This window comes from Zonotrichia leucophrys, chromosome 26 (assembly GCF_028769735.1).
Source record: "Zonotrichia leucophrys gambelii isolate GWCS_2022_RI chromosome 26, RI_Zleu_2.0, whole genome shotgun sequence".
Taxonomy (NCBI): domain Eukaryota; kingdom Metazoa; phylum Chordata; class Aves; order Passeriformes; family Passerellidae; genus Zonotrichia; species Zonotrichia leucophrys.
The window spans coordinates 4,640,962-4,713,050 of record NC_088195.1 but is presented as its reverse complement, the minus strand read 5'-3'; the positions used below and the strand labels follow the sequence as shown (position 1 = coordinate 4,713,050).

Below are 72,089 nucleotides of genomic sequence, written 5' to 3'. Positions count from 1 at the left end.
CACAAGCTGCCTTCACACAAGCAGTGGATCAGCTCAAACACTGTTTAATTAAATATCTTCCCTTTTAATTAAATATTTTCCCTACAATCATCTACAGGACATGGAAGTGTAGAAGAGTAGGACACACATGTATTAAAGAGCTCCAGAGTATTCTGCCTTCCTCAGAAAGTTGCATTTTAGGGGTTTCTCAAGTCAGAAGTCAGCCTTGGTCCTGCCTGGGTTTATTTCCCCCCAAATCTACAGAAATTTCCCACATTCATAACATTGTACAGCAATGGGAAGAAAAACAGACATCCATCCTCTTTCCTGAGAGTGGAATTTGTTGCCCCCTGCTTCCCATGCCGTAAAAGCACACAGCATCACCTTTGCCATGGCTCTCAGGACTCAGTTCCATCAAATTCCTCCAATTTTTCCCATTATTTTACTCCTTTTCCCCATTATTTTGCTCCTTTTCTCATTAATTTACTCCTTTCCCCCATTATTTTACTCCTCTCCCCGTTATTTTACTCCTTTTCCCATTATTTTACTCATTTTCCCATTATTTTACTCCTTTCCCCATTATTTTACCTTTTCCCATTATTTCCCTCCTTTTCCCATTATTTTACTCATTCTCCCATTACTTTATTCCTTTCTTCCATTATTTTATTCATTTTCCCCATAATTTTACTCCCTTTTCCCATTTTTTTACTCCCTTTTCTCGTCATTTTACTCCCTTCCAGACTAAAATATTCCATATATTCCTTTCTTTCTGCATAAAATCCTTCATCCCCTTCAGCTCCCCCTTGTTCAGACCTCTCCCAGCTCCCTCCCTTCCCCTGGAGCACTGGAATCCCTGCACATGTGCCCAGGCAATTTCCACAGGCACAGAATTTATTCTGCAGGTTGCCTCACGTTAGAGACCAATTAAATCATCCAAATGTAATTAATTTTCCTGATTCTGAACAGTCAGCTCAGAGCCAATTGCTCTTAGTGCAAAATTAGGTTTTTGAAGGGGTTTTTGTTGGGGTTTTTTTTGAAAAATAGTAATGCTGGTGCATCACTTCACATCCCTACACTTACCTTTACCTTTCATTCCATTTGACAGAAAATGCAATAACATCCTCCTGCATTCCTCAGGGAGTCTGAAGAGCAGAGCCCACCATGCAAACAGAGTTTCCTTGCTATTTTCCCATTCCTAAATCCCTTCTGAACACCCCAAGCCCAGCTTCAGATCCCAGGACCAGCTGTAAATCAACTCTTTAATCCCATTTTTCTTCCTACCTTCTAAAAGATCCACAAGGAATTTCCTTTTCTGGACCAGGACAGCTCAGCAGTGTCAGCACAGAAATTGCTTTTCTGAAATGCATGGCTGTGATTTTGAGATTCTTTCAGACTGGAGAATTTAATATTTTTATTTGGTTCTGTTTAAGTGAAACCAGCTAAAGAGTGGAAGCATTTCAGGAGGCTCAGGGGGAACTTCTGGCTCTGCACAATCCCTGCCAGGAGGGGACAGGGACAGGGACAGGACAGAGAAATGTCCAGGGGGTCAGGATGGATTTTGGGGAATATTTCTTCACCAGGGCAGTGGTGGAGTCTCCATCCCTGGGGGATTTAAAATCCATGTGGGGATGTGGATTAGTGGTGGCCTTGGCAGGGCTGGGTTGCTGAAAATGAGGAATTCCAAGTCAAGCTGAAGAGGAGGAAATGAGAGGGAAGTGTTCACTCAACCCAGATTTGTTGTAGTTTCAATTTCTACAGCTCCTTACAGAATTCTATTTGAGCACTTTAAGAAGAGGGGCATCTCTGCTGTCTGAGGTTTGAGCGCACAGAACAGCATGAAATATTTCTATCTATGCAGGTACAGCTCACCTGGCACCAGAATGAGGTCAGTTCATGGATAATCACACCAAGGACAAGTGAAATTTTATTTGAAGAACCTTTAAAACAAGAAACAAAAACATACCTTAGCAGTAAATTGCTTTGTCACTGGTAGAACAAATGATGAACATCCTGCTAGAGTCAGGGAGATTAAGGAATCATTTTTCCTATAGGTAACTGATTTTACAGTTGTCAGTAAGTGGAAAATAAATAACTTTTTAAGAGGGGCTCCTCAGAGAAAAGCATTTGGATTCCCCCAAGCCTGGGGCTGTAGTTGATGTTCTGTGGCAGAGGGGAAGGGGAAGGGGAAGGGGAAGGGGAAGGGGAAGGGGAAGGGGAAAGGGGAAGGGGAAGGGGAAGGGGAAGGGGGAAGAGAAGAGAAGAGAAGAGAAGAGAAGAGAAGAGAAGAGAAGAGAAGAGAAGAGAAGAGAAGAGAAGAGAAGAGAAGAGAAGAGAAGAGAAGAGAAGAGAAGAGAAGAGAAGAGAAGAGAAGAGAAGAGAAGAGGACAATGGAGAGGAATTGTGGAGCTCGTCTCCCTTTGCTGCTTTTAGATTTTGTCAGGAAAACAGAATACATAACAATTATCAACTTCAATTCTATGCTATAATCTTACACATTTTTATAAGGCAGTTAAATCCTTAAGCAACTCGATTAATAAAAAACAGTGATACCAAAATTTACCAATGTTGTCAATAATTTCCAGAACATTTTGTTTCTCAGCTGATGTCAATAATCCAAAATTTACCAAATTCTACATTCATCATTTTAAACCTTTCCAGACAACTTTAAATCAGTGATGGAAACACTGAAGTTTTCTGTGGTCGATCTCAGCTGTGGAATTCTGAGCCGTGTTTAGGAGATGGAATACACCAAATAAACCAGGGAATGAGCCCTCAGAGCAGGGATTGTGCCCCTCAGCCCTTCCAAGTCTGCTGCATCCCCAGGGAATTAATTAACTTGGAAATAAAAGAGCAGGATGACAGCAGAAGGGAGTGCAGCAGATACACAGAGGTTTTTCCACATCACTGTTTTAAATTTAGGTGACCAAACTTCGACCTCTGGTTCCTGCACTCAGGGTCTGGCTCTCTTTGAATGCAAGAGGCCGTGTACAAATGTCACCTTTTATCTGGGCTGGATGGGAGGTGATATTTTTGGCAGCATTAAGGGGTTTTTTTCTAGAATTTCTTTATGTCCCATATTCCTCAGTATTTATTTTATAGTTGTGTGTCCCTGTCCCCTGGGAGCCTTGGTCTGAGAACTTTCTGCCGTGGTTTTGGTCGGTATTTGAATGAACATTTAGCTCCTTTTTTTGTGTCATTCAGTCACGTTTTCCCCCTCCCAGGACTGAATTTGGGTTTCTTTACCCCTCTTTGGAGAACTTATTGTCCAACATTAATTCTCTGAGGCCACAGATTAACCACCCCGGCATATTTCAAGTCTAAAGTTTGAAATCCAGTGAGAAATAAAGGTGAAAAAAAGACACAATGTGAGAATAAAAATTATATTGATCATCTGGCAATGTTTCAGGAGCTACATGGAATTTGTTCTCATTTCTTAGTGGCAGACAATGAATCTCAGTTTTCTTTTCCAGAGAATGGCTATAGGGAATTATTTTTTAATACTAAAATGTCATAATATCAAATAATATCCCATTACAATAATTTCAGACATAGCAGCCTATTAAAAGTTGAACTTAGTGATCTGCTGCTCTGGAGCTTAATTCTGCAGAAGGAAAAATCACTGTTCCTCAGGTCCTGACTCCTCAGAAATGGCATTTGACTTGGTTTTTCCTTGGTGGGTTCCAGGTTTAACCAGTGATCAGCCTTTGTTTCTCTGCTGGGAAGACCCTGCAGAATTCCCTTCACTCAGCACCATGTGCCAGCAAGAAGCCAAACTCCAGAAAAAGAAAGAAAAATTCACACTTGATGTGTCTGGAGAGCTGCAGGCCATGGAACCACTTCACCCAGGATAAAAAGATGGAAAAGAAATAGCTGTGATAATAACCAGGCATTTACACTTCAGTCTAAACAGTTTTGAAGAGCCACAGGTGTACTCTGGAGCACAGACTTCTCCTTCTCCCAAGAGAAAACATCCACAGAAAGCCAGGGAGTGCTGTACATCAGGATTATATCCTTAACTTCACAGAATATCCTGAGCTGGAAGGGATCACTGAGTCCAACCCAGACACCCCAAATCCCACCCTGGCATCCCTGGAGTGGTGTCCAAACCCTCCTGGAGCTCTGGCATCCTTGGGGGGGAAAATTCTTTAATTTCTCTGACTGGACCTGAAATTCCTTCATGTTTTCCACCACTGGCTGTTCTCACTTCCAAGAATTCCGAGGGACCCCTGAATACTGAGAAACGCTGCAATTCTGGTGAAAAGCAAAGCAACACCTTCCAAAGAGGCTGGAACAGCTCTGGAACAGATGCTGATCTTTGCCTTGAGGTCAGTATGTGCTGGTGAGTCACCAGGGCAGAGATTAGAACGCCGTGTTTGTGTTGAGATTATCTGCTGTAAACGCATCCGGGTGGCTGTCCTGGGATTAGTGGGGGCTGACATTTGTGTGCTATCACCTCATTGTTATCTGCTCCTCACAGGCTTTGCTGGCAGCTCCAGAACCACCTCCCCCATCCAGCTGAGGAAGGGGAATAAGAAAGTGGAAAAGGTCAGAAGTCTGGAGTGATCTTCACCATGTGCTTCACATTTGTATCACAAAAATTAATGGAGTAACTGCAACCCCAAAGCCAAAGGACAAAAGCTCTCTCCCCTCTGGGCTGCAACCACCTCACACACAGGATTTGTGTCTGATTCTCCTCCCAGGTGTAAGACAGTAATAGAACGAGGGGGAAGAGTTTTAAATGAAAAGAGGAAGACTTAGATAAGATATTGGGAAGGAATTGTTCCCTGTGAGGGTGGGCAGGCCCTGGCACAGTTGCCCAGAGCAGCTGGGGCTGCCCCTGGATCCATGGAAGTGTCCAAGGCCAGGCTGGACAGGATTTGGAGCAGCCTGTGATAGTGGAAATTGTCCCTGGGCATGGAAGGGGTGAGGCTGGATGATCATTGTCCCTTCTGACCCAAACCATTCCAAGATCCTTTGATTCCATGATAAGATTTATCTCCAACATCGCAGGCTGTAGCTGAAGTTTGCTGAGACATTTCTGCTTTTTCCTTCTCCTGCTGGAACTGGAGCACCCCATTCCAGACACCTGCTCTTCCCACAGGGAGAAAAATTCCAGCAGAGGAACACCTGGAGGAACCCTGGAGTGGTTCCACCATGGGCAGGGATGGCTCCCACTCAGCCAGGTGAGATTTGGGGTGCTGGAGAGCAGAGCCTGAGAGATCAGAGCAGAGCTGGAATTCCTGATAGAAACACATTTTCATCCCAAGCTGAAGGTAGAGAAATGCCCCAGCTGAGCACATCTCTTCCCAGCACAAAAGAACTGCAAATGCCAGGAAACTCTTCCCAGAATGAATGGGGAAATGAATTTATGTATACCTTTGGCCTCTGCTGGTGCCAGAGGGAGCTGCTCCTTCAGTGACACTCCCAATCTGAATTAGCTCTGAATTACCTATGAAAGAACCAGAATTGCTGCTTCTCTCCTATAAAAGTTCCCAGTGGGACCCTTTGGTTTTCAGCACCAACACAAGCAGCCACTTTCCAGAAGCACAATTATCACTTCATTCCACTGCTTTACAAAGCAGAACAAAGAACCTGAAGGGGAAAAGAACCCCAGTTAACAAAATTCATAACAATAAGCTTTAATAGAATGCATTAGTTTCTCCTCATTTGGTTCTAGAGAGGACAGTGTGATTCCAGGAATGTTTGGGCCAAAAGTTTCAATGTCACTGAAAGCCTAATCCTTAGAAAACATTGGAAGATGAACTTTGACTGTATAGAACTTTAAATAAAAATAGCATTTTTACTAATGTATTCTTCCCAAGTGCCTGCTTCTTCCTAGCATGTTTCCCATCCCAATACTGTTTTTGCAGCTGGCAAATGACACTGCCAATGAGTCTTTATGTTCAATGTTATTTAATATATTCCCATCAGAAAGCTATTTTTACTGTACAATTTCAATATCTTCTTGAAGTGTCTTGCATGTAATGTTCATATTTTAATTTACATTTCTTTCCCATAGGATAAGTAAATAGAGATTCAAACAACAATATTGAACCAATTTAGGTTTGTTTGCTGAGAGAAGAGATCTTATAGAACGGAAAAATGCTTTGTTTTATTGAAAATAAAAAGAAAAATGCAACTTTTTCAGGCAGTTATCCTGGAGATAATGGATAGACCACCCTTCTAATGGGAGATTTGCATTTTATTTTATAGGTTTGGGGAAATAATGTGGTCAATAATCATTTAAATGGTGGGATGGAATGCTCTCAGATCCTATCCCATTCATTGAACAACTTTGACAGGTACAACCTTCAACCTGAGGGAAACAGCAGCCTGGCCTGGGGCTCAGAGCAATTTTATTTGGGGTTTGAGGAGCAGCTCTTATTATACAGGTTTGCCCAGGACAGATCTCATCACACCAAGATATTCAGTCCCTTCCTGCTGTACACTACTGTACAATAATAATAATTAATCCACATCCTCACATCCTTCTCTCAGACTGAGAAAATTTTTATTCACACACAACCAGTATAAAAATACTGTGACCTCTTTAACAATCTTCAAGCCAATACTTTCTGCTGAATTGGAAAAATAATCTTATGTGGCTACAGAAATAATGTTTGTGTTTTATCAGCGCTGTTCCCGCCAAAGGCTGGATTATCTGTTTCACATCCATTTAAACACAGGAAGGTTATAATGGGGCAGACAGCAATCTGGGCTTTATTGGCTGGGAAAACTGACCTCATAAATCTGATTTGATACATCTGTCCTTTGGGCTGTCTGCATGTATGCCCATGCATCCACTTGGCCGTGTGCCTGCTCACTGGTGGATCAGCTTCTGTGGCTACTGCTCCGAGGATTTTCCATCTCCCCCTCCCTGCTGTGAAAATAAACGCACTGAGGGAAGTGCAGAAAGGAAGATGTGTTTATGGGTGCTTGGAGGTGCTTAAGAGAGATGAGATATTCTGGGAGGAACGCTCAGGAAAACATAGAAAGCACCCAGAGCAAGGCTGATTGTCCATTTCTGGCTGCACACAGGGGTGTTGCTCCCTCTGGCACAGGGTGGCTGCTCCTGGATCCATGGAAGTGTCCAAGGCCAGGCTGGATGGGGCTTGGAGCACCCTGGGACAGTGGAAGGTGTCCCTGGCCATGGCAGGGGTGAGGCTGGGTCCTCATCAATGTCCCTTCCAACCCAAACCATTCCAGGATTCTATGATAAAATTTATTTCCAGCACCCCAGACTGTAGCTGAAGTTTGCTGAGACATTTCTGCTTTTTCCTTCTCCTTCTGAAACTGGAACACCGCATTCCAGACACCTGCTCTTCCCATAGGGAGAAAAATTCCAGCAGAGGAACACCTGGAGGAACCCTGGAGTGGTTCCACCATGGGCAGGGATGGCTCCCACTCAGCCAGGTGAGATTTGGGGCGCTGGAGAGCAGAGCCTGAGAGATCAGAGCAGAGCTGGGACTCCTGATAGAAACACATCTTCATCCCAAGCTGAAGGTAGAGAAATGCCCCAGCTGAGCACATCTCTTCCCAGCACAACAAAAGAACTCCAAATGCCAGGAAGCTCTTCCCAGAGAAAGTGGGGAAATGAATTTTATTTATGCCTTTGGCCTCTGCTGGTGGCAGAGGGAGCTGCTCCTTTCAGTGACACTCCCAACCTGAATTACCTCTCCTTGCTGGTTCTCTCCTATAAAAGTTCCCAGTGGGACCCTTTGGTTTTCAGCACCAGCACAAGCAGCCACTTTCCAGAAGCACAATTATCACTTCATTCCACTGCTTTACAAGGCAGAACAGGATGATCTTTAAGGTCCTTCCAACCCAAAGCAGCCTGGGATCCTTCCTGGTCCTGTGATTCCCTGTGAGGACACAGTGGAGTCCATCCTTACACAAGGCTGCACCTCAAATATCATCTCCTACATCAACACCAAGGCTTGGGGCTGCCACCTGAACAGCCCATCCCAAACCTGCTCTTTCCATGGTGATAAATGTTCCAGCAGAGCCTCAGCTGGGGGAGCCATGGAATGGTTTGGGTTGGAAGGGACCTTAGAGCCCAGCCCATTGCTTTCCATCACCTCTCCCACATCAACACCAAATCATTGCTACCTGTCACCTACCCCAGCCAAAAATACCCAATTTTCTGTGAGCCCAAGCTGTGAGCAGGGGCTGAGGGATCTGAACTGGCCCTGTGTGACCCCAAACTGGGGGTTCCAATCCTTGCAGGTGCTGGATGTGCTGGACTCCCTTTCCTGCAGTGAATGTTCCAGTTTGTCCAACACCAGAGACACCTGGGGGTTGCTGTGCTCAGTGCAGATCCCTTGTAATGAGTTATCTGAATAAAAACCACCACCAATCCCTTTTCCCTCCTGTTTTCCAGCCATTCCATGAGTCAGGACCCCTCATTCAGTTTTCCACCAGCAAACCAACCTAATATTGCTAGTGAGTAAAAGAAAAATAATAAAAAAGAGTATATTTTGCTCTTTTCCTTTGTATATTTTAACAGAGGTCCAGGTACCAATCATAGACTCATTGAGGTTGGAAAAGGTCATAATTGGCAGTTTTTGAAACAGCTCATACAAGGTCAGGAATGTGTTTGCTCCTTTCCCCTCATATCAAGGACCTTTGATGTAAAACTTCAAAAGTGCTCCTATTATGTTCTACATAAAAAGTGAAATTTATGATAGAAGTAGGAACAAATTAAAAATTAAATATTCTCATTTTAGAACATTTCCCTCCTGCCTTAGGTTTTCTTTTTTGATAGACCCACAGGTAATTCAAGGATTGATAAACATTTCTGTTCCAAATATCTGATGTAGCTGATAGATGCAAGAACAGCAGCAAAATACGTTAAAAATTATTAAAACATTATAAATCTATGTAAACCCTAAGCAGCCTGGCTTGGAATCTGTACTGATTTCTGCTTGTTTCAGGCTCTGTTGTTTAACTTTATAGTGGGAGAGCAGAGGATTAAACCCCAGATTAGCCTCCATTCTCTGGCTGGATTTGGCAGTCCAGCTGTTTAGAAGGAAAGCAAAGAGGAATAAGCTCAGGCTATTGATCCAATTTTCTGCTCTGTGCTGAGAGAACACAGCAGCCTGAGCTGATTTTAGAACAACTCCACTTCCCAACAGCTCTTCTCGTAGTGCAGGATAAGATAAGAAGATCATGGGAACAGCAGCTGATAGACTAATCCACCCATTGATTTCTCCTCCCTGCTTACTCCCTGTGTTTTAATTGAATTTTGTGGTTCAGCATTGGTTTCGGCCCAGGCTTTCCGAGTCAACCAGAGTACAAAGTAAAGCAATGGGAAAAATCAAATTCTTGAATTTTGTCCAAATGGAATTGGACAAAAATAGACTCAAAGATTCTCATTGCAAATTGGACTCTGGAATGAAGGTTGTGTTGGGGGGAGTTTTTTGTTGTTGTTCTGGTTTGGGTTTTTCTCCTTTTCACTCAGCTCTTGCTTGCAACAAGGCCAATGTGAAAAGGAGAATGCTGGGAAAGAGACATTTTCTTGTTCCCAGCAAGCAGGTTAAAAATTTGAGGGAGCTGGAGGTTTTGAAGAACTCACTTTTGACACAGAAGTCACAGAAGAAACTTAGCAGACAGGGACAAGTTGCTGTCAGTCACCTCTTACACAAATATTTCCTTTGCCAGCCGTGCTCCAGCTCGGTTTGCTGGCTCTCATCAGTGCTCTAATGCTAATAATTCAACTGCTGGACATCCAGAGGCATCACAGTGCTGAACATAATTCTAAAAGCAAGGGAGTAATTTAAAAATAGAGATGAACACTTCCACTGCAGCACTGGGCAGTCTCTCCATGCCCTGCCTGCTCTGCTTCAGACAAGTCACAGATTTTTCCACCACCTTGAGGACAACTCCTGGATCCCTCTTTCCTTTTGCTTTACCTGGACAAGGCCCTTAAGAACTTAAGGTTTACAAACATGGGTGATGATTTGTTTGATCACTTAGAGCCAAGATTATGGATTGTAATTTCAACACCTCCCTTATTCCCCAGCATCCCAAGCAAAGTGCAGGGAAGGGATGCCCCCTCCTCATTGTCAGAGCTGACTCAAAGCCTGGTTCCAGTCCCAAAGGACACTGTGCTCTGCTCAGGTGGCAGAGGAACCCACAGCACACATGGAAACAGAACATCCAGGATGGGAAAAGGAAAAGCACACGCACAACACAGCTTTTCCCATTGACCACAGTGTTGTAAAATAACTCAGGTGCCACAAAAGAGCTGCAGGTATAAAATCAGTGTTACACTCAAAGAATAAGAGAGGCATTCTTTGAATATCCTGTAAGTTCCCCTGGACTTCCAGAACTCCTGAGTAGCTGTTCTTTACAGGAAAACACAAAGCATATGTATTACCTGAGATTTCCAAGTGTGAATTCTGCCCTTAATAAAGTAACACTTAAAATTCCCAGGTTAATTCCCAAGCAGAATTAACCCATGTGACAGCTTGAATTTGGAACGAGCCAGATTTTGGAAAAGCTTGTGGAGTGACAAATGCAACACAAAATTTTCTTTGCCTTCCTGAAAAGAACAGTACAAAGAGAACAGCCCAAAACACCAACAGTCCCTTGGTGCATAACGAGGAACAGCTTCAGGACACAACGTGGCTCTGTGCTTCCAGGGAATGCCAGCCCAGCAAGGGGAGGGTGCCAAGGCACAGCAGCATGGCAGGAGCTCCTGCAGAGCCAAACCCCCAGCAGATGGTGGGCAGCCAGGCAGGAGCCAGGCGTGATGCTCCCCACCAGGAGCTGCACGTCCCCGTGGTGCCACCCAGGGCACTGCCAGGCTCTGCAGATGAGACAGAGCCCCCAGAAACTGAGCAGTGCCACCATCCAAACTCCTTTTTATGGCAATGACCGTTCCAGTCTTATCTGCTTCATGTTTGGGAAGTGCAGGGTCTGTGCATTGCACAGGGAAAGAGGGAATAGTATTGATGTCCAGGTTAGAAAGAGTAACTGGTTTGGGGATCAGAACCTCAATTAGTAACTGGTTTGGGGGTCAGAATCCCAATTAGTAACTGGTTTCAGGTCAGAGCACCAATTAGTAACTGGTTTGGGGGTCAGAATCCCACTGTGTAAATGGTTTGGGGATCAGAACATCAGTCTGTAGCTCGTTTGGGGAGAAGAACCCCAATTAGTAACTGGTTTGGGGATCAGAACCTCAATTAGTAACTGGTTTGGGGACCACAAGCCCACTCTGTAACTGGTTTGGGGATGAGAACCCCAGTCTGTAACTGGTTTGGGATCAGAACCCCAGTCTGTAACTGGTTTGGGGATCAGAAGCCCAGTCTGTAACTGGTTTGGGAATCAGAAGCCCAGTCTGTAACTGGTTTGGGATCAGAAGCCTAGTCTGTAACTGGTTTGGGGACCACAAGCCCAGTCTGTAACTGGTTTGGGAACCACAAGCCCAGTCTGTAACTGGTTTGGTCTAAGTGGGGCTTTTCCTGCCATCTATAACCTGGGCTCAAGGTGAGCTGGCAAAACCTCACCCTCTCCCCCTGCTTCCAGAACATTCTGTACTGCCCAGTTCCGAGGCAGCGCTGGAAATTCAGTAACCCATTGATTCCAGGCATGAACCACTGCAACTCCCAGAGAGCCACCCTATCCCCTCCATCCATGGGCTCCCATTCCTCAAGAGCACAGAGTGAGTTTTGTTTGCTACACGACTGCATTATATAAAGCTGCTGCTGGCAATATCAAAACATATTAAAAGTTTAACTAAGACAATGTGTTTGAGAAGAATTTGCTCTCTTTGGAGCTGGAATGTCCCCATAAAAAGGCATGCTCTGTACAAGAGTGAGCTGTCCAATGATCTGTTGTGTCCTGGAGTAAACCCTGCTCTCCTCGAACCCAAATTGGTTTGGATTCCCTCTGTGCATGCAAAGAGCAATTCCAGCTCCTGCTGCAGCTGCATGGCTTAAACCTGCATTGGGGGGTGGCTGATTGTCACAGGTGGACTTTAATGTCACAGCAGGCCTGGGGACAATGCCACAGAGAATCCTCAGGACACCCTGGGAGGGTTTGTCCAAGTGTCCCTGAAATCCAAAGCTGTTCCTGTTTGCAAGGCTTGATCCACTACAATGGGTTGGCAAAAACCATAAAAAGCTGTTTTCCTTAATCCAAAGTTCTCCTTTTTCCTACAAGCCCATTGAAAACACTGTAATTCCATTGAAAACACTAGAAATCAATGGAAAACACTAGAAATCAATGGAAAACGCTGTTATTTCTGGCTGGTTCCTTGTGCATCCTCCCCACCTCACCTGGCCTCTCACCCCATCTCTGTAGCATCTCACATCTCCAGCTGTTCTATTATTTCTCCTTAAAGCTTTGTGTTTTCTCTTAAATCTTTGTGTTGCCCAGTCTCCCCCAATCCTTGTGGTCCCAGGAAGGACCTGGAAAGTCCAAGGAAGTCCAGGATACATAAAAGTTGCTTGAGAGCTTCACACACTTCTGATAATTGAGGGATTTTATTTTGCAGACTATTTACCAGAGGTGGAAATCACAGTGAAGATGAGACAAATTCTGTGATACTGAAATAAAAACCTGGTGTATGATGAGTGTGACAGCCCTACCAGGGACTCACTCCATGCCTAATTTTCCTCCCAGGAAAACTGGAAAGCTTTGTTCTCATTCAGTTTTCAACTCAGAATAATTCTCACTGGCAGAATTTTGCCTTTTCCTGCAAAACAGCTGAACACACTGAGCACTCCCACACTGGCTCAGACCAGGGGTAGTTCTGGCCTGGAGTTCTGCCTCCAGCAGAGCCCAGAAGAAGTGTAGAAAACAAGTGTAAGAAACAGGGCAAGTGCAAAGCAATTCACTGGTGGATGTGCCCTCCCAGTTTACTGCCTTTTTTAGTAGTAAAAACAAGTTGTAACATTGGCAGGGAGCCGCAGTGTTTTACACTTTCATTATCTCCATTGTTATACAATACACAGTCAGGTCCTGGAAGATGTGTAGGATATTAAATATTTCTTGAGCTTTGCTTTAAAAGTGATTATTTGCACTTCTTTTCAACCTTCCCCAAAGCCTCATTAGGGTTTATCAATAAAGATAAGCAGGTGCTGGACAGAGAGATGATGAAGGGCAAGTTCATCCTTTGAGGCCCTGGTTGTCAGGGCAGGCTCCCTCCAACTGGGAAATTTTTTTCAGCTACTTTAAAATATCCCAATCCCAAAAGAATCATAAAATCATGGAATGGTTTGGGTTGGAAAGGACCTTAAACCTCATCTCGTTCCATACCTTGTGCTAGACCAGGATGCTCCAAGCCCTGTCCAGCCTGGCCTTGGACACTTTCAGGGATGGATAAATTGTCAAATGCATCCCCCAAAGACTGATATTAAGTTTATATTCCTAATTTCACAGCAGGAATTTCCCTCCTGTACCTGCCCAGGGGGTGCTGGAAGGAGGAGAGCTGAGTGCAGCAGCCTGGGTCAGACCCACACTGAGGGAGAGAACATTTACAAATGCCAGAAAAACGTTCATAACTCTGATATTCTGATCCTTAGTGACAGAAAGGTGGTTTCCCCAGTGATGACCACCCAAAAAAATGGGTTCTCTGCAAAAGAGACAGACCCAGCTTCTCTGAGCCAGGTGAGAGGTGTTTGGTAGGACAAGACAGGACCTACATGCCCAAAGAAAAACTGCAGCTGGGTCTGACCTCCCTGTGTGAGAGCAGGAAAGCTTTTCCAGTATCTGCAGAATTTAAACCACCAGAAAAACAAGAGATCAGCCTCACAAAGCAGTAGCATTGCACTATTTCACAAATAAAATCCAGTGATTTCCCTCTGAATTGGTGTGAGCCTGGTGTCCAGCTCTGGGCTGTTCCCTCACTCAGGTTTAACACACCTGGGTGTCCTCACATAGGGGAGGCCTCTTCAAGCATATTTTCCTTTTTAATTAAAATAACTTTGAAAGTAATTTTGAAATTACATTTGAAATCAAAATAATTTTGAAATTAAATTTGAAATTAAAATAATTTTGCAATGACAATTGGCCTGTGAACAGAACAAAGGACAGCCCAGCAGCTGGGGTGGTCAGATTGTAGGGGCTGACAAACAGGTCCCAGTGAGCTGGAATACAGCATGGAAAAGGATTTTACTCCTGCAGCATGGAAGAAAAGGATTTCTCCACATGGAGAAGGGATTCCTTGGGGTTTTTTAATGAACATTTAGTGCAACAGATGGCTTGATGCTGTGCACATAGAAATGGTTGCATTGGATATCATCACTGCTGGCAAATGAATCAGGAAATATGCGAGGCTCAGAAATCACCTGCACAAACCTTGGGGCACCTCTCTGCATCCACCACTGGGTCCATGAGCAGCTCCAGGCTCTGGAAGGGCACAGAGGAGTGGGGAAAGGATCTCAAAAGGGCAAATAAAGATATTAAAGGGATGAAGGAGCTGCTTTGAGAGGCTGGGGCTCCTTGGGCTGGGGAAGGTGATGGGTGAGGAGGGTGGAGGAGCTGCTCAGGAACCCTGGCACAGCTGGAACCTGGGGCACTCACTGACAGCAGCACAGGCATTGACAGAGAGGCTGCACAACTCGAGGAAATTGCTGCCAGAAAAGGGTTGGAAGCAAACGGTGCCTCAGGCACACAAGTTCATGGACAACAGGTTCATCCAGATATAAATGGAATTAGGAAAGGGGTGTGCCTTCAACATCCCTCCTGCAACCACCGGGAGTAAATCTTACCTCCCCCTGTCACTTCTGGGCACAAAATGCATTTTTTATTCCTTTAAATCTGCTGTAGTCACTAAACTTTTTGTCTGCCCCTAAGGAAATACGAGTAGTAACACTAATAAATAATACAAATAATAACAGCATCAAAAAAGCCTAATAATGGTAAGAAATAAACAAATAAAATAACAAATAAAATAACAAATAGTAATGGTAACAAACAATAATGGTAACCAATAATAAACTAAAAATAAAATTAAAATTAAATTAAAATAAACTTTTTATCTGTCCCTAAGGAAATACGAGTAGTAGTAACAATAATAAATAATACAAATAATAATGGCACAAAAATTAAACAATAATAGCAATAAATAAATACAGAAAATAACAAATAATAATGGTAACAAGTAATAATGGCAACCAATAATAACAATAAAAAATTAAAAATAAAATTAAAATTAAATTAAAATAAACTTTTTTTCTGTCCCTAAGTAGTAGTAACAATAATAAATAATACAAATAATAATGGCAAAAAAGCCAAACAATAATGGTAAGAAATAAATAAATAAAATAACAAATAATAATGGCAACCAATAATAACAGTAGGAAATTAAAAATAAAATTAAAATAAACTTTTTTTTCTGTCCCTATGGAAATATGAGTAGTAGTAACAATAATAAATAATACAAATAATAACAGCACAAAAAACAAATATAATGGTAAGAAATAAACAAACAAAGTAACAAATAATAATGGTAACCAATAATAACAATAATAAATTAAAAATAAAATTAAAATAAACTTTTGTCTATCCCTAAGGAAATACGAGTAGTAGTAACAATAATAAATAATACAAATGACAACAGCACCAAAACCAAATAATAATGGTAAGAAATAAACAAATAAAAAAAATAATGGTAACAAACAATAATAGTAACCAATAATAACAATAACAAATAAAAATACTACTACTACTAATAATAATAATAGTAATCCAACTGAAACTCCAAGCCAAACCCAGCCAGTCCATTTCCCACAGAACACAGCCCCACAGAGCTCAGCTTCCAGGCATTGGTATGTAAAGAGTGAATAACAGTCCTGGTTTTAATTACTGCCCTGCACCAGTGCTAGGAACACAGAGCCATGTTTTACAGCAATTCCTAAGTGTGCTCCTTCTTGGAAACACAGAGAAGGGCTGGCCAGGGAGAATCCTGCAGATGGGATTCTTTTACAAAGTTGGAATTCAACCTAAGGAAATTAAATCTTGAATGACTGGGGGGCAATCTGGGGCTCTCCTCAAAGTGTGGCCTCTCTCATGGTTGCTGATTTATGGTAAAGCACAGGTAGCTGGAAAACTTTTTCAGGGCAGAAATGTTTGAAGAAATTGGCTGATTTATGGTAAAGCCTGTCCTGGTAGCAGAGCCTGAACAAATCCTGGATGAACTTTAAATCAGCCAGGTAATTCCTGTTATTGCACAGTAATTGCTAACTCTGACAAATTACCTTTTTGTACCTCAATTCCACAGCTTGGTGACATTTTGCTAGTTAGTATTTCTGTTTCCTTTCCACAAAAGCTTTCTTAAAAACTTCCAGAAAAACCAGTGCCTGAGAAGAAAGCTTTAAGCAGAGTGTTCACAGAAAAAGACCATGTTCAGAGCAAAGAGCAGGAGAAGGTGTTCCATGAAAAGCCTAATTTCACCCTTAAAAAAATATATACCAGCAACTCAAATGCCAAAGTGTTTGTCCCACCCCCTCCACAAGATTTCAGCAAGAAAGCAACATCCCCTGAGAGCAGCAAGCTCTCTCGTGGGGTCTGTCCTACAGCAGGAGGTCAAGGGGCACTCTGGAATGTTTTGGGGCACTCTGAAAAAAGCAGATTCTTCTGTGGGAGAATCCTTGGCCCAGTGGCCACAGTTCCTGTGGTGTTGTGTACATGAATTTGCTGTCCAGGCCATGGAAGCATCCCTGGAGAACAAGCACAACCTGATCCCACAGCTGTGGGCCCAGTGCTGCTGCACATGAGGATCCAGCCCTGAAAGGAGGAGGAATTGTGCCATGATCATTTGTCATCTGCCCACTAACAGGGCAAAAAGGATCAGATTGTAATGCTCATGCCCTGCAGATAGAAAATCCCTTAAGCAGCTGCCAGCTGCCAGAGGTCATGAGCAAAGCAGGTCCTGCAGGAAAACCATTCCCACTGTGCCAAGGCTGGGCTGGCACAGCTCCTGCCAGAGGGGTGGGAGAGCACTGAGGAGCAAGGAGGGGAAACTCGAGGCCATTTCATCCATCAGGGCAGGGAGGAGTCACTCCAGGACAGGGATGCTCCTCTGCTTCCAAATCCTCTGCAGCAAGGACAGGAGTGATGCTGAAGCCATGGATTCCCGGGGGATCTGGAATTGTGGTCCAGCAGCAGGAGGAGCAGCAAGTGACAGAACCAGAGGACACAGTCTCCAGCTGCACCAAGGGAAATTTAGGTTGGAGATCAGGAAAATAATGTTTTATAGAAAGAGTGATGAAGTTCTGGAATGGCTGCCCGGGTAGGTGGTGGAGTCACCATCCCTGGGGGTGTTTAACAAAGCCTGGATGTGGCACTGGGGGCCAGGGATCAGTTGAGGTGTTGGGGCTGGGTTGGGCTTAATGATCTTGAAGATTATTCCAACCTGGCCATTCTGAAAATTCTGTGAATTCTGTAAATTCTGTGAATTCTGTAAATTCTGTGAGCATGCAGACCTCCCACAGCATGGTCCCATTTCCTGCTGCCGCTGGGGGAACGAGTCCTTGAGCTGCTGAGCTTCTCTGGCAGTGCTGGCACACCCCAAAACAGGATCCCCCTGTCAGACTGTGGGTGTTTCAAAGATTGATGCTGGCACAGTGTTGGCAGCACCGAACCAGGCAAAAATACCCGACCCCAGCACTAGGGAGGGACAGGTTTTGCTGGCTCTTTAAAAGCTTCTGTCAAGGAGATGAATGTGAAAGGTACACCAGAGCAGGTGTTCTCCTTCTAAAAATCCATCAGAGCAGCTTCTGTCCAAGGAGAGAGACCTCAAACAAAATCCAGCATCAGCAAACTCTGACAAACAATGGTTTCCAAGGAGAACTCAGACTTCCACCCAAGCCTGGCTCAGCCAAGCACAAAAAGCTCAGTCCTGGGGAAAAACTTTGCACCAACTCAGCAGAATTTCTTAAAAATATTCATTCTTTCATAGAAGAGCATGGAATAAACATCTGAGTGCTGATTCTCAAAATCCATAATTCCTCTAATATTTTAAATAGCACATATGCTCTCATTTGATCCTCTCTGCCAATGAACAGCTGATAATTAATCATAGAATGGTTTGGGTTGGAAAGAGCCTCAAATCCCATCCCATTCCAACTCTGCCATGGGCAGGGACACCTTCACTGTCCCAGGGTGCTCCAAGCCCATCCAGCCTGGCCTTGGGCACTGCCAGGGATCCAGGGGCAGCCCCAGCTGCTCTGGGTACCCTGTGCCAGGGCCTCAGCACCCTCAGAGAGAATTTCACCCTAACATCTAATCTCAACCCACTCTCTTTCAGTTTAGAGCCAGTAATAAAAGCAGTTATTAAATAAAGCATGTATTGCCTGCAAGCCTGTGCATTCCAGAAAGAAATGGTTGTTATCTCTTCAAACAACTGTCAGGCCAAATGTGTGCAGGGTCTGAAGCAGAATGTGAAGTTTTTCTCAGAGCTCTGTCTATATGTCACTGCCACTACAATTATGTTCTGTCTGTACCAGCACTTGAATCATCAGCAGACATTTTAGTCAGCTCAGGCTTTTGAGATGTTTTCATTTAGAGTCAAAGGGTTTCTTTCTCCTGTGCAGTGCAGAACCAAGTGAAAGAGAGAGAAAGGATGAGTGCAAATCACTTCAGCAGAGCAGCACAGATGAGTGGCTGTCCCTGCTCAGTTTGGATTGCAGCTATTGGAATTCAGCGTGTTCCCATCGATTTTCCAACATGCCCAAGCTGCTCTCCCCATGTGGTATCGACTCAGCTGGGCAGCCATGAGGCAGAGACAGTTAAGAAAATATTTACAGGAGACTGAGCCCTACAGTAAATCAGTAATGAACTTGTTTGTCTGACCCATTTATTCATGACCCATAAGTGAGCTTCTGCTTTTTTGCTGGAAACATCTCCCTCATACACAACCCCACAGTGGTGCTGCAAAACCCCCAAAGGCAAAACAGACCCTCAGTTTCTCCATCAAAACAGCCCCTCAATTCCTCCATCAGAGCACACCCTCAGTTCCTCCATCAGACCCTCAATTCCTCCATCAAAGCACACCCTCAGTTCCTCTATCAGAATACACTCCCAGTTCCTCTACCAACTTTTCCATTTTCTGTAATGAACACAAGGAGAGAATTTGCATTGTGATCACTCCTCCCAGTCTCTTGATTAACTTCCACTCATCCCAACATGGGTGAGCTTCCTCCAGTTGTGTTGTAGAAGTTGAATATCTCCTCTGGAGCCTGGGAGAGCTGAGGGTGTCCAGTCTGGAGAAGAAAAGGCCCCAGAGAGAGCTCAGAGCCCCTTGCAGAGCCTAAAGGGGCTCCAGGAGAGCTGGAGAAGGACTGGGGACAAGGGAGGGAGGGACAGGACACAGGGAATGGCTTCCCACTGTAGAGGGCAGGGATAAATATGATTTTGGGAAGGAATTGTGGGCAGGCCCTGGCACAGGTGCCCAGAGCAGCTGTGGCTGCCCCTGGATCCCTGGCAGTGCCCAAGGCCAGGCTGGATGGAGTTTGGGACAGTGAAAGTGTCCCTGCCATGGCAGGGGTGGAACAAGATGAGCTTTAAAGTCCCTTCCAACCCAAACCAGTCTGGAATTCTGTGATCTCTCTCCACTCACTTCAGCCCTGGGAACAGCTCTCAGACAAGTTTACACAAGTTAACAGCGTTCTGCTTCCTGCAAATGTAGAAGTGTAAAAGGTAAATATTCTTTCAGGTAAAACAGACACCATCTTCCACTCTGAGTGTTTAATTTCAGCTGTTTATAACTGTTCCTCACACTCACATCAAAGCACCCCAGGACAGGCAGGGGAAGAGGGTTGCTTGTGACGCAGCTTTTCTCATGTAAAGACTTTGCATTACAAGGAAATATTGAATGTAATGCACACACACATTTAAATAAGTGTATCTTAAGAAAATAAAACTTGTTAAGCTCATCCCATCCCTTTATACTTTTACTGGACCCCTGAAAACTGTTTGATGTTCTGTGGGTCCCTTTCTCAGTGACCTGACGCCTCTCTGAAGTGCCAAGATTTTATGAACAGCAGCTGTACTTGCCCATGTTGCTTCCAAACCCACAAAGATTTCAGAAATAAATGAGGATTCATCAAAAGCAACATTTTTCCTCGAAGGCTGTTTCTTCTAAACCAAGAGAACACAGACACTTCTTCTCAAATGCCTTGTCTAAGACTTTCAGCAGCACAAAGGACACAGATTCCAGGAGGAATCAGCAGAATCCTGTAACATTTTGGGTTGGAAGGGACTTTAAAGCTCATCTTGTTCCACTCCTGCCATGGCAGGGACACTTTCCACTGTCCCAGGGTGCTCCAAGCCCCATCCAGCCTGGCCTTGGGCACTGCCAGGGATCCAGGGGCAGCCACAGCTTCTCACAGAAGCTCATCCAAGAGATCATGAGAGACTTTAAAATGTGGTAAAAGCAGAGAAATAACTGGATGCAAAGCAGTAATCAGGATTCAATCATCCTGTGCTCACAAGATTCTTTATCCAGCTGCCCCTCTGACTCCAGAGCACATCCTTTCCTTATCCTAATCCCTCACCTGGCAAAGCAAGAGAAGCCTCAGCTCATGGAGGGGTGGAGCAAGGCTTTCCTCCTTAAATCTGAGCCTCCAAGCACTGCTGAGGGAGGAGGGTTCACCTCTGAGCACAGCAATGCCCTGGGATCTGACATTCCTCCCTGCAGAGCTGCCACACCTTCTCCAGGAGCTGCCTTGGTGTTTGTTTGGGTGACATGGGAACGTCAGGGAGAGCAGACAGGCTCCTGCTCCTTCCCAGGGATCCCAGGAGGAACGAGAATGTGGGACAAGAGGATGATTTCTTCTTCAAATTAGTGCTGGTGATACAGATTAACTACAAACACAATGTATTGTTGATTACTGTGTCCAAAAGGAGCTTTTAAGAAAATACAGTTTTAAGAAAAAACAGGCAGTTCTTGCCAAGAAATACTCTTAGAGATGCTCGACACAAGCGTGCATTAACTTTTATGTAAGGAAAAGAAAAATCCCATCATTTTATAGCTCTCATCTTATGCTGTTTACTGCAGTCACAATGAGCTCTAAGGCTCTTTCCAATTTTCCAGCACAAAGTCCTAAATCTGAGGATGCCCTAATGAGGCCAGAGGAATGCTCAGCACTGGCACAGCCTGGCAGTTCTGCCATGGACCCTGAGGCTTTGGCCAAATCCCCAGGTCAAGGTTTGCAGGCAACATCTGAAGAAACTCTCCCTGTGTAAATGAAGACACACTTTGGCCTGTGGCTGCCACCACAATGTGCAGAATAATTTTTCTTGGAGAAAAACAAAGCAATCTGCATAATCCTGGCAAATTGGAAAGGCAATTTCAGCAGTCACATCCAGTATTTTGTGCTGCAATTTCCTAAAGGATATTCCAGGCAATTTTAAACACACATCCCCTCCCAGAATCAATCTAGCACTGAAGGCACTTTGGCTCTGTGGGGAAGGAATTTAAGGTTTTTCTGCTGGTGCTAATGAAATATGAGGATAGGGGTGGTCCAGGTTCAGAAAGCAGCACATCCCCATGGCAGAGAACTTGATTATCTCAAGGCTTCTCTGCCTCCTTACTCTTCTTCTTTCCACACATCTTTCCCTTTCCCAAAGGATTTAAGGACCAGTCTCTCCAGCTGGCTGCCCTCTCCTGGATGGAATCAAAAAGTGTTTGATTACTTCCACTTAGATAAAATGCAGTGATCTGCTTTTAATTTTTTTTTTCCTTGGGTCTGTGTAATCACAAAGGTTCCACTGTGCCAGAACAAGAACTATGAAATTCTAAGGGGCTGCTTCATAATCCTCAACAGAGCTGCCAACTTTTTTGAGAGTAAACTTTTTAGCCAAATTGCCTTTTATATATATTTTTTACAAAGTTTTAAATTTTTTACACTTCTTTCCTGTATTTACCATTGCCTAAATCCCACTGCTGCTCCCTTGTAAACTACTTAATCCCTCCCCTCAAACACGCTGGAAAACACTTCCATATCTCTTTGTTGCTGAAGGTAAGCGTGTTAAACACAGAATATTTCACTTGGAAGGACTCTTATATAATCCTTTCCTCTGCCTCAAGTCAGGGTCAAATATTTCTTTGCTACTCTCAACCAGTGCTTGGCTGACCCCAGTTTCAGCCAGCTGATAATGGGGACTGCACGGTTTTTGTAGGGAACCAGTCCACTCCTTCCCCAGTTAACCATTAGCGTTCCCACAGGTTTGTTCCCCACTCTTGAGAGGAGCAGAGGGCTCTGGAGATGATTTTCCCACCGGGGAGCTGGGAGTTTCCCTCCGGGAGCCCTCATCTTTAAATCGAGGGCAAGGATTAGGATGCAGGGAGGGAAGGCAGAGGACAAACCCCCCTCGCAGAGGGATTCAGTCGCTGCCAGCGGCGCGGCCGAGCCGGAGCCTTCTCGGGGCGTTGTGCGAGCGCTCTCGCAGAGCAGCCGAGGCTTTGAAACTTTCACTGCACATCTGTGCATCCCTGCCTGCGCTCGGCAGCGAGCCAAGCGCTGAATTCCTGCGAGCCCGTGCAGCTCCCACACGTCCACAAGCGCTAGGACCCAGAGGGAGCCGGCTCGCCGTGAATCAGAGCGGAGCCCCGAGCGCTGGATGAGGCTGCCACGGCAGCGGCGATGTGAATGGCTCACAGGGGCCGGGGACAGCGGTGTCACAGCAGCCTGGACAGCCTGGACAGCCTCGGGGAGCCTCGGGCAGCGCTGCGGCTCCCAGGTGAGCGAGCGGGGCGGGAGCGGCACCGGAGCGCGGCCAGAGCCTCCTCCGGAGCCATGGGATGCGCTGGGATAAACTGGGATAAGGTGGGATAAGGTGGGATGGGATGTCTGTGCAGCACGGAGCGCTCGCTGCTTGCTGTGGTTCGGTGGAAACGAAAATCGCATCTGCTCAAGGCAGGTTCGGCCGCACGCACATCTGGAAGGTGTTGGTGGGGCAGCTGTGGATAAGCTTAGGGCTTGAAAAGCGTCTTTAGGCAGAGCAGCTTAATCTCAGGGAAATGCAAGTGGTCTTACTCTTTTTATCCAGGTATATGGGAACTTAGTTTTATTTGCATTCTGCAGCAGTTGCACCTATATGAAAATTCTTTGCTGGCTTTGTTCTGAATATTGAGGCTTTCTTATTTCCTTTTTTCCCCCGCCCTTTGATAATTCTAGTCTAGATAAAAACTCCTTTCTTTCTTGACTAATATAAATAAATAGGAATTCTGCTAAATCCAAGCGTGACTGACCCAAGGCAGGATCCTTTTAGCTGCAGACAGAGCAGTGCTTCAGCAGAGACCGAGTATCCTCTGGGATGTCCACTTGGGAAAGCTCACGACCTCCCTGCTGCCTGTGTGTAGTGACAGGATGGAGCTGACAATGTTTATTGATTTATAGCTGGTGATAACACTGTTTGAGCTGAGACACTGCTCACAGATAAAAACAGGGACCCCAGGCAGGGAGACAGAAGGAATTTGTGTGCTGAGAACAAAAAGTGTTTGTGCTTCGGTTCTTTCTTCAATTTAAATTCTCCTTATAAAGTGCAAGAAGTTTTTCTAAAACACCAAAAGTGAGCGTGCTTGTCAGGCTGGTTTTCCAAGTTGTCACAACTTGGAAGTTGCATTGTGGCTGTTAGACAGATAATTTATGGATGTTTTCATGCATTAGAGTATCACTATAAAGTTTATGGGGCAGTTTTTTTGCTAAGCCAAACTAAAATGTGACAATTATCTGCAATAAGACAGAGAGGGAGCTGATTTGTCTGTACATTCCTGCTCGTGGCACTTCTGAGCTGGTTCAGATATTGTGGAAAAGAAGCTTTTAAAATCCCCCTGCCAACTGCCATTTCAGGCAGTTTTGTCTGAAATTCAGAGGGTTACAACATTTTCTGCACTTCCCCAAGAGATTACAGGGATGGAAAGAAGGGATTTGACCGATGAATCAAATATACTGGAGAGTTCTCAAGTATGATAAGAAAGACTCTAAAGGCCTTAGAATGTATTAATAATCGTAGATATGAATCATTTTAAAACAAATCTCAGCGAGGTCTGGAGAGGAGCCCCCTGACACATGTGTGCAGAACCAGTGATTTCACAGCTTGATCAATCCCAGCCACTCACCCCGGAGGGATCTGGCCCTCCCAACAAGGTGGTAAAGAAAGTTACTGTGGCTCTTGTGGCTCTATTTCCTCATCCTCGTAGCTCAGCAGTGCCCCTTTTCCCCACCAAAGTCTGAAATTATATTTTTAGATGTCTTCACTTAAGCTCAGTGGAGAGCTACAATGAACACAAGCATAATTTTAACCCACATGCTAAATAAACAATTACTTCATGGGGTAACTGAGCAGCCTATGAAATAACCACAAGATATTGATTTAAAAATTAGTTTAGTGAAAGTCCTAAAATACATATTCAGATTACCATTTTCAAATAAAGACATCTTTATTTAATGGGATGTCTAGAAAAAGGGTCAAATAGAACACATTAAAAACTAGATTGTTTCAATCAATAGAATAAAGCCCATAAATTATTTCCCTACTGCTCCTTGACTTTGGCTATATAAGTGTTTCTTTAAGTTCAGATTCTATTAATTGGTTTTCTGTTTCCTTAAAAAATGCTTTTAGGGCTAACAGAATATTGAATATGTACTAATTAGTATTATTGACTTAAATTAAAGGCACTTGGAAAAAATACTGGTAATTTTAAGAAGTTAAGAGAAATGTTTGATTTTTTTCCATCATTTTGTTTTTACAAACAAACTGCTGATAAAGAAAAAAAAAGATAAAGGGTTATTAAAACCCATGGTTTCATTCCAAAAGATTCAGTGCTGTAACAGCAACAGTGAGCGCTGGATTGGTGGGGTTGGAAATGTTTGTCAATCCCGAATGTGGGGCCAATAAAAGCCAGGGAAACTCAACCCCTTCCAGCCCAGCTACAGCAACGCTGACCTCTGCCGGCAGCTGCTCAGGCAAAGGATTTGTTACACCCAAATATTTATTAAATCTCATTCTATTCCCTGAGAAAGGGACAACACTGAATTCAAATCGTGGAAAGAAAGAAAGAAAGAAAGAAACTTGTCCCAAAGCAATGGAGATGGAGAAAGGGCTGGGGCACCAGGAGGGGCTGAGGGAGCTGGGAAGGGGCTCAGCCTGGAGCAAAGGAGGCTCAGGGGGGCCCTTGTGGCTCTGCACAGCTCCTGACAGGAGGGGACAGCCAGGGGGGATCAGGATCTGCTCCAGGGAACAGGGACAGGACAATAAGAATTGGCCCCAAGTTGTGCCAGAGGAGGGTCAGGTTGGTTATTATGGAAAATTTCTGCCCTGAAAGGGTTGCCAGATTTGGGACTGAGGGCAGTGCTGGAGTCACCAAACACCCAAAGTGTTCAGAAATGCCCAGGTGTGGCACTTGGGACATGGCTCAGTGGTGCTCTGTGGATTCAATCTTCTTAGAGGTCTTTTCCAACCTGAATGATTCCATGCTCCTGTGGGAGGAAAAGGCCATACACCAACGCTCCTACAACTGCATTCCTGCCCTGGCCAGAAGGAAATGCTCCCTGTGCTGGGTCTGAGCTGGGCAGGGTCACAGAGGCCAAAGCATTTGGGAACATTTCTCCAGCCAAAGGTCAGGGACAGATGTCCTGTGGGATGTGTTGTGGCTTTTTCTCTCCCCAAAATGCCCTTTGTGCAGCCCCACAGAATTCATTAAATATTTTTGTGGGTGTGTGGGGATGTGAATTTATTCACAAAAATTATGTGGTCAAGCAAAGCAAGATCATTTCTGCTGTTGCCAAGAGATCACAGTATCAATCACTGTGAGTTATGTGCACTCTTGTCTGCCCAGGGCCACCAATACTGAAGGAATTTGGGGGAAGAAGATCTCAGACCCTCAATATAAACCCATCCCAACCCCAAATCCTGGGCACTGCTGGTAGTTCTGGTCACTGGTTACAATGATAAAAGGATAAAGTAAAACAAGAAAAGGTGCAGGATGATGAAAGTCTGGAACATTTTCTGTATTTAGAGAAACTACAGAGATTATGATTTCTAAGTCTGGAGAAGAGATGGCTGAGCAGGGGTGTGAGGGAGATATTTATAGTCACAGTTGTCCTTAAGATGTAGAGAGGAAATGGCTGTTGTCAAAAATCGAGGAGCAGGAAATAAAACTGGCAGGTGGGAAAGTCGAGGCAAACAAAACAAGGTGCTCCTCCCTCTGGGCATAAGGAGCTCTGGAATTCCTCCCCATGGATATGGCAGCTCACAGGGCTCAGGGAGCACTCAGGCACACTGAGAGCAAAGCTGCTGCCTGTGGCTCCATCAGTCTGTGCTTCCAGAACCATCTCTGGGTGGGAGAGCAGCCCAAGGATTTGCTCCCCACGTGTCCCCCACTCCCCAGGGATTGCAGGAGGCAGAATTCCTGACCTGCTGCTCTAGTTCCTTCTCCTTGGTGCTTCAGCTGTCAAATACTCCACCTACCCCACCCCAAAAAGGGTGACTGTGTAATATTTGCTGTGGGTTGCCAGTTCATTGGTGAAAGAATGGCAAAAGGTGAAATAGCATCCCTCATTTTGGTGTTTGCTCAAGGATTAGGTGTAGGCCAGTGTTCATGGATGTTACCTCTATAGAAAGACATCACTGATGAGATTCACAGTGATTTTCTCTCTCTGAGACAGTGGAGAAGGGCCTGTGAACCCTGGGGCATCTTGTGAAATTCACTGAAATGGGAAAATACCATTTTATCTTGTCTCAATGTGGCCTTCATATGGAGCTGGCATCTTATTTGAAAATTTTTGCTGAACTCAGTAAAAATTCTAATAGCTTCCACTAAAAATATTATGCACAAATAAATCTCAAGGAAAAAGCAGCAGGGCAATGCCTCATTAATTACACTGACAATAACCTTTCACTCTGAGAACTGCATCACCCTGAGAAATGCAGCAGAGAATGGCAATGCCAGCAGAGAATCCTGGGTGCCAAGAACCTGAGTGCATTGGCAGAGAGCTGGGGAGTCACCAAGGACATCCAGAGCTGGCTCCAGCAGCCCAGAGTCAGAACAGCTCCTGGGAGAGACACTGAGATCACACCAGGGCTGAACAGCAGGGGAAAATCTGCAAAGTGCTGCTCAGTCCTTGGAGCCTGCACACAGCTGGAAGTTGCCAAGTGCAAGGAGAAATCAGGCCCTGAACACACACCAAGGAGGCTCTGCCATAATGTCTAAATTCAAGCTGCACCAGGTAGTTTGAAATAACATTTGATGGCTTTTCTGCCATCCTTTGAGCTGCCCCAGGCCAGTGCTGACTGAATGAAACACCTCTGACTTTTCCTTATCCTGGAGGCAGCTTCTATCACCTTTCTCCTTTATTCCCCCAGGCTCCTGCATTTCCAACAATGCTTTGAGATTTTATGGCACAGTGCTTGACACCACCAGGTGACCCAAATCAGGATGCAGCAGTCACACACTGTCTGTTGCTGGGATGGGTTTTATCACATAAAATTCCAGGATGGTTTGGGTGAGAAGGGAATTCATCCCATCCCACCCTCTGCCATGGCAGGGACACCTTCACTGTCCCAGGTTGTTCCAAGCCCTGTCCAGCCTGGCCTTGGGCACTGCCAGGGATCCAGGGGCAGCCCCAGCTGCTCTGGGCACCTGTGCCAGGGCCTGGCACCCTCCCAGGGAGGAATTTGTCCCCAGCATCCATCTAAGCCTGCCCTCTCTCAGTGTAAAGCCATTCCTCCTTGTCCTCTCTCGTGGACACAATTTCCACATTTCACAGTGGCATTTCCTGGTGGAAACTGAGAGTTGGTGACAATGCACCAAGGGAGATGGTGACAGTGCACCAAGGGAGATGGTGACAATGCACCAAGGGAGATGGTGACAGTGCACCAAGGGAGATGGTGAGGAAACTGAGAGGTGGTGACAATGGACCAAGGGAGATGGTGACAATGCACCAAGGGAGGTGGTGACAATGCACCAAGGGAGATGGTTACAGTGCACCAAGGGAGTTGGTGACAGTGCACCAAGGGAGGTGGTGGCAGTGCACCAAGAGAGAAGGTGACAGTGCACCAAGAGAGATGGTGACAATGCACCAAGGGAAGTGGTGACAGTGCACCAAGAGAGATGGTGACAAAGCACCAAGGGAGATGGTGACAATGCACCAAGAGAGGTGGTGACAATGCACCAATGAAGAAGGTGACAAAGCACCAAGGGAGAAGGTGACAATGCACCAAGGGAGATGGTGACAATGCACCAAGGTAAAACCTCCCTGGCCTGGACTTCCCAACCAAACCCTGACACAATCCCCCTCAGTGTGACAGAAACCAAACCTGCAGATAAAACCACTTGGGATAGTTCAAGGCTTCTTTAATTCAGTTTTCTAAAACTGAGCATCAGCACAGACCATAAACTGGTTCCAAAAAGTCTTTCTCTCATTTATCTTCCTGGCTCCAAAATCCAATTTCCTGTCCCCATGGGGTCCATAACAATGTGCCAATAAAAGTTCAGATTCTGCTCCTGTTGACTTGCTAGGAATCAAAATCCTAACTGGGGTTCAAGCACAAAAGACAGACAGAAAACAACCAGAAAGTAAAACCAGTTCTTTGATTTTTTTTTTTTTTTGGGCCTTGGTTGACGTATTATTGACAAAATCACAGAATCATGGAGTCATTAAGGTTGGGAAAGACCTCCAGGGTCAGCAGGTCCAACCTTTGACAAACACCACGATGCCCACTAAACCATAATGACCATTTATATTATGCAAACATGAAGCTCTTCCAAGAATAAAATCAAAGGAATGAATTAAATGAATGACTAATGGATAAAATGAATCTGGTTTGGAACTCAGGGCTGGTCATTTCTTTTGATCTGCCATATTTGTGAAAAATGTTGCTGCCTTAAAGAAGATGCAGTGAAAATTGCCTTCATTAACTTCTTAACAGCCTAGGAAATTTATAAAAATTACACAGATTCTGACAGTTCTGACCTCCAATGATTAAATTAGTGTAAATAGAGCTGGGAAGCAGATTATGTGTTTGATAATTTTCTATTTGCCAAGTATGGCTTTGCAAGGTGAAAAACTACTATTTTGATTTTCCCAGTTCTTAATCACTTTGTATTTCCTCTGTTGTATAAGTAGAAAGGTGATTTTTTGTTGGTCTGGTTCACTGCTTCACTTTGGCTGTTTTATTTTGTTCCTGACACAACCATATGTGATCCAGGCTCTTTTTTAAAAAAAAAGAGTTCTTCAGGAATTTTTGTGATGGGGATTTGCCAGGCACCTCATTGCTACGTAATCCTTTGATTATGATACATTTAAGAGCTCTGGCTCACAGAATATATGTTTTTCTATTTTGAAACATAGCTTTGCCAGGCATCTCACTGCTACGTAATATTTTGATTATGATACATTCAAGAGCTCTGGCTCACAGAATATATGTTTTTCTATTTTGAAATATAGCTTTTATTCTTTTTTCTTTGACGACTTTCTGTGCTGGATGAGTCAGGTATGAGAAAAGACCTGTGCTTGTTCACAAAGAGCTTTGCCCTGTGGTGGATGACACAGCCTGCATTTTCCCAGTGCATCATTTCCTGCCCATTATTCCATGATCCTTTTGGGACATTCTATGTCCCAGCACCAGACCTGCCAGGGGTTTGGGGTGGGTGCATTCCCACAGCCATACAATCTGTTTATGTGAATTATTGAGATTTTGCTCACCTTGCTCTTAAAATCTTCTGTCTGCCCCTGCCAGAGACATCAAGCCTTTCACCTGGTCATTGTCTTGTACTAAGAGGACATTGAAGGGTTCTCTCTGAAAAGGAATAAGTTGATTACTCTTGTTTCTGCTCAGTACAAGCAATTTTCTCCATTTCCCTCAGCAAAACTGAAGGAAATCAGTAAGTGATCACAGTATTTGCATTTCTTACCTGGGAGGAGAAATTACATGAAGTGTGTCAAGAGAAACAAATCAGCACAGAACAAGCCACCGAAGTGAGGTGCGGGTTTATTTTTCCTGTCAAAAATCTTTTCCATCCCTTCCCTCATTACTGAGGAGCAACCTGGACCAGAGGAAGGTGTCCCTGTCTGTGGCAGGGGTGGAATGGGAAGAGCTTTGAGGTCCCTTCCAGCCCAAACCATCCTGGAATTCCATGATTGGTGTTATCAGTGCTCTGAACATTCAACATCCACGTTTCTGTTCTGCCTGGATCCAAACACTCCCTGCCCAGTCCCTCCTGCCAAACCTTCCTCTCATCATTTTCTCAGGCACAGGCTGCAAAGAGGAGAGTGCAAGGGGTCACTGCTCAGCCTCACATTCCAGGACACTTTATCTATGCCAAAAGTGTGAGTTTCTGGTTTTGGCAAAGCCTCCAGAATCCAAAGCATCAGAGGGAGTTTGATCCATGAGCTCTGCCTGGGTGCACGTTCCTGGTGCAGGGCAGGGCTGTTCTAGAGACCATTTCTTTTTTCTGTGTGTTCTGAGAGAGAAAAGTGTGTGGCCCTTTCCTTCTCATTCCTTCCCTTCTCTTTGAAAGCAAAGAAATTAGAAAACAATTTAACGACCTGCAGAATTTCTCCCCTTTGTTCAGGATTTCAAATTTTAAAAAGAATTCGAGTAATTTGAATTCAGCCTTCAGCACTTGCTTGTGCCATCACTTGAAAGTCAAAGGAAATGCTTTCTGTGAAAATAACACATCTCCAGTGCCACAGGAAAACTGATGTGAAGCTTAAAGTTTAGATTTAAAGTTCATCTCTCTCCCTTTGAATTCGCAAAAGCTCATTTCCAAGTGACATGTATTTAAACTCTGGCATTGTGCACAGAAATAAAATACACACCTAATCAGCAAAACTCCCCTCTGGTTTTCATTTTAAGCAGGCAAAAAATGATCTTGTGAGGCTTAGACCTTGATTATTGCTTTGAACCTAATACTAATGCAAAGGAACCCCAGAGAAAAGTTGAAAGATGCAAAATTCAGTCACAATAGGCTTATTTAAAAAGATGGGTCATTTAGAAATCTGCTAGACATATGTTATTTTAAAAAATTGAATAAAAAGCCAATTTTTTTGTGTTAGACAATGTAAAATTTTCATGTATTCATCATCTGAGGAAAATTGTAGCAAAAATAGGCAAATACCAAAGGAAAATTTATTCCTATTGCCACAATTATGTCAATAATCTGTGGAGTCCCACTTTTCAACAGCATTTGATATTTTCATACTACAAATCACATCTGGCTACAAATGTCATCTTCTGTCTTCTCCTACTCCATCCTTATCCATATTTTCTTCCTTCCAGTTCACAATAAAACTGCTTTTTTGTAACCACAATGATTCTTCCTGACAACTGATTCACCACACAAAAGCATTAACAAATAACACTGTAATACATACAAGGTGCACAGCAAATATCCAGACAAGGAAAATACTTGGTTACATATGGGGTGAAGTGTTATAATGACAGCTAATTTCAAAGCTATCAGGTTATTTGTACTAATTGATATTGGCACAACCCCCATGGAAATTCAGATTTGGGAATTTTCTGGATGTGTTTTGTGGAGTTACAGAAGGTGTGAAGCCTGTGGCACCTGTGTTCATGTCCTGCTGCACAAGAGTGATGATTTTTAAGTGAAATCCAAACCAGAATTACGATTATGTGGGGAAAAAGATCATGGAATTTATTACAGAATCTTTAAGGTTGGAAAAGACCTCCAAGATCATCAAGCCCAACCTTTGCTTGAACACCACCACACCCATTAAATCATTCTGCAGCCCCTGTTGTGACCAATGCCCCACAACAAAGGCCAAACCCACACTCCAGGGCTGGGGGGTCCCAGCAGGAACTTTCCAGAGCATCCCAGAAACTGAAGGAGTGTTGGGGAAGATGAGACAGGAAAGCCTTATAAATATGATTGTCTGGCAAAAGATTTTGAGAATATGGAAACTATAAGGGAGACTGAAATGAAAGCAAGCTTTGAGATCCCTCAGTTACTGAACAACTGGAAAACAATGGTGTGGCCAGCTGAAGGTGATCCCCTTTTGATGGAACAACACCCTCTGCTTGCAGACAGGCCCAAGGGTCAGAGCAGACCCTACAGCTTGGCAGAAGGGGCCCAAAGAGGAGTTTTTAGGGTTTAAAATGTAACACAGTGTGGTAATGTAATGATTCTTATAGGCTGTATGGAAATGCTGTAGGATTTGTATCTTGTACTAGATTGGTTAGTGAGAATTAGAATATTCAGCACAGAAGAAGATTTATGGTATTGTAATGGGAACCTCGCTCACCCCCTCATCCTCTCTGCCCCTCTCTTCTCTCAGTCCTGCTCCAGCTGTGGCTGGCAGCTCCAGCAGGGCCCTGCACCCAGGCCCTTTGCAATAAACCACAATTCCCAGCCCTGGCTGCAGAGATCTCTCATCTCCATCCATCCCCACCATCCTACCCCCATTGCTCCTACAAAGGAGCCCTTCAGAAGTTCTGGACTCAGCATTCCCAGATTCCTTGTGAAACCCAAACACTGGCTAGGACAGAAAGGTTGAAAGGTTTAGGTGGGATATTGGGAAGGAATTGGAATGGATTTCCCAGAGCAGCTGTGGCTGCCCCTGGATCCCTGGCAGTGCCCAAGGCCAGGACAGGGCTTGGAGCCCCCCGGGACAGTGGGAGCTGTCAGAGTTGGAGCTGGATGAGCTTTAAGATCCTTCCAACCACAGCATTCCAGGATTCCACATTGATTCTTTCAAATGCTGGGTCTCACCTGAGGTGCTGCCACCTGCTCTGCACACCCAGCCAGGTGAGGAGATGTCCCATCCAGCTGCAGGGTTGGCAGCCAGATGTTGGTGCTGTGACTGCAGCCCTGCCATCACTGCTGACTCAAGGCTGTTTCACCCCGTGTGCTGCTGCCCTGGGTCACAGGAGGACTGTGGCTCGTTAACTGTGACATCAAATTCAGCTGTTAATTGTGCTTGGAATTTCTGATATTACAATGGGATGGGATAGCTACACATGACAAATATCAAATATTCATCAAGGCAAGCAGCTGATAAAATTGTGCAACCATGTGCGTGCAGGGAAAATGATTCATTTACAGATGTGCTGCTGATTTTTCATCACTGCACACAACCTGGGGCACATCAGGAACCAGACAAATGTTTAAACTCCACCGTTATTTTCCACCAGACAAACTCTTGTAACAAGTCTGACATTTCAGCTCCTCTTTGAAACAGTTTCTGCTGGATGTAAGAAACAAAACCCATAGAAATATCCTTCTGGGATTAATTCTCTAAACATAATGACTAAAGAGCCTACTTGCTTTGCTCTAAAATACTGCAATTTTTAGTGCTAGTACTAATAGCTGCACGAAGTTGGTATTTTTTATCTTTCTAAAACCTTCTAAAAAGTTGTTTTAACTCCTGGAGGCTGCAAATTTTCTGTCTCAGAGACAAGGCAGCACTGCAGCATCATTCAGAAGGAAGAAAGGTGAGAGGGCAAATGTTTTCTTCCAGTCTGTTAATCTGTACATTGCACTGTAAGCCTAGGGAATGGAAATAAAAGGGAGTACTGGTGAAAATCTTCACATTATTGCAAAGAACAGGTTTTCAGGAAGCAATTAACTGTCTGCCTGGGAATATCCCTGCTTTTTATTTGATGTCAAACTCATGGGTGGTATTTTGAAACATTTGATTGAGCTCAGTCAATTAGCCTTGATTATGGTTTGGCTTTTCCCTCAGAATAGGCTGATCCATAGGGAATGCCACTCATACCAGCAGTGAGGCAGAGCAGGATGACTCAGCTGATTAATCAGCTTTCTTTTCTCCTATTAAGAAGCAAGACTTTGGCTTCCCCAGCTGCTGGAGTGATCACTATCGAGCTCGTGTTGTAACTCCCACAGCTTTGCTCACCCCTGACTCACATTCTGGGAGAAGGAAAAGTCACCTGCACCCCTGACTGTTGGAGTCCTGGAGGAAAAAAACCAAAAACCAGCACCTGACCTGTCAGAGAATCATGGAATTACAGATCCCACCCTGGTCTGAGCTGGAAGGGACCTTCAAGCTCATCTCACTCCATGCCATGGGCAGGGCACTTTTCACTGCACCAGGCTGCTCCAAGCCCTCCCACACCTCGGGGACTGAGGGACACACAGAGAAATGCTGCACCCAGGGATTCCTGTTCACATAAACTCCTTGTTTGCAGGAGAAATGTTCCCATTCCTGTTGCTTTCTGATTGAGATTTGTCCCTAATTTGGAATCCACCAAGTTTATGGGTTCTGACAATTCCTTCCAGACAAGCAGGTACTGAATCCTCACCTATATTTTGCCAAGTAAATCTAATAACTTTCTTAGAAACAGAGCACAGAACTTGCAGATGAGCAATTGTTTCCAATCTAAAAATCAGACTAATTTATTAAATAAGTTAATGGAAGAAAAAAAGCAAAGGCTACTTGTAAAAATCTTAAGTAAACACAGAGCATTTTTCTCTTTCTTTAATAGGTAAATGGCACAAAACACAGCCAGGGTACAGTCACAGTGTGTAATCATAGTCATGAAATGCCTACAATGTAAATGGACTTAATGACAAAATTAAACAAATCTCAATTAAAGGCACAATGATTCCAGACAGGCAAAACCCATCACTCTCCCAGCTTCCCACTAAGTAGATCTCCAAGCATGGAAAGGTTGCCAGCTATGGGGAACAGTTTAGAAAGTTAATGACAGTACAAATGGGATTGACTGGAGACTGTAATCCTGGCTCTGTAAGCATTGCCAGAGGCCTGACATGAAGGAACAAGTACTATTTCAGGCAGGCTGCAAAGCCAAGGCAAAGATTAACATCTGTCAGAATCAGCTACAGATGAGATTCTTATTGATCCTTGAATGTCACAGGAATTTAGAAGGGCTCAAAGGAACTTTAAAGAGAATAATCAAGTATCTGTGGGTTTGGTTTGTAAACCTGAAGCACCTTTCCCAGATTTCAGCTATTTTTTTTCACACAACTGTGTGTGAAGTAGCTCAGTGCTACAAGGCAGAAGAGCAATTTCTTCCAACTTAGTCAGTGTCAAGCTTAGTCTTGCAGGAAAAGCAGTGGCAGGGAGCAGTTCTGGTGCTGTTACCAACCTCCAAGACAGCTTTTTGTGTTTGGACTGTGTTGCTGTGGATTTTGTTTCTGCCTCATCCGTATCTATCCCTACTAACAAGATTAAGGCTTTGCTCACATTCTTCTAATTAAAATGCTGTAATTCTGAGAAGAGATTCCACGTCTTCTTTTAGCAGGGTAATCAGTACATCTGTGAGTTCAAGTTGCTATTTTTTAACATCAAAGCATGCACAAAGACAGCTCTCCTCCGTGCAGGCCATGACTTTTTATCCACACTGGTTTGAATAACAGGCTCCATTTTGTACTGGGATCAACATCACCTCCTCCAAGGGAAGGCTGGGAGAGCTGGGAATGCTCAGCCTAGAAAAGAGAAACTTCCAGAGAGACCTGAGAGCCCCTTCAGAGCCTAGAGGGGCTCTGGGAGAGACTTTGGACAGCCTGGAGTGCCAGGACAAGGGGAATGCTGCCCATTACCAGGGGACAGGGATGGATGGGATATTGGGAATTAGGAATTGTTCCCTGTGAGGGTGGGCAGGCCCTGGCACAGGTGCCCAGAGCAGCTGTGGCTGCCCCTGGATCCCTGGCAGTGCCCAGGGCAGGTTGGACAGGGTTTGGAGCAGCCTGGGATGGTGGAAGGTGCCCCTGCCCACCAAAGGCTCCCAACATCTTGTCCTGTCAGGAGCACACATATGTGAATTTTTCTGCAGCATTTTTTCCTTGTTAAACTGAAGAAGCATGATCTGAATGGAGTCCAGGGAAGGGAATGGAGCTGGGGAAGGGTCTGCAGCACCAGGAGGGGCTGAGGGAGCTGGAAAAGGGGCTCAGCCTGGAGAAAAGGAGGCTCAGGGGGGACCCTGTGGCTCTGCACAGCTCCTGACAGGAGGGGACAGCTGGAGTTTGGGTTCTGCTTCCAGGAACAGGGACAGGAGGAGAGGAAACAGCCTCAGGCTGGGCCAGGGGAAGGTTGGATATTAGTGAAAATTTCTTCACTGAAGGCATTGCCACTGGTGACCAGAGTGGAATGCCTGGAAATGTTCAAAAACCATGTAGATGTGGTGCTTGGAGACATGGTTTAGTGGTGGACATGACAGTGCTGTGTTAATGATCTTAAAGGCTTTTCCCAGCCTTAATAATGTTGTGAACTTCAAGCTGTATTTCACTTACCCGGTGCAGCACTGACATTTTATTAACAAAACTTTTTGTTCTTAGCTTCTCCTTGCTATATCAAAGTACCACTGACAGCTTTCAGAAGCCCCTCCTGCCCTCACTCCTTCCCCCTGTTTTCTCTAAGGTTGTGACACAGCACTTAGAGACAGTTTTGTTTAATCAGCTTCTGCAAGATTGTTTTAGTGAATGTAGGCTGAGGAAACCCATTACAGCAGTTTAGTCCTCCCAGTCCAAGAGCTCCCACATTAAATCCACTGATTGTTCTCACTGTGGAAATGGGGGAAAAAAGGTTCATATCTAATATAATAAAAGGTAGCAAGGAAAATAATATGTTGGTAGACATATAATGGTAGACATAATCTTCTAATCCTGGCTCACTTTTATAGGAATTCCCTAATTTCCAAGTCCACATAACAGGGAAGTCAGAGAGCCCCTCAGAAAGATGAAGGATGAGTGGTTCAAAGATGTCCAATGCTAGCAGTGATAGCATTGTGTTGCAATTCAGGGATTCAGAGCTGTTCAGACTCAGAGCAGGGCCAAAGAGAGTTCTAGAAAATGTGACAGAAGCACTCAAGGGCATGATTTAAAGGAAAAAGAGGCATCTTTCCCATTATCATTTGTACTGAAGCAAAAATGCTTTCAACCACCAGATGATGCCAGAAAATGTAAAGACCCTTCAAATCCTCCTCACACAAGTGTTGCCAAACACAGATTTATAAGAGCTGCTGAGACTGCCAGGTCAGTCCAACTCCCTGTTTCCTGTTCTTAAGCAAAGGTTGCTGAACTTCATTTAAACTTCTTTGCTCTCTGTTCTGTGCTTGAAGGATTCCCACAGCACAGGACAGGATCTGCTCTTTCCCTTACAGACACTCTTCTGTTGAGCTGTCCTTTTGCACAGAGGGTCTGTGTGGCCAGGAGAGCTGAATAAATGTTCAAAGACATTTATTCCAGACACAGCTGCAGGCTCCCATTCACTTCTCTGTGTGTTACACCCTTCAAGCTTTGTGTGAGGTGAGGATATTCCAGAGCTGTCAGGCTCTAAGAGGTTCAAGATCCACACAAACAAACCCCTTCCCACACTGAAATGTCACCTTAAATTTCATTTCACCTTAAATGGCTGAGCAGGGAATAAAAACCTCCTATCTTAAAACATCCACAGCAGCTGCCTCCCCTCAGACTCTGACATAATACAAAGATGGAAAACTCCTAAACTCCTACTCCCCACTGCTGGCTGGGTCTGTGCCCAGCAGCCCACAAGGTCCCGCTGAAATATGAAATATGGCCCCAGTTCAAACTGTCTCTGCTCCCTGGGAGCATGAGCAGATTTGTTGTGCAGCAGCTGCCTGACACACTCAGGATGCTGAGAGTGCTGAAGTTTGGGCTGTGCTCCTCTGGCCTCAGGTTTGGTGCTGGGGTGGCAGCTGAAGGAGAGCTGGGATTCTCAGAGCACAGGAATGAAGTAACACCTAAATCAATCTCTGTGCTAGCTCAGTGCAAGGAAACACCACTGGGATTAGCTTCTCTGAATACGTATTTCGTTGCTAATGTACAGAATCCATCACATTTTGTTACCACCCCTCTTTAGAGCTGTCTGGCATTGCGAGTTCATGCAGCAATGAGTTCAAACAATCCCACAGCAAGGAGTAAATACCTTCCACAGCAGATGAAAGCCAAGGTGCTGAAGAGCTCCCAGGTGTGCTGCAGACAGGACTGTGTGGGGCAGCAGCTCTGAGGCAGCTGCGCTCAATGTGTGACAGGAGAAGGCAGGAGCCCTGCAGATAAAGAGTCAGAGAGCACGTGGAGCAGCGCTTGGAGCTGGAGAGGAAACAAAACAGAGGATGTCAACACATAGGCATGACCCGGGGCAGGAGTGAGAGAGCCAGGGATGAGATTTTAATGATGGCTGTCTCACTCTCCTGCTGCTTTTTAATCCATCCACTCCATAAGGAAAGGTGCAGAAAAGGGGTTTGGTAAAGAGAGAAGGAGCTGGTACTCGCATGGATTACAAACACTGGCAAAGCCAATCTTGTTTTTCTACCACTTGAGGCATGCAGACACTAAAATACAATGAACAAATAAGGACAATAAGGCAAATAAAAGCATGGGAAGAAATAGGATCAGTTTCCCAAACATCCTGAACACTTGTGCTTTGCAGTGGCTTACTCTGCTGCCAAGTAATCAAGATGATCTCCCAGGCTGGGCTCAGATAAACACACAGGGGAAAATGTAGGTATGGAGCGTTTTGGATGGTGTCACACACTTGCACAGAAAGCAGGCTTTAATCCTCAGCAAGTGCTGAGTACAGACATATAAAATATGAAAGCCCAGGGGTAAAAATTCCAGCAGCAGCACAGTTTACAAAGCAGCTCTGTCCCTTGATGGAAAATGAAGCAGCACTGTTGTCTGGAGAGCAGGAGCTGCAAGGTGAAACCTCCTTTGCTGTTTCCTTCCTCTGATGGTGCTCAGATGAGCCCTGGCATTAGGAGGAATATCTGAAATGTCTAAGCAATTGTAAAAACCTCATGTTTTTTTTGGTAAACGACCCTAGATGAGAGGAGACTCCTATTTCTCCTGCAAGAACTACTTGTGCTTGCAGAGAACATTACAAGATGACACTGCAATCTGATAACTCAGTGTTTCTGTGGTTGACTTTGTTTTATTTGGTGATGTTTCCAGAGTTTTGTGGAAATCTCTACCCTGTTTCTTAGGAGGTTTTTACCCTCTCATTTCAAAACTACACCACATCTAAGAGGTTCCTGCTGTGCAGGGAAAGAAAACCCTTTTTTCCACCTCTTTGGTAACTAAATTTTTAAGCCACCAGCAAGTAGCAAAAAAACTTCAAAGCTGAAAGTTTTTCTTGCACCCAACTAAAGCATTTGCTTAGTTTAATTTAACACTAAGACTGTTACTTAATATATTTTTAATGCTATAGTGGATTACTACATCACTATTTATTTACATCTGCTCAGTTTAAAACCCACTGTGTTTCACACCTCTGTAGTGGAGTGCTTAGGAATTTTTAAAAAAATTGTTTTGAACTCAATTTCAAATGGGAAAGGCAGGTGGAGTACAAGGGTTTGGGCATTACCACATCTTTACAATCTGCAGAAAAAACTCAGGCTTTGAAATGAGCAGACAGACAAATATCTGCCCAAATCTTGGAGGTCACCTCGTGTACAGCAGGGCACAAAGTTTATGTTCAGCTGTCCAGAAAATATGGAAATATACTTCTCAAATGTGCAGGATATGTCAAAGAACACAGAAATCAAACAGCTAATGAGCAACAGCTGAATAATTCAGGTTTTTTTGTACACACAATTCACCTTGGGGTATGCTGGCTTAAGGAAAAATATTAACATTTTTCTATAGTTCAAAGTATTATGCCTGTACCTTGAGAGTTATAATAAGAAGGGCATAGAATGACTGTGACTGCTCTGGGGTCAATACCTATTTCCAGCTGCAATAAAAATAAGGAATTTGTATTTCTAAAGGTGTCATTTTAGGGGTTTTTGTCATGATTTTCCTATTGTAATGTAAAGTAAATCATAAGAGAGGGAATTCAATCCCTAAAGAAGGCAATTGAATTCTGTAATTCTGTAGGTCTCATGAAAGTAAAATAGATTTAAAAATGGGAAAGAATATCCTAGAAATTAAAAAAATCAACAAAAGGAAGGTGGGCAGTGGAGAAGAGGAACATTGCTACTGCTTGGCAGGAATCCTGTGTTATTCTTTGGGTTCTTCACATGCTACACAAGTAAATTCTACTGACCATAAGTGAGTGGGGAGGATCATTTTATTAAGTGTTTGTAAAACCACTCGACATTTCTGGATGGAAAAATCCTACACAAGCAAAGCAATATTCCATTCCAGTATTGATGTTTCTTCCCTATCTCAGCACTCTGAGTGAACACAAGAGCACCTCCATGTCATAAGATTTAATTTTGTAGATTTTTGTCTATATCTTTAAGGGGTTTTTTAATGGAAAAAAATCCAGCCCATCAGTTTGAATTGCTGCAGCTATTATCAGGTGCAGCCAGGCCCTCAGTTCAGCAGAACAGAGATTTTAAAGTTCTCTCAGCTCTACCCTTTGCTGCATCCTTCTGTAGTCTGACTTGCCAAGCACAGACACCCCTCAGCTTCCCTTTGGAACTTCTCAGAATTCCTGCCCTATTAAAATATCATTGAGTCATTGAAAATAGTTATAAACACACTGGAAGATTTGTAGAAGATAAAATTCCTTTTGGATGTAAATAATTAATAGAATGGGAACGTCTGAAAAGTCACGGCCATAATTTATGGCAGCTCCTTGTCCTTACATAATGTTCTTTTCCAAATTCATGATCCAGAGAAACTCTGAAGATGATGGAGGCTACCTTTGGGAATGTGATCATGATATCCCAGCTCATTTTTGTTTTCTACCTCATTTTTGGAGGCACTACATTGATGCCTTACACTCCAACACATGCAGTTGCTAAAATCCCCGTGTTCAAGTTTGTTAATGCAGTTGTAGAAAAGTGAAAAAGGAGAATATAAATGAAAATTATGGGCCTGAATAAAAATGAAATGCTAGCATTGCTGCTGGGATTCAGCTGGTTCTTATTAATCAGGGTTTGGAAAAGAATCAGGATTTATATTCCCTTCTGAATAGCTGGAATAAGATCACTAGTTGGAAAGGTTTACTGGCCCTAAAGATATTGTATTTTTCTGCCTTAACTACTCTTGGCTGTAAGAGGGGATGTAACATCACAGTCTGACTGCCCTTATACTTTCTGTTCCCAGCTGAATTCCAGTTTGATTTTGGTCGTGTTGTGAAGTCTGAAATTCCAGTTCTTTCATTCCTGGTAATTTTGTATTGGAAACCTCGGGGCCAAATATAGCAAGCCAACTATTCCCAAATTAAAATCCATTTGGGAAGGGTGTAGAGGGGAGAAGGGCAGGCCATGCTCCAGCCCCAGGAAGGGCTTTGGAGTCAGTGTTTTAAGCAGCAGGAGGGAACGAGTCCTGCTGTGTTTGGACAGGGATTGTAGGGAGCAGCAATCCCATCCTGGCTGCAGCTGGCTAGGATGGAGGCATCCAACTTTACATGGATGGATTTATCCCATTTATCCTGCAGTAGTTTTCCTGTCAGTTAGTGCCTGAGATCTTTAGTCACTCCTTGGTGCCTATGAATTAGGATATATGAAACCCTGGAGTCCTATAAAAATATATATATCCAGCTCCAGGGCGATATGGAAAGTTCCAAAGCAATCATCACATGCCAATCATTGATTTTAGGATTTGCTTTCTGGATAATAATATAGGGATGATATACAACCCTGGTATGCTTCTATAACTTACTCCTAGCCAAGATCTTTATTTCTAGCTCATTTAATTTACCAGCTTTATGCCATTGAGGTTATTGACTTCAGGAGAATCAGATGCACATGCTCCTCCAAAAGCTGTTTTCTGTCATTTATTTTCAGCTTGTCACTTGTTTTGTAAGTGATGTGTTTCCCTTCACTTTACTTAAAGAGATTTTTATCTTGACAGAGACAATTTCTTTATCTTTTGTTTAACAACTGTCAGTTTGGTTTTGTTATCTGCAGCAGGATAAAGCTTTGTGCTCTGTCAGGGTGGCTCAGTGCATGTTTAACACTCACCAACAACCAATCTGTCACAGCAAGGGCTGCATCCTGTCACAAGCCTTTGCTGGTATGGCCACCCTGACCTAAGATCATGGGGTTTTTCCCAAAGGAATCACATTTTACATGACTGTTGATGCCTCTGAATTCCCATGAGCAAGTTCTACAGGCCACAGTATCGTGATGCCAAACACAAATTTAAGAAGCAAAACAAGTAATTATATTCTTAGAAGTTTGGATTCTGTTTTACCAGGCAGGAATTTTAAAGTGAGGCTTCTAAAGGTGAGCTGTGCCTGTCCTGTGTCACCAGAGCTGTCACCTCCTGTCAGGAACCTCCAGCTGTGGCTCCAGCTGGATCTCTCCCAGCAGATGGCCTCACTCAGCACCAGATGCTCTGAGGGAATGGGGTGTCAATGAAGGTGATGGGAAAGACACTTTTCATCTCTTTGGACTTCTCTACAGAGACACCAGCAGGTGAAATACTGATGGACTGGCTCAGGATGAAAGAAGGGACGAAATTAGGACCTTGCAAATAAGCCACTTCCATTACTTATACCCCAATAAATATAGAATAAACATTAAGAAGTGTTGGATTTGGTGCATCCCCACCCTACAGAATCACAGCATGGTTTGGGTTGGAAGGGACCTCAAGGATGATCTGACTGCACCCCCTGCCACGGGCAGGAATATTGGGAATATTCCACTATCCCAGGCTGTTCCAAGCCTGTCCAGCCTGGCCTTGAGCACCTCCAGGGATGGGTTGAGACTCACGGAGCAATTTCCCCTTGAGCACCCCAAATTCCCAGAGGCTCAGTGGGCTGTGAACCAGCCCTGTTATCACCTTTGCCTGGGCCTGGGCTGAGTCAGAGCTCTGGAGGCAGATGCTGGGTGCACATCCTGATGACGAGGAGGATCACGGTGACATGATGATGCTCCCTGCTGCAGGGCAGAATTTTTCTCAGTCTACTGCTCTCCCTAGAAATCCTCAAAGGAACATTTCAGTGCTGGAGGCATTTGGAAAAAAGAAAAAAAAAAAAAAAAAAGGAAGTGTATGAGACACAGGTAGCTTCCAGCTGGCTCTCCAGCAGTCATAAACCTCTTATTTACAGGCTGAGTCACTGCAGATATAATGGAGGAATGAAATGTTGGGTCCATTAGAGATTCCCATTTTCTTGCTCATCAGCTAAGATCAAGGCAAAGCTGTGCCTCTGACACTGCTCTTAGTCATAATGGCTTCAGGATTCCCTTCAAGGCCTCCCAGGGCTCAGAAATCTTTTCCTTGAGTTGCTACTGCTAAATTTTAATTCATATAACTTATATACTGGTGGAAATGTTTCCATGAGGGATGTGCCAGAGGCAGCTTCTCTTTACCAGCAACTTCAGCAGCAGCTGCCTCCCTCATTTCTCTCTCACTACCAGAAGACATGAGAGAAAATTAATTCACTACTTGTTGCTTATTTTGGTGACCTCCACGATCCCACTTGCTGCACTGACAGCCAAGCAGCTCTGTTTATTTTTTACACATCCCTAAAATATGCCAACAACTTCAAGAACGACAGAAAACAACATTCCAAATTGTATAATGCCTCAGATTACAACATTCTATGCTTATGTTTATTGACTGTGTTTATTTTTATTTAGAAAATAATTTACTTGCTGTGCTTGACTGAGACAAATAAGCATTAATTTATCTTTTCTCAGTGTAGGAGCTGCTTTAATGGCATCTGGTCAAGTGCAGTGAGAAGGCTGCAGTGACTGCTGTTCTCATTGGAAGCAATTAATTTAGTAAATATATTAAATTTTCAATCCTAATAACTCTCCAGGCAACATTCTCTGTTTGTCCATTTTCCCTCAGATTCTGTGGGTAACTTTAACAAAAGGGGAATTCCCTAAACATATTTTGTTTGGCACTTTTTGCACGTAGAGATCCTGCAAGCAAAGAGATTGTCAAGACACAGAACCATTTGCTTTTTGATGTGATCCATTTCCCCAATCTCCAGAATTATGGAATCCTGGAATGATTGGGAGTGGAAGGGACCTTAAATCTCACCCAGTTTCATCCCTGCCATGGCAGGGACACCTTCCCCTGTCCCAGGGTGTTCCAAGCCCCATCCAGCCTGGCCTGGAACATTTCCAGGGATCCAGGGGCAGCCACAGCTGCTCTGGGCACTCCGTGCCAAAACCAGTCTGGGACTCTTTAATTCTACTCTGCATGTGCTGAGACTAAAAAAATAAGACTGAAGTGAGTTTTTTTACCCACAGGTCTGTCATCCTGTGTACAGGTACATCCTGAAGAAAGACTCACTTCACTAGGATATTTTATGAATGTCTGGGAGTGGTAGAACAGAGGAATAGTCTATGGATGCTGAATAACACTGCATCATTTACTGGATTCCACCACAGCCAGGAATCCGGGAAAAAGACAGTAAAAGAACTTTTAAAAAAAAGTCCTGCTGAAAATAAATGCTTTTGTGGTTAAAAACCAGCCAGTTGGAACTGAAACAGTGTTTTCTTAGGGTGGCAGAACAGTTGGAAAAGTTGTTGGATTATTTTTGGCAGTGGCCAGCACATTATAGCTCTATCATTACTGGTACTCGACTCTCCAGAGTTCACTGAAAGGGTTATTACTTCACTTGTACATTCCTGCAAAAACACAGCACGCTCCATCTGTAGCATGAACCTCTGGATTCTGGAACTCTGTGTGACCTTTCTGACACACTGATAGGGGTGGAAGCAGCTCAGCTCCAAACCCTGCAACACCAGGGGCAGCCTGAGCCACAGCCCCAAGCAAGGCAGGGTGCCCAAACCACCGTGCACGTACCAGGGTGACTGCTGTGCCCTGCTCTGATGGAAACAGCCTGGGAAGGTTTCAGCTGCAGGTTTAAACATCAAGGAACTTGTACCTGGCTGTTGTAAGAGCCAAACCCAGTGGCTGCCTTTGCTGGCAGCCAGTGCTCCCACTGACAGACTGTGCAGGTGGAAAGTGAGTCCAATTCATATTTTTGCATTAGCAGCTTGTTCTCCTTAGCAAATGCACTTCAGCCTGATGCAGCAGGATTTTTGCAGTGTAGGAGTGCCTTATCCAACCCCTATTTACCTTATACAACCCCTACTTCCCTTATGAAATGGAGCAGATAAGCTATTGAATAATAAGATTAATAAAATACTATTTCTATCCCTTTCAGTGGCGTGAATTTACAACCAGAAAATGTGTTTTGCTGAGAAGGTGTCAGTGTGCTGGATTTAATTGGTGAAGAAAATAATGGTTTTCCTTTAGCTGGGGTCTGTATGACCATTCCAAATGTAGTGATTAAGACTGGAGTCATTGCTGCCCTTACAGCAGCAACACAGCAAACACCTAAATATTTGCTTTCATGTGCTTGTGAGTTTTGTATCTTCAATTCTTCTCAAATATCAGCCACAATTAGATAATGGTCTGCCAATAAATGGCAATCTGTGATTCTCCTGAATTGAATTGTAACCAGATTTGCTTCCCAGAGTAGATGTTGGGGCTGTGAGCCCTGCTTTGTGCCTGGCTGCTGTGCAGTGCCACCAGATATTGCTGCCCCTGGAAGGTGTCTGAGAGGAGTGGGAAGCAGTGGATCAATAACCATAATCTAGTAAAGGTGCTGAGTAAAGGCAGCCCTGTCTCACAAATGTGCTGCTCTGCAAAGTCTGGAACTGCTTTGGACAAGTGGAACAAGTTTCCCTTGATGCTGTGACAGGGAAAAGGCACAGCTCAGAAAGCCAGGGGGCTTTGTCCTTGTGCCCCTGCTGCCATGGGGGGATGGCACTGAGAACTCTGATTTGTGGCTGATTACTGACACAAACCCTTCTGCCCTAGTGACCCACAGCACACACAGCTGGCAGGAGCAGCAGGGCCCCATGGCAAGGAGCAGCCCAGCCCGGCTCAGCTCTGGATGAAATAAGGACCTTGCTGGGGGAGCAGTTCTTCGTGCAGTGCACTCACAGGTAAGCCACACTCACTGCCCCAGCAGCCTGGAGCCACCCATGGGCCAGGGTAACGGGCCCAGCACAGAAATGAGGTCAGCACAGTGGTGTAATTTTGGCATCACAATGCCTGTGATAACCTTTGTGTTGTCATCTTATTGCAAAGCTCCCACACCTTCTCAGTGATTTCTCATGGGTAGCTCCTCGCAGCACTGACTCCTTCTTCACAACACAACCCACAAAGTCCAACTCTTTTGTAGCACCCATCTTCTTACTGGACACAGCTGTGGCTTGTTAAGGGCAGGCCTGTTCCTAGTCTTTGGTGATTAGTACAGCTGCAACTCCTCAGGTGTGAGATTACCTTCTGCACTATCTTTATTTTCTTACATTCTATCCCTCCACACCTTTGTGCCCAGGGTTCCCATCTCACACCCATGGACCCCCAGCACTGGAACTGGCAGCTGCACATCCCCTGAAGGTTCAGGTGGCTGCATGAGGCATCCACTGGGAGCATCTCCAGAAAGCACCATCAGAGGCTCTAATAATTAATCATGGGACAAAGTTTGGCGAGAGAATCATAGAATCCCAAAATGGTTTGGGTTGGAAGGGACCTTAAAGTTCATTCTGTTCCAACCCCCTGCCATGGGCAGGGACACCCCAAACTCCCAAAAATAGCCTGTAAAACACCTCTGTGTGCCAGCAAAAGAGTTCACAACTCTCACAGCTCAAGGCACACCTATTCTTTAATGTTAACTTCTCTTGCCTGGGCTGTCATCAAGTAGAGTTCACTTTTTTAATGTGTCACTTTCTATTCTCCACTAACTCACTAATTGATAAAAAAAATTCCATTTTGAGTCCTCAGAAAAGTTACCATGTATCCTAAACATGTTCTGTCTGTGTTTGGGCCACACTCCACAGAATGATTTAGCACGAGAAGAGGAAATACAAGGCAATTAAAGAAAAAAGGCAGGCAAGGTCCTTCTGCTTTTGTGCTAATGGCCTTAAGTCAAAAATTTCAGCACAGGCAACACAAAAACCCAGGGAAGGGAGGTAAATGTAGCTGCATTTTAAAGCAGCAAATCTTGCATAGCACAAAACCAGAACCAGCTCTTTGCTGACATTGCAGCATCTCTTTTCCTATAGAAGGAAATAATAAAAAAGGGCTTTATACATAAACACAATACACTGAGGCTGCTATTGGCATGGCTAAATTGTGCCTGGATTTTATTCTGCAAACCATTTCCATTAACATTTCTGTCGGGAAAGCTGACTCTTGAGAGATGTAATGAACCATCTGACTTCAGTTTGGTTGTGGAACAAGGGGTTACTCTCTGGAGGGTGCACAGCCAAGCTCTGAGCTACACCCAGCTCTGTTTCCTTATACAGAGGATGACGAGTGCTCCAGCACGAGCAGCACGTGGGAAAGCAGCAACCCTCAGCCTTGCTTTAAACAAATTAAAGTGCCTTTGGAACAGTGAGGATTTGCTCTGTGACAAACATTTGACTCTCCTCGTCATCATTTTGTCCCCAGTGCCTCCAGCCCAGCAGTTGCACAGACAAGTGCTCACAGAAACGCTTTTGGCCTTTCTCTTCCTTCCTCCCCTCCAGGGCTCAGCTTCTCCTCCCTCCTCAGTCACAGCCTCACTTGGTGTCTCCTGCTGGTCCCCTGAATGTTTGCTCAGCCCTGCACAAACCTTGCTGTTTATGTCATTTCAGCTCCTGTCTGAGATAAGACACACCAGATCCTGTGGGACATCTTAGGGTTGTTCTGCATTTTCCACAGGATTATGCTCTGGCAGAGCACCCTGCTCGAGTCCTTTAGTGCTGCTTGGGATTCTAATCTGACAAAGCTCCACAGAGGGGGGGAACTGCAACCATAATTGACCCACACCCAGCAAAAACACAGAGAAATTCTGGGAAATCACAGTGGAACTGCAGAGCCTGATTCCTCTGGTACAAAACCCTGTTTGTCCAGTGGCTTTGGGGCTCCCTGCCTGCTGGCCAGCCACGGCAGAGCTCGGGGCCAGCTGAGACATGTCAGGAAAACAAGGCAAAGAGACGGGGAGGAGCCTCACTTGGGCTTTTCTGTTTATACCCTGTCTCTGCTTATTAAGTCTTTACAGAGGAAATACAATGTCTGCCCTTCACTGCAATTCCAGAGCATTTCTGAATGTCTCTCATTCCCAACATGTGGCTGAATTAGTCAGCACATGGTAGTTGCCCAACGAGGTATTGCTGCTGCTGCTCTTCCTGCATGAAATGGGTCTTAGCAAAGCTTTAGACATTTGGCTTGCATTTTTCCACACCCAAACAGATGTGCCTGTCCTCTGGATTGAAGGAGGACCAGCACTGGCACTGTATCTGTATCTGCAGGGACTTTTGGGGAGTTCTTGCTCATGGCATTCTGAAAATAAACAGGTGTTTCCCTGTCCAGAATTTCCAGTACTTTGGCCACAATGGCTGTAGCTGTGCTGTGTCTAAGCAGATGTAGTTTGGTGTCCACAGTGCTCCCATATTTGCCCTTGAATATGGAAAAATCCCATCTGCCCTTGTGACAGAGATACCTGAGCTCTTCAAGGAAGGAGCCTGGGCTTTATCTGCCCTAACTCAGTGATGTGGTGTGTCCTGAAAGGGCAGCTGGAGAGCTGGCAGCTGCTGGAGGCTGCTGAGCCAGTCTGCAGCAGGGCCTGGCCACATGGCAGGTGAGTGTGGCTGCTGAGGTGTGATAATGGCACGAGGTACGGGCTTGGTGGCCCCCACCATAGCCCCAAGGACACCTCTGCAGACAAATTTAGGGAATGGACAGCTGTTCTAGCCAAGGGACTGCTTCTGCTTTCACTCCTGTGCAGCCAAGAGACGAGCCCTGGCCAAAAAGGTTGCTGCAAAACTCACTAGAGATCTGACTCCTGGGAACATGCTGTCACCATATGGTCTCCACATTAATAACACCAAACAAGTGCTTCATAAACAGTGCTCTAACGACAAATACCAGAGGAATTAATAATAATCTAGCTATTATTTTCTAATGTTCTCGCTTTATTAAGAACACTGATGCTGTCTGAACGAGCTCTTCCGGAAGAACAACATCTGGCACTCACATGAATACCTGATGAAATCCGTATGATCCCGGGTATCTGATAAATTTATGGCCAGAACAGCAGCAGTTTGTGCCCTCCTGCCTCTCAGTAACAGTGCCCTTCTGTCTCATTCTAGGTCAGAATGTAATGCTCATGCTGTTCTACACTCTGACTGCAGTAATAGTCTCTTTCTGTGTCATTCTAGGTTAGAATGTAATGCTCATGCTGTTGTAGACTCTGCAGTAACAGTGCCCTTCTCTCTTGTTCTAGGTCAGAATGTAACACTCATTATGTTCTACACTCTGCAGTAACAGTGCCTTTATCTCTCATTCTAGGTCATAATATAATGCCCATGCTGTTCTACACCCTGCAGTAACAGTGCCCTTCTCTCCTGTTCTAGGTTAGAATGCAACACCCACGATGTTCTACACTCTGACTGCAGTAACAGTGCCCTTCTCTCTTGTTCTAGGTTATAATATAATGCCCATGCTGTTCTATGCTCTGACTGCAGTAACAGTGCCTTTATCTCTCATTCTAGGTGATAATATAATGCCTGTGCTGTTCTAGACTCTGCAGTAACAGTGCCCTTCTCTTTTGTTCTAGGTTAGAATGTAACACCCATGCTCTTCTGACTGCAGTAACAGTGCCTTTCTGTCTCGTTCTAGGTCAGAACGTAATGCCCATGCTGTTCTACACTCTGACTGTAGCTTTTTTGATCGGCACACAGGCAGCTCCCAAGTCAGAGGACAATGCCCCACTGGAGTTTCCTGCAGAACATTCCCTGCTCAGCACCCGGAGCGACCGACACCGCATTGCCCAGGAGGCTCCGCAGACATCCCACGGCCACACCGCGTGGAGCCTCGGCAGCAGAGAAGCCCTAAACATCACCGTGGACCCCAAAATCTTTCGGAAGCGGCGTTTCCGCTCTCCCCGGGTGCTGTTCAGCACGGAGCCCCCGCCGCTGGCCGGGCAGGGCCGGAATTTGGGATTTCTCAGCGGCGCGGGGGCTCTCAACAGGACTGCCAGGAGCAGGAGGAGCACGCACCCCGTGCTGCACCGCGGGGAGTTCTCGGTGTGCGACAGCGTCAGCATGTGGGTCGGGGACAAAACCACGGCCACCGACATCAAGGGCAAGGAGGTGACGGTGCTGGGCGAGGTCAACATCAACAACAACGTCTTTAAGCAGTATTTTTTCGAGACCAAGTGCAGGGACCCCAAGCCGGTGTCGGGCGGGTGCCGCGGCATCGACGCCAAGCACTGGAACTCGTACTGCACCACCACCCACACCTTCGTCAAGGCCCTGACCATGGAGGGCAAGCAGGCGGCCTGGAGGTTCATCCGCATCGACACCGCCTGCGTCTGCGTGCTCAGCAGGAAGGCGGCCAGGCCCTGAGCCCGCGCCCTCCGACCCCCCTACCTCAGCCTGTAAATTATTTTAAGTTATAAAGGACTGCATGGTATATTTATAGTTTATACAGTACAGAAAGAACCTCATTATTTATTAAACTCTTTTGGAAACCTTTGGTGTTTTGTAAGTTATTTACTGGCAGAGCTCTTTAAAATGAGTGTTTGTTTTAGTGTCATTCACCTCTACAGCTCTGGGGTGTTGAACGAGCTTTCAGCAAAAAGAAAACATTTTCCACACGGTTTTCACACGTATTGCTCTCTTCTACATGAAAATTTCCCTGCCAGTTTATTGTAGGTTTATTTTCAATTGAAAATTTTTTGTCCAAATACCAAGAGACCGAAACAGAACTTTCAAAACTTGCTTCCAGTATTACTAATTATCCATAAAGGTATTAATCATATATAATTAATCATCTTAGTGAAGTCCTGGTAGAAAAACTAATTCTTCATTGTTGCCAGATCAATTTGTAAGTAAGAATTTATAAATTCTTTATAAGTAAGAATATTAGTGCATATTTTTAAATTGCCCACTGTTACTTTCATTGAAAACATAATCCATTCTGAATTACTTTGGAATATTTGTTTACACAAGAATAGAATCTCAAAGTATGTGCTTTTGTGTTAAAATGGTATTTTACAGCTCATTACTTCAGAACTATATCGGAATATGAGATTTCAAATGTCAATATACTTATATAAATTTAAAAAGTTCAAGTGCCTTATAATCCAAATTTGATAATTTTCTCAAGCCAGCATTCCGGTAATGGGACCTGCCATAAGAGCAAATCTTTTCATGCATGACAGACTAAAATCCAAAAATAAATAATAAAAAAATCACTGAGGCTGTGTTTTAGCAAGGACCCAAAATAACCCTGTGCTCAAGATTTCTGCATGGCGGGGACATCGACCTCCAGAAATACCCGGCAGAGCCCCAGGCCTGCGCTGGGCGTTTCACTGCACTCTCCAAAAGCTGCAGATCCTCTCCTTGTTTCCCTTGGAAGAGCAGCTGTTCTCCATTGCAGAAACTGTTTCAAAACAAATACCATCAAGGTTTTTCAGCGTGGTCCCTTCCAAATCCTAGAGGGCACAGCCACCCTCGGCTCCCCTCCTGCACAGTTCTTGCTTTAATGCAAAAAGCAGAGCTGACCTTTGCTTCCTCCACGTAAGCAGCGCAGCAGGGCAGCAAAACCTCCAGAGAAAACGTGCTGGGGTAAAACAGTGCCAGTGGAATTAACCCAGGCCAGGCAAGAGGTGCTTCCTGGTGGGACAGTGCCAGTCTGTGTGACGTGGAGGGCACAGCCACCACCCCTGACCATCTCTGCTCTGCCAGTTTTCACTCCCCTCCAATAAGGTTTTATGGTGTGGGGCAGCTATGTCCCACTGAGAAAGTATGGCTCTCTCTAGAGCAACATTTTTGCAATATTTTTGTGAATAATCACTTATCTGAAAGGCTGAGGAGGAGGCAGGCTGTCCTGATCCTCCAAATAACAACTTGTTCTGGAGCAGGGGGAGGCAAGGAAATCACAGAGGTCTCAGGTGCCCTGACCCAGCAGCAGAACCCTGTCACCACCACAGGAGGGATGGAGGGACATCAGTGACACACAATGTTCTGAGGCAGAGGAAAGCAGGGAATTGAGCAGGCTGTGCTCCTCAGTGCCCTTAAAGCCAAGGTGACAAATTGCTGTAGAACTGTTTTCTAAACCTGACACAATGGGACTAAAGAATGGAGCTGCTGCTCATTCAGAACTCCTAGGTTTATGGAGGCTGAGATTATTTTACCACTGACATAAGAGAACTGCAATTGAAAGTGTCTTCTGAATGCCTTTGGTAATTCCAAACATGTGTAAGACCTGGCATTTCTTCAAAAGCCCTGAAAGTGATGCCTTTCTTCCTCAGGACAGCTGGAAAGGGACTTCTGACAAGGACACTTGGTGATAGTGGGGGGTGGCTTTAAACTGAAGGAGGGCAGATTTAGATGGGATATGGGGGAGAATTTCCTCCCTGTGAGGGTGCTGAGGCCCTGGCACAGAGCAGCTGTGGCTGCCCCTGGATCCCTGGAAGTGTCCAAGGCCAGGCTGGATGTGGCTTAGTGCAACCTGGGAGAGGTGAAGGAGTCCCTGCCCATGGCAGGGGTTGGAAGGAAATGATCCTAAAGATTCTTTTCAGTCCAAACCATTCTGGGATTCCATGATAATTAAAGCAATATTGGGAGCTGCCATCCCTAATTAGCCTAAGAGGCTACACAGCAGAGCAAAGGGGGAAATCTGTTTGTTAATGTCACTTTAGGGAGAGAAGAAAACAATTTCCGGATTTAACTGCTCAGCAAGAATTTGCTGTGTTCTGAGTGAGATCTCAGGTGATCAAACCTAACCCACAACTGCAGGAGAAAGAGTGAGAGACAGAAGGGCCAGGTGACACCACAGCTCAACTCCCACTGCTGAAACAAAAGCTGCCAAAGCACCCAAATCAGCCTCATCTGCTTTGTTTCTGCTGTATCCAAGGGCTGACAGGACCATCCATACTCAGATAATTTACTTTCACTTGTAAAAGCTGCATTAAAATCTGTATGGTGAGTCAAGACTACAGCTCAGCATGGAGAATGGAGCTGATGCCCTGCTCAGCTTTTTGTGTAAGGTGACAATAACTGAAAAACCTGTGAAGAAGGATCTCTACAGACCCATTTTGTTCAGCACTAACTGCTCACTCACAGCTCTGTGCATTTCCCAGCAGTTCCTCTGGTGCCCTCAGATTTTGGAATAAGTGCTACTCACTGAGTGCTGAATTCTCTTCCCACTGTTTAAGAAAAGAAGTCTACCAGTTTTAATTATATATATATATATATATATATATAAGTATGATAACCAACTGCTTCCCTAAAGATGGAGCATCTTCATTTCTTCTTAAAGCCCTACTTCTAAATATAAGGACTGAAAACATTTGTGGCTAAGAAAAAAATAAAGCTACTTCATCTAAAAGGAGATCAACTAGAGGGACTGCTATGAAGCAGTTTGATCGGGAGAATTACATCATTGCTAATTCAAGAATCTGAAATTCACTTTAGAATCTGAGGACAGAAAAGCGAGATCTTTACATTTAAAAAGCAAATCAGATCAATCTGGTTTCACCTTTAGCCAAATGCCACATGGCTGACACCCACAATTTCAGTCCTGCTCAGTGGGTCTGACTAAGGAGTGAAGGTTGAATTTTGCCTGGAGGAAAACAGATCAATCTCTAGAGAGATGGATCATAATCAGTTTCCATCAGCCAGCGTGGGACTCATCCTCTAATCACTGCTGTAATTAGTTTGGTGGGGCTTTTTCTGAGGGGAGTGTGGGAGGTGGTAACAACCCATCTGAAACCCCACAGGTTACTCAGTCACTCCTGCTGCTGAGGGGGTGCCAAGAAATACCAGAAAGCCAAAAAGTCCATTCCAACTCCTACACCTGCAACCAGGCTGCACTTCATGGGGCCTGGGTGATTATTTTCACTTCGGTGCAATACAGACAGGAAATGTTGACACTGACAGAGAAGAGTGGTTTACATAACAGTCCTGCTTTCTCCCGGTTTCCTTTCACCCCTTACATGACACTGCTGCTCCACTCTCTAATCCCTTGTTCAAACATGTAATTAAGCACCAGCCACACCCTTGCCAGCTCTTCCTTAGCAAGCTACACCTCAGGAGAGCAATTACAACCACTGGGGAATTTACTTGCAGGGTTTGGAATCAGTGTGTGTATGTTTTCACTTTTCTCAGTCAGTTTTCCTGAGGGATTCTGTGCCCTGGAGAAGTCAGTGTCTCTGTGCCCTACAAATGTTCTGCTGTGGCATCTCCAGCCTGATGTAAATCATCGGGCCTGACATTCAATCCTGAATCCCTTGGTCACTAAAACCATCAAGGATTGTACATTGACACTTCAATATCACCCTGCTTTGGGAAGTGAAAAGGAATCAGCAAAACCTAAGGAACACTGAATGTAGCCCAAGGCAGAACAAAATATGGAATTACCACTGAGCAGCAGTTTAATACAGAGAGAAAACACTCCAGCAGAATGTCTGCCATGGGGCTAAAACTAAGAAAATACAGAATTATCCAGTTTCTAATCTGGCCAGGAGACATCATCCATTGGTTTTAGACAGCAGAAGGGAATCCTGGCAGGACCAGTATCTCGTTAAAAAAATGGATGTTCTTTGGTTTGGTTGGTGTTAAAGAAGCTCGGATGAACACCTCTTTCCTGTATGCCCAATTTTACAGCAGAACCCAGCCCTCAAATTACCAGATAAAATATTTAGTCCTTATCCTCACAGTGATAACTGTTCTGCAATAATTGTCTTTACTTCAACAATCTATTCAGCATTTCCTGAGTGCTCTTTGAGTTTTCATTCTTGTCCTTCTAGATTTCAAACACCAAATACTCCCCAGGGAATCAGAAATTCATCGCTTTTGGAGTGTTTCCCTAAACTCTCTGAGACATGAAGAGGAACAGTGAAGCTGCCAAGTTTTGCTGTGCACCTTTGCTGTCTGAATGATGGGGACACTGCAATCTGACAATTAAAGTGGGTGGGATGGAGTAGGAGGTTATTCTGTTGTGTTTCTGACAAACTGTTCTGGAGGAAAATTTTTTCTTCCTCTGCACCAAAAGAAAAATAAAACCAATCCAGACCTGCTCATGTCTAAGTCAGTTGTTGGGAAGGATGAAAGTTTGGCAAGAAAGTCTCACAGATATGTGTGCTTAGCAGAAAGATTTTTAAATGTAGAGTCTGATGAAGGAATAGAGATGGAAGCAAGTTTTGATAGAGAAGAAAAGAATTGCTGAGCCAGTCTCACTGGATAACCAAGAAGGCAAAAGGTGTGTTAGTTAGAAGGGGTTTTATGGCTTACAGCAAAGGATAAACCCACCCCAAACAAGAAGATGTTTTTATCAAGCAGAAAGATAGCACAGGCAAAAAAGTCAGCAAAGTTGCAAGTAGAAAAAAGGTCTCAGAATTTTCCACTGCAAGAAAACTGAGAAACAACTTCTAGCTTAAACTGTGATGTACTGACTTTGAGTGACTGGAGAACAGTAACATGAATATGGTAATTACAGTAGTTATGGTGGGCTATAGATAAAAGTTAAGGTATAGATTGGTTCTGCTGTATTGAGATGATCAGAAAAGTATATAATGCAATGTAACCAAAAGAAAAGTATATAATGGATTGTAACCTAAACTAGGGGTCTCCAGGTCTACCTGCAGCTGGAGCTGACAGCTGTGGGCACAGCTCTGTCACCCACGACCCTGGACTGCTGTGACCTCTTGGATGGAGTAAACTGAATTTTGAAGAGCTGCCTGGAGTCCTGCATCCCTCATTCAGGCTCTTACAGTCAGTGAAATGGATTTCTGCTTCAAATGTGAATGACTTTCTCTTTTGAAGCATTTCTTAGGCACACATGGCTTTTAAATAGAATATTGCCAGCACAAACCCCACCAGAGCCACTGTGCAAAGTGGTGCCTGGAGAAGGCTCCTTCTGCCTGGAAAAGGCAAGCCTGTACTGAGCACACTGACTCACGGATTGCCTCTTTTTTTATCATCCCTATTTCCATAATCCAGCACACACAGGGGGCCCTGACAGGCATTTAGCAAGATCTTGCCCCCAGGGCTGTGATCCGAGCTGATGGGCGCAGGAGTGACTCACGGGGCTGGAAAGCTCGGGGTAACCTCAGCCCAGGTGATGCTTTCAGCCCGGGATGAACACAGATGCTCGTGGCACCTCTGTGCAAAACACATCTGCTGTTGTTCCTGATCAGATGTGTCCTCTGGGGATTTTGTTCCGTTTCCCTTTTTTCCTCTTGAATCATTGGATTTGGGTACATTCCAGTCCTACTGCACAGAGTCCAAGTCTGAGAACAAGTTAAGCTGTGGCAGGAAGGAAGGAGTGTGCACAACCCCAATTCCCTGGTGACAGGTCTATTAAGCAATAAATAATGAGCCTTTTATTACAGGTTCTAATTAGAACAGGGCTTGTCTGATTTAGGAGCTCATTCCAAAGTTCAGTTTGATCTGTTGTAGTGACATTCAAGCTCTATTTGTTTTCTTTTTGGATTGATGATGCGCAGGAAGAAAAGGGAAAGGAAAAGTGTTCGTGTCACCAGTTGCAAAGGATTGCTTTGGTTCTAGGCTCCTTACAGAGACTGGAACCCAAATTTCTAAAAACATGAGCATTCCAAGCCTTCAGACACTGTAAGTTGACATTTTAAGTGGGGTGGAACATGCTGGACACAGGCAGGAGCTGCTCAACAGGGAAATAACAAGAGAATGTGCTCAATTTGCTAGACAATGCACTATATCAAACCTATAAATGTAAAACCCAAGTTTTTATTTTGTTCTCTCACACAAGGTCCAGAATACTTTTCAGAAAGTCATGGAAAACATTTTCTTATTAAGGTAGTAAAAAGCCAAGCAGACAGATTTTGCACAAATTTTTTAAGAGCCTTTACGTCACTGACAACAATTATAAGAAATTTTAAGCCACAAATATTGTTTAGCAAACAGTAAAACTGGAGGCTTTGTTAAAAATATTCTGAATCAGAACAGCTGTAATGAGCTCAAATGAAGAAGTGAAGGTGACCAGAATGCCAAATATTGTGGAAAGTCCCTTGTCCTCCATTAACTTCTCAAGACTATAAATCAGAATAGACAAGGAGAGCAAAAAAGAGGTTTTGGAATCATATCCATAAATTTAGATGATTAGTAGCACAGGAAAAGCAGTATCTAATGGGAAAGTGCTGTTCTAAACTGGGACTGTTTACTGGGGAATGATGGAAGCCCAATCCTCTTGTTCTAGGAAGTCAAGAGTTCTTGAAGTTCCCTTTCAAATTGCGCTCCCAAAGCAGATCCCCGAAGCCAAAGACAACAAACTTGGCCAGGGTTATTGTCAGGCTGAAGCAAACAAGCCCTCAGCTGTGTGCTGCAGGAGCTGAGAGCCCAGAGAGCCCAGCCAGGCACCAGCAGCATCCCCAGAGCCCAGCAGGAGCTCCTGCAGCGTTATTTGCCACAGAACTGCAGAAACCCTTCGTGCCACCAGGCCAGGAGCTGATGCAGAAAAGCCATTTCTGACTCTTCTTGCTCCACCCTGGCCACATCAGCACAGTGACCTGCACAGAATGCAGCTCATTATGCATTGAAGGGATTGATACAATTAGTGACTAATTGCTGACGTGGGAAAGTGAAAGAAAACAAACATTTGGGTTACTTGCTCTTGACATTCTTCTGTTGGAGTTTCCATGCTTCATCCATGCTGCTGCAGTAAGAGAGAGCTCAGAGCCAGGAGAATAATTTATTTAAAAATTACCAGGTGGCAATAAAGCTTCTGGGAAAAGTTGAAGGTTTTCTGTGGCAATAAAGCTTCTGGGAGAAGTTGAAGGTTTTCTGTGGCAATAAAGCTTCTGGGAGAAGCTGAAGGTTTTCTGCTGTGCCCTGAGTGCAATCAGTTACTCTGATTGCAATTTCTACAGCCAGCACAGGGAGGAGAGCGGAACTGAAAATTAAGGTTACACATTCCAGGAGTAGCAGATCCTGTAGAAGCTCAGCACTGGTGACAAACCCCCATTTTCATACTATCATGGAATGGTTTGAGTTGAAGGGATCTTAAGGCCCATCCCACCCCACCATGGCAGGGACACCTTCCACTATCCCAGGTTGCTCCAAGCCCTGTCCAGCTTGGCCTTGGACATTTCCAGGGATCCACAGCTTCTCTGGGAATTCCATTCCAGCCCCTCACCACCCCCACCGGGAAGAATAACTTCCTAACATCTGATCTAACCTACTCTCTGTCACTTTAGAACCATCCAATTAAGTTACATCAAGAGATTTTTCTTTCTGAAAATGCAACATGGAGTCCCCAGCATCTCAAATATAACCAACCCAAAGACTTTCTTGAAAACTGCACTTGAAATACAAATTACTTCTATTTCTATGTATTAAAGACATTACAGGTCCTAATTGTCTGATTTGCTTAAAAAACCCCAGACATTTATTTGGAGAATTTAAGATACAGATTGTCTTATCTACAAAGGATTTGGGATAAATTGAAAAAAAATATTATTTATCTAATCTTCCCTAAACTCAGATCACCTTCAGCTTTATCAAACTGCTTAGACATTGTCTGATGTGAGTGAAGAGATGATTCATTTGGTGATTAATAACTCCCAATACAGCTGTCATCAGCAAGGCTTAAACACCAACTTCGGAACATCAAAGCCATGGAGGGCAAACAGGGAGAATCAAATTAATAAATGGGATTTTTGTAAACTGGATCTGCTCTGGCTCCTTCAGCACTGGGCTGAATAATGGTGTTGATTGTAATAGTTTATTCTTAATGTTCATAACAACCCATCATTCTTCAGACAAGTATACAGCACTTATCTTCCCATCCATCACCAGCCCTGCGTTTGTGTTAACCAGTTGTAACAGGATCTTGTGTTTGAGCATCAAAGGTGATTCAACAAACACTTCACACTGTCACTTTCTCAGCATGGCCCAGTTTCTGTTTTGGTTTAGCCAATTTTCTCCATCCCATTCTTATTTCTCTTTTATTTTCAATTTTTTTTTTTTTGTGCTCAGGATGTTGCTTATTAATATTATTTTCTAAAATGCTTCTCAACACCAGCAGCTCTCATTCTTTTTCATTCTTTTTTCCCCTATTTTTTGCAATATATTTCAGTTACCTGCTTTGTACCTCGTGCCATAAACCTTCACTTATTTCTCAAATTGTCACCCAGGAGATGCTGTGACTTTCCCTGACCATGCACAGGGTGTGTGTTCCATCAATCTGAGCCTTCAAACCGGGTTTTATTCCTTCCCAAAGGATCTTTTCTCTCAATACCCTAAAGTGAAATGGCAGCTGGAGGCAGGAGCACCCCAGTCAGTTTCTGATGAAGGGTGTCTGGGGGAAAAAAAGACATTTTACCCTGCAGAGCTCCTGCAGAACAGGCTGCAACAGCACCAGTGCTCTTCGCTGACACAGCCTCTGTCACTCAGAGCTTCCCCTCAGGTATTTTTTAAATTCTCTGTTTTTCAGCCAAGCATCAGTTAGAGCTGGAGGTAAGCCCACCTCTCCAGAGGATTCAGAGGAACCCATGGAAATAATCAATTTCTTGGCCATTTGCCCTGGGTGTGTGAGAGCTCTGCAGTCCCTTCACTGGAAAGCTGCTGAAGAGAGCTCTCTGCAGGGCTGGCCCTTTGCAGACACCTGGGGAATGTGAAGGAGCTCCTAGAGAGGAACTGAACAATGTTTTATTTACTCAATTATTTATTTGAGGCAGGACTGAAAAATGAGCAAAACCACATGCACTTCTAGCATTGATTTTGTGTTTCACATTTCCCTGGCAGTCTCTGTGTAGGTACCACATCTAAAGCATCATTGTAAAACCCTAAAACACCCTTTCAAAGAAAAAGTACATTTTTGAAAAGGCTTTTTTGCTGGTTTATTGAGGGGCTTTGTTTGTTTGTTTGTTTATTGATTAAATAAAGCAGCCACAAGGATAAAAAATGTTTCTGGGCTGACTCCAGTTGCTTTCCTGGCTTTTTGCCAGTGATGTTCAAATCAGGAGTTGTTCAAACTAGGAAACAGTAGTTTTGCCATTTACTCATACAAAAACTTGGGAGCTCTGGTATTTTTTTTAGTACACATTGCTAACAGGGTTCAAGAGTACCCTCTCCTCTGTCATGTGGCTCTGGCTGTGCATAAACATTGCTTTGACCAATAGGGGCAAAATTAGAGACTTCCCAGAATGATTTGTTGCATTCTCACGACAGTTGCGATCCCAGACTGGATTAGATCCAGTGGGAAAATGTTTAGACAAAGTCCTGCAGCAAAGAACACTCCTGAGAGATGGGCCTAGGACACAGGGCAAGGTTACAGCCAGGCCTGCAGAAATGTGCCACAGGGAGGTGTCTTGGAATGCTCTGTCTGGTTTTGGGGAGCAAAAAAAAAAATGGGAGCATCCAGCAAATGTGCAGCCACATTCATGTTCTTCCCTGGGAGGGTGGGGAGGCCCTGGCAGAGAAGCTGTGGCTTCCCCTGTGTAGTGGTTTTGGTTTGTTAATTTGAGATTTTGCTCATTTTGAGATTTTTTTTCGGCTAATATTTTAAAGAGTGTGGCAGGTTTGGTGTTGGTTAATTATTAATTATTATTAATATTAAATCTACAATAATAATATTTTATTAATACTATAATATTTATATTATATATAATTAATTATATAAAGATATAAATCTATAATCTATTCTATATTCTATATTATATATTCTATATTCTATATTATATATTATATATTATATATTATATATTATATATTATATATTATATATTATATATTATATATTATATATTATATATTATATATTATATATTATATATTATATATTATATATTATATATTATATATTATATTATAGCAGTATAAAATAATATTTTATTAATACTATTAATATATTACTGTTATTTTTTATTGTGAGATAGGATTAGGAGAAAGGTAGATTTAAAACTTTAAAAGGGTATAAAGAAAAATTTATTAGTAGTAACTAAAAGAAAGAGTAATAAGAATTGAAATAAGAAAAGAAGATCTCTCTTCCAGAGATCCCTGGAAGTGTCCAAGGCCAGGCTGGAGCATCCTGGGATAGTGGAAGGTGTTGGGGTTAGAACTGGATGAGCTTTAAGGTCTTGGAATTCTAAGATCTGCAATACCAACCATTTGGTTCAGCTCACATTAATCAAACATCATAAAATGGAGACCAGAAAGAAGAAGGAGAAACATGGGGAGATCAGAAAAGGAAGGCATCACTCAACCCTCTCTTCAAACACTCTCTCCTGACCATTAGATTTTAGATTCCAAGAGCTTTAGGAAATATTTAGCTAAAGACTATTCCTAATTCAGTGATCCAGCAGGACAGATAAGCACATCAGGACTGAGAGCTGGAAAGTGCAAATGCAGCATGAAATTGGAAGCAGGAACTTGGTCTTAGCACCTCCCCTGTGCTGCACCAGCCAGAGCTTAACCAGCCTCTGAGGCCTTAAAAACTTAAGCCCCTACTCATTCCTCCTCATCAACCACTTTAGAGCAACATTTCCTAACAGTTGCTTGGGGTTTTTGCCTCCTTCCTTCTGGTTTCCCCTTTCTTCTTCTCTGAGAGTTGTTTGGACTCGTTCAGTGCGCAGATTCCACTCAAGGCTGTGCTTCTCATTCAAAACATTTCTACTCTCAAAGGCATTTTTGCCTTTCCTTCACTTTGAATGAAGACTCTGCAACCTGCACAGCCTTGCCTTTTTAGCCCCTTCAAATGAGTTTTATTCATGTTTGTTCCTCACTGCTCCAGCAGATTGCTCTGCAGGTTTCTGCACACATCCACACAACACTGAAACAGTGAATTCTGCTGGAAATCTGACACACATATCGTTAGAAGTTCATGAAACCTGCATTCCTGCAGTCATATTGTGACAGCATGCTGAGGAATAAATACGTTTCCTGACTCAGGTGACACCATTACTCAGCTTTTCCTTCCCTCTTTGATTGCTGGAATATTACCTAAAGCTGTTTAGAAGATAGAAGATGTGTGAAATTGAAATCATCTGGAGACAGCTTCTTGTCTGCCACTGCTGACAGGTAACATTGCAAGAACTAATTCACTGGTGTTGTTAAATTCCTGTTACTTTCATTCACATCTTTGCTGTGAAGGCACAGAAGATCCTTTGTCAAGCAGAGTTTAATCAACAGCAAAAGATAGAATACGTAGGAATGACTTGGTGGTGCTTCAATTGTCCTCCATTTTATGTTTATTCTTGGTGTTTAAGTTGCCTTCCTCTCTAAACCAAATGTCAAAGTGAAATTTCTTTTATTTATTATAAATATATAGACAAAATAAAGGTGTAGCACAAATGAGGTGACTCCTCTAAAGCTGCTTCTGAAGGAACCCTGCAGTCACTTGAGAACATTGTCCTTTTCTTTCTTCCATTTGATCTCCTCAGAAACATATTTTTCATATTATTCCTCACATTTTACTCCCATTTTGATATATATTATATATATACTTAATGATCAGTGTGATGGAAGCAGCAGAAGCTGGTGGTGCTCCTCCATGACAGCTCTGACTCTGCAGACAGGGGCTCAGGCTCCAGCTGAGGGATGGTTTGGAGCAGTAACAGAGGAAAGCTGAGCCCACTGCTTTCAGCATGGCCCTTCTGGTGCCTTTGGGACAGTCTGGTCCCAAAAAGAGGGGGAAAACTTCAAGGCTCTTGGTTCATTTTATCAGCACAGGAAAAGAAAATGGGAGAAAAACAGAGATAAGAAATACAGGACCCCTGAGCCAACAACAACAAACTCAAAAACCTTCTTAACTTTGTCAAAGCCAGCTGCTTTTAGCACCTAAACAGGATTTTGGTATTACTGTAAAAGTACCTGTACTTCTGTTTGGCCTCTTCCTTTATAAATGTAAGACACTGAGGGAGCTGGGAGTGAGCAAGGAATCAAATAAACATTTCAGCCTCCTGTATTGGAGCTCAGCACCCAAACTGTCAGCCCTGCAAGGAGCCTGAGGACACACCAGTGCCACCAGGACTCTGGGAAAGACAAATGCACTTCAGTGGGGGTGGGAGGTTCAGCAGCTCACTCCCATCCTCATTTTGCACAAGGACACAGCAATGTAATTCCCACAGAGCTGCTGGAGCAGGAGGCAAAGTGCTGCAGAAAGGAATCAGCTCAGAGCCATGGACAGACCTCCCCTCTCCATCCTCCCTGCCAAGGCTGGAATAAACAGAATTTATTGTTGTAATCATCCCTCATCATGGCCTGCACACATCCTGTACCATCACCAGCATACTCCATAGGCCTTGTGCCCCTCTTTCCCTTCCCTAAACTTTTAACCATCTTTTAATTTATAAATAACACTTAAGTTCATATTTCAAAAGCATGCAGGCTCTTGGATTCTATAAAATCACCAAGCAATCACCTTTACTTCCCACAGTGTAGATCCAGAGCATCCAAAGTCTGTTTGCTTGTTATATTAATAGAATTCAGAAAATTGCTCTACAACATTCCTAAAAAAGAGAATCAGCCAAAGTTAGACTTGGCATCTGCACAAGTCTCAGTTATTTTTTGGAATACTTTGACAACACTCTTATGTTATTGTCTCCGGGTTCATTTTTCTGTTCATGTATTCCCCAAAGAAGGAAAGAATGGTATTCCTGTTCTCTGAATAAGGACACATCTTGCTTGTCAGAGAGATTTAATTATTTATTTTTCCTTCTCCTTCTTGAATTGTTGGATCTTCAGATCAGGAGATTTCAGGTTCTTCAAAATCTTGCTCTTCAGAGAAAGTCAACCTAACTGCCTCAAATAAACAAGAACAGAATTTTACCTGCAGAGCTGGCACCTTCAATTATTGTCCTTTCAGCTGCTTACTGCAGGGAGAGCCTTTGGAGAGCACAGAAAACCTGTTGGGTTCCTAAATCTGAATTAGTAGCACAGAAAACCTGAGCTGCTCCGTGCTGGCAGGAGCACTGTGGCAGAGCCCCAGCTCCACAGGTTCCACTTGGCCTCACCTGGGTGCACCTGGGGACAAAATAAAGGTGTAGGAGGAACGAGGTGACTCCTCCAAAGCTGCTTCTGGAGGAACCCTGCAGTCAATTGAGAACATTTTCATTTTCTTTCTTCCATTTGATCTCCTCAGAAACATATTTTTCATATTATTCCTCACATTTTACTTCCATCTGGTTTCAGCTTTTGATTAGAAACTTGGAAGCTCAGCCTTAACAGCTCAGTGCAGAGACCTGAGCTGCTTCCAGCCATATTCCTCCTTGGAGGATCTGAACTCAGCCTTATGGTTCCTTTTACTGAGAGGCTGTAGCCTCAGTAAATAGTTTGCAACTCTTGGAAAGAGCAAAAACTCTTGCAAACAGAGGAGGGGCTTGTTATCCTGAAAGAAACAAAACCTGCAAGACAGATGATACTGATTGAAAAATATTTGCTATGCAAAGTGGTGTTTATGGGGAAGCTGCAAATTGCCAGGTTTATCAGGCAGGACTCAATGCACATTGAAATGTTGGTTGACATCTCACCAGGAATACAGAACCCTGATATCTGAGCTCAGCCCAGAATTCATTGTATTGATTGTATTGATGGGGCTGTAAAATTGTAGAACCACAGAATGGTTTGGGTTGGGAACTTAAAACTCATCCAGTTCCACCCCTGGCATGGCAGGGACACCTTCCACTGTCCCAGGTTTCCTCCCAGCCCTGTCCAACCTGGCCTTGGACATTCCAGGGATCAGGGGCAGCCACAGCTGTGCCAGGGCTTGACTCCCTCACAGGGAACAATTCCTTCCTAATATCTGATCTAAACCCACCCTGTCTGGGTCCTTCCCTCTGCAGGACCAGGAGAAGCTGGCAGTCATCAGGGCAAGAAAGGTTGGTGGATGGTCACATTTTTCCACTGTTTTTTTTTTTTTAACCTTAAAAGCATTAAAACATCCAGAGCAAATCTCTGTCTCCCCAAGTGTTTGCAATAGAGCATGACTGACACACAACTGGCAGGCACAGAAACACCCAAGGGATGTGGGTGGGAAGAAGAAAGATTTGGGAATGGTGACCCTCCCACACCACCTCAATTCCTGCAGAAGTGCTCAATTCTCAAGGACCTGTGAAAGTCACAGAAGAAAGCCAGATAAAAGCCAAGATCAGAGGCACCAGAAATCCTGATTTCCAACAGCTTTTGAACAGCACCAGCAATTTTGCAAGGCAGCCTTAATCACCACAAGCATCCATGAGAAGTCACCTACCTGGCCTGAGAGGGGAGGGCTGGAAAAAAGACATTGAGCTACTGACTGTAAGAATCAAGGAAATGGGTTTGGACTTCCCCCATTTCTGAGCAATCAAACAGCACAGCCAAAGGCAGAAAGCAGGATTCCAATCACAAGGCTATGAAGGAGAAAGTTTCCAGATTCATCCAGCTTTTGTCACTTGGATATTTTTCCCTACATTCTAAGCTTTTTTCCTGCATTCTGATACCATCTCATCTGGGCTGTGCTTTCATATTATTATTTATTTATTTATATATTTATTTATGCTATATTATTCTTTGTGTTTTTACACTATTCTTTTATATTATTCTTTCAGCTTCTTACTGTAAAAATCAAGGAAATGGGTTTAGACTTCCCCTGTTTCTGAGCAATCAAACAGCACAGCCAAAGACAGAAAGCAGGATTCCAATCACAAGGCCATGAAGGAGAAAGTTTCCAGATTCATCCAGCTTTTGTCACTTGGATTTTCTTCCCTACATTCTAAGATTTTTTCCTACATTCTGATACCATCTCATCTGGGCTATGCTTTCATATTATTCTTTGTGGTTTAATTAATTAATTAATTAATGCTATATTATTATTTGTGCTTTTATATATTCTTTTATATTATTCTTTCATTTTCTGACTGTAAGAATCAAGGAAATGGGTTTAGACTTCCCCTGTTTCTGAGCAATCAAACAGCACAGCCAAAGACAGAAAGCAGGATTCCAATCACAAGGCTATGAAGGAGAAAGTTTCCAGATTCATCCAGCTTTTGTCACTTGGATTTTCTTCCCTACATTCTAAGCTTTTTTCCTGCATGCTGATACCATCTCATCTGGGCTGTGCTGTTATATTATTCTTTGCAGTATTTGCAGAGTTCACAGCGAAGACTTGAGCCATGTGTAGGACATATGCAGGAGATGTCGTGGAATGATCTCATGTTTGCAGCTCCAGGAGGGATCACAGAGCTGAAGGTTGGTCTGGGTTGTCCCCTGGTGGTCCCCACCTTTCCTGGGGAGCAGAACCCCACAGGGGCTGTGGGTGCTGATTGTCATGGTCACCCCCAAGCTGGGACCTGCCCACATTAACCAGGGGCTGCCTCCTTCCCTGCAGCATTTTCTGCTCAGCTCACAGCATCTCCCAAATTCCTCCCTGCAGACTTCCCTGGCCATTTGTGCCCCTGTGATGATTATTTCTGCACTAATCCCTGAATAAGTTATAGCTACTCTTATAGAGGTTTTCCCCAATCTGTCATTTGTAATTAGAGTTCTGTCCTCCCCCATTCTGGCTGCATTTTACAGCTTGGTTGTCATTCATAAATTCCTGACAGAGCTCCCATTACATTATCCAGGTTATGTAAAAGAAAATATTGGCAAACACAACATCACCCAACTTCACCTGATAGGCACCAAGAAGCACAGGGAACTGGTGCAGATTACCAAAAACACCCGAGGAAAAGAACTGACGTCCATTAAATTCTCACAGATCTTGACTCCCATCCATCTTGTTTTCTTCAGCCACACAGCTCAGAGAAACAATTCCATATCTAAAATCTGAAGTGCTGCTTTTTCAGTAACAGGTCAATATTCTCAGTCCAGATCTGTTGCCAACTCTGCCCATGCACTATTTTTTAAAATTTACCTCTTGTCCAAGTCAAGTCATATGGCATCACAATATTTCTTCCTGCATGTTTCTCCATGTTCAGAGCACTGTTTTGCAATTTAATTGGAAAGCTGACAGTTCCAGACATCCTAAATCTCTACACAGTCATCTCCTCCATGTTTGACCTCAGCAACTGGAGGGTCTCTCCTGTGCTTTTACCAAGAGCTTTGAACCCAGGGGAGAAGTTTTGCTCTCATTCCTTCCTTTGTGCCTAAATCATCCCCCAGCTCCATGTGCATCCCAGCAGTTTGGGTCAGACTCACACTTATTGTCCATTGTTCTCTTATTCTTGCTCTCTTCTGTTTTCCTTTCCTTATTCTGAGTCCTCCCTGATGCAATTTCAGTTGTTTTGCTAAGAAAGCTCCTGTCAGGCCACACATGCATCAGCACAGGAAGCCCAGGAGAAATTGTGGTATTAAGTGGCTTAAGTGCAATTAACTGAAGGATTGTCATGGAAACAATCTAATTTAAGCTAAAGAACAAAGTCATTAACCTCAGAATTTCAATAAACTTTAATTTCTGTCCTCTATTCCACCCAAAAACATTTGGGAAGGAGGGAGTTCACCAAAAACTTTAAGTCATGGTATTTGCATTAAATAAAACCCATAAAATTAATTTTAAAACCCAACAACAAAAAAATATATTTGCAAATCCTCCACTCAGCAGAAGGAATTTCTTCTTATTCCAGGCATAGAAAGCTCCTCCTAGGGAGGTGAAATTTATTCAGTTTTAAAGGGTATGCTCCTTTTAGACAGAAAAGTTCCCCTGTACACAGCACTGTTACCATTCAGGAGGTCACTACAGAATAACTCCTTTTATTACCCATGTGCTCTAAATTCTGATTATAGCTAAACTGCAAAAAATCCCCTTCAAGACACTTCAAAGAGGAGCTTTACAAAAGTGATAAAAATTGGAGGATTTGGGTGCTCAGCGTTTCTAGTGGTGTGTTCTAATGCCATAAATATCCAGGATATCCATGGAAAGCATGGAAAGATTAGATCAATATGTCAGTAGTAAAAACCAGATCTGTGTCTCCATCCACTCCATCCCACTCAGCTTTTGCACTCATCTCATTACCAGGTTCCAAGCATAACCCAGGAGTGCTCCAAAAATGCGAAGGCAGCATCTGCCAGGAGACATCCTCCCCCTCTCCTCATGGAAACAGGGATGGAGGTGCCTCCTTGCTCCTGGAGCCACATCAGAAGAGCACACCTGGCATTTGAATGGAATGCAGGGAGGTCTGAGGTGGCTCCTGGATCCTGTGAGGGCTTGTCCAGCTCTCCCAAGGCTTTTTCCTCTGCACACAGCTTGTCCTTGCTGCAAGGACGTGCTGCACGTGTCAGCCTGTCAACAAACCAGTCCTACCTCACTGCTGGGAGCAGGAAAACCCCCACTGAGCCTGGATGCTCATGAGGAAACATGTACTGAAGGCAGAAGGGGTAGGATAGCAATTTAATTGTAGATTTTTGAAGAGTTGCTGCAGGTGGGGTCTCACAGGGCACAGGAAGGGGAAAGACAAAAGGCTGAGGAACAGCAAACACAGACAGAAAGGTCACAAAACTGGCCAGCAATTCCCTGGGGCTGGGAGAGAGTGATCCACAAACAAATGGGTGTTCCACAGTACACACAGAGAATCCATGTCCTTCATAAAAACCTGACTTACCAGAAAAGTCTGTGAATTGCCCAGAAATTTAATTGCAGCTCGTAGCTTTGTTTCAGTGATGACAGAGTGAAGCTGCTGAGAGCTGGAGCTTGGTTGTACCTGTCAGGGCAAAAGGAGAATTGTTTGAAACTCAGCCACTCCTGCTTCAGAGGCAGACAGTTCTTGAGCTGAGTTTGTTTTACAAACACATCATCATCAACAGGAAAATCTGCAGGAAATGAGTTGTCAGTGGGGCTGTGCAGCAGCACCTGAGCCCACCGGGCTCTGCACAGGCAGGGAAGGTGCCCAGGAGCTGCTCTGGGCTCCAGGACCTTAAAATGTGGGCCCAGCACCAAAGGTGGGGAGGCCTTGATCCCTGAGAGATCAGAGAATCATGGAATTTTCAGCTGGAAAAGCTTTTTAGGATTATCAAGTCCAGCACTGCTGTGTTCACCACTAACTCCTGTCCCCAGGTGCCACATCCACATGACTTTGGGACAATTGCAGGGATGGTGATTCCACCACAGCCCTGGGCAGCTGTGCCAGTGTCTGATCACTCTTTCAGTGAAAGAAATTTCCCAATATCCAATTTAAACCTCCTGGCCCAGCCTGAGGCCGTTCCCTCTCCTGTCCCTGTTCCCTGGGAGCAGGGCCTGACCCCTCAGCTGTCCCCTCCTGTCAGGGGCTTGTGCAGAGCCAGAAATCCCCCCTGAGCCTCCTTTGCTCCAGCTAAACACACTCAGACTTCTGTGGGTGTTTTCCACATTGGGAACCAGACCAACACACTAATTTTTTAATCAGACTTCTGTAGATGGGTTACAAGCAGTGGGGTCTTCCCTACCTTCCCAGCCTTCAGTATTTATTATGGATGCTTTATGTAAAGGCTGTCAAGTGCTGTTGGTTCCATTCCCACAAAATCATTCATTTCAGGGCATCACACTCCAAATGGGGACAGGACAGGAGCAAGATTATTACAGTGGGAGCAAAGAGCAGCTCAGCTCTCCCGACATTTGCTCTGTTTGAGACTAGATTTTCTTTGAAACTCCCAAAGTATCCCACATTTCTGTGGTTGATCCATGTACAAGGACACAACACTATTGCAATCAACCAGCAATTTTGACATTATTTCCTCCTAATTGCTTATAGTACTTACAAGCAAAACTTAGACCTGGAAATTCACAGCTATTCCCCCCCATTAGGCTGTTGGGGAAAATCACTGATTGTTCTACCAACCTAATATTGATAAATCCTGATAATTCCCATGTTCAATTCAGCCCACTGCTGCTCCTGGATAAGCATCCTACTACTCTGACCTTTATCTGCTCAAGAAGAAGCAGCTCAAGTGCCCTCTAGTGTGGTTTCAGAACATCCAGTCCATGCTTTTGGTATTAAATCAGAGGGTTTGTCTTTGGTTTGAAGCATTTCTATGGATCCATAGAATTTCATGACTTAAGCCACTGTGAAAAACAGGTTGACTGCACAATTAATGGTGATTGTGATATTTTTAAATAAAATTTCTGAATTATAGTTACGGCTACTTTCACTTTATCCCCAAAATAGCAAAATTACTCAACATGTCTGATATTTTCATGACCATTATATCTGCTTGTGGAGTGTTGCTGTTATTGGATGGTTTTTCTTGATATAAAAGAGTTTAGAACATCACCATTCTACAAAAGAAATATGGTACTTCTATTTATTTTTCCAGTTTCTTATAAGCCCAAATATTTATCAAAGTTGATTTTATTTTTCTGCCTCCTGCATTTTTAGTGGCTCCAACAAACATTTCCTGAACTGCTCAAGCTGATCCTTACTGCTCCATTTGAATTACTTTCTGAGCTGATTCAACCCGAAGAAATTTGGCCCTTTTAAAGCTATTCACAGGCTGAATAATGAACGTGCTGAGATCATCTCAGAGCACATGTTTCTGGAAGCTTTCCTGGCTGGGCTGCACAGGCTTTGAAATAAGCTTCCTGTTTTAGCTAATTCTGATTTAGCTGCAGTCGTGTGCGCGCCATGTGAGCGAACAGACTCAGGCACCAAATGGGTTTGTTTTTTTCCAGACTGAAGGTGGAAATGGGAAGAGCACAGGCTGGGGATTGATGTTGTTTCAGACATCTTGCACAGTAGTGAAATTCTCAGAGCTGACTGGAAAGAAATGGCAGAGAAGTAAATGGATGTAGCACCAATGGCCTGTCCACTTTATGGGCAGCTAAAGGAAATGTAAGGGTAGGAACAGGAGCAGCACATTCCCAGTTTGGCCTGCTGGAATTCACTGATGTTTGTTTTAAGAAGATCAGAAGAAGAAAATGTCGAGTGAGAATAATGGAAATAAGGGCAGGCTGAGCTGTGGGATGATTTCAAGGGAAGAGTCCTGTCCCTTGGCTGGCGCTTACACAGATTGGAGCACTGGAAATGGGTTTCTCCACTTCTCCTCTGCACTTCACAGCCAGACACAAAAACTCCAATACCTTTCCCCTATTTTTCCCTAAACACTTAATCCTACTCCACTCTTAACAGCCTTTCCTATTACTTGTGAGACCTGGGAAAATGTAGAAGTCTATTTAAAACACTGGCAGGTTTCCAAGCAGCAGCAGCAGCTGTGCTCAGATCGGCTCTCCCTGATGGAAATTTTCTCTTCTTGTACCCAAACAGCATCACACCACAATCCCATCAATAAATTCCCTTCAAGTGTTCCAGCCAGAAGCAGAAAAGCAGCACTCATGTGAATGGGATAGAAAATGAGATTCTGTCATGATTGGAATAGGGATCCATGTGAAATAGGATTTGTGTCCTGCTACTGCCATGGTTTTCCTTCACACACCTGCAAATATTTTTCCACACTGCAAATGTTTTAACAGTCCTGATGAGTGTTTCTTACAGGGGTTAATAGGAACTGAGGAAGGAGAGGAGGTTTATAAAACTCAGTGAAGTTTTCTGTATTTAACATGCAATAAATAATAATTTTAGACATGGGTTGACTTGACTTAGCATAAAAATAGACATTTTGGTCTTAGTGGCAAGTTCTTGAGATTAACATCAGTCACTGTTAGCATCTGATTTTAATCTTAAAGTCAAAAGTCCTTGACTTTTCTACCCAGATCCACCAACAGTTAAACACCTTTATGAGTTGCCAAATATGTCTGAATTAGTCTGAGTACATTTGCTCTGGAAGGACATTTTGTACCTCTCTAACATGCAGTTACAGATGCAAAGGCTTTGTATAAATAGCACAAGAATAGCTTTGGATACATCATTTTTTCAAGTTCCTCCTCTCCTCAGTTCCCCTGCTTTCTAGCAAATTTCCATGGAAAATGGAAAACTCAGCAGCATTTCTGTTTATTTGGAAAGAAACCATTCACACAACAAAGCTCATTTTGGATCTTTCCCTTCTGGTTTGTCCTTGCAAAGGAGTAACTTGGGGTAGAATTCAGAAAAGCTCTTTGGCCTCCTCACTCATTGACTGGGATTCTGTCCTCAGCAGCTCATCCTGCAGGGATAATTTTACATTTAATCACTGCTGAGGCCCAAAGTTCCCCCAACACTGATGTGCATGTGAAGGAGCTGAATTAAAACCACTGAATTCAAGGTGCAGCCCAACAAAGAAATTGACTCCAGGAGTGAGGAGGAGGAGCAGGAGAAAGGCACTGCTGCTGCCAGTGTAAGAGTGGAGCCCTTGCCATCCTGCAGCCTGCAGGACAGATTAAATAGCAGAGAAATCCTCCCAAAAATTAACAAAATCAT

General features: G+C 44.0%; 1 protein-coding gene across 2 annotated transcripts; it reads left to right on the top strand.

The window, feature by feature from the left end:
* Positions 1-22,348: 22,348 nt before the first annotated feature.
* NGF (nerve growth factor) lies at positions 22,349-50,344 on the top strand. 2 transcript variants are annotated; one of them, XM_064733054.1, is made up of 3 exons: positions 22,349-22,671; positions 45,638-45,765; positions 49,487-50,344. In XM_064733054.1, the coding sequence occupies exon 3, from the start codon at positions 49,498-49,500 to the stop codon at positions 50,212-50,214; it is 717 nt and encodes a 238-aa protein (XP_064589124.1). In that variant the 5' UTR covers positions 22,349-22,671; positions 45,638-45,765; positions 49,487-49,497; the 3' UTR covers positions 50,215-50,344. The 2 variants fall into 2 exon arrangements, with proteins under 2 accessions (XP_064589124.1, XP_064589125.1); XM_064733055.1 differs by having other exon boundaries at positions 49,492-50,301.
* Positions 50,345-72,089: the final 21,745 nt, after the last annotated feature.

Bases quoted from the DNA above. Each gene is read 5' to 3' on its own strand.
- NGF (XM_064733054.1), top strand. From the start codon at position 49,498: ATGCCCATGCTGTTCTACACTCTGACTGTAGCTTTTTTGATCGGCACA.